Source organism: Melanotaenia boesemani, chromosome 8 (genome assembly GCF_017639745.1).
Source record: "Melanotaenia boesemani isolate fMelBoe1 chromosome 8, fMelBoe1.pri, whole genome shotgun sequence".
Lineage (NCBI taxonomy): Eukaryota > Metazoa > Chordata > Actinopteri > Atheriniformes > Melanotaeniidae > Melanotaenia > Melanotaenia boesemani.
In genome coordinates, this window is record NC_055689.1 from 35609068 (window position 1) to 35681156 (window position 72089).

Genomic DNA, 72089 nt, shown 5'->3' on the forward strand with positions numbered 1-72089 from the left:
GAGGATGGAGTCTTGCGTGTGGGAGGTCGGTTAAGTAAAGCAGCACTGCTAGTGGAGTCTAAGCATCCTGTCATTCTGTCAAAGGATCTTCATATTTCTACTCTGTTGCTGAGAAATATCCATCAAGATGTAGGACACAGTGGACGCAACCACATGTTGTCCAAGCTCAGGGAGAAATACTGGATGACCGGCGTAAGCACTGCTGTTAGGAAAATCTTGTCCAAGTGCACCATCTGCAGAAGACTTAACGCCACTCCGGTTTACCAGCAGATGGCAGACTTACCCACAGATCGACTCAGACCTGACGAACCTCCATTCACTTGTGTAGGAGTAGACTATTTTGGACCCTTTGAGGTGAGGAGCAGGAGGAGTACAGTAAAAAGATATGGTGTCATATTTACCTGTCTTGTATTGAGGGCTATTCACATCGAGGTAGCACCTTCTCTGGATACCGACTCCTTCATAAATGCTCTGAGGCGTTTTATTGCCAGAAGAGGACAGGTCCGTGAGCTTCGCTCCGATAATGGAACTAATTTTGTGGGTGCAGAACGTGAGCTAAAAACAGCTATTGAGCAGTGGAACCAGGCAAAGGTGCATGATGTGTTACTGCAAAAGGGTATAAAGTGGAGGTTCAACCCCCCTGCTGGATCACATCATGGAGGCGCATGGGAGAGGCTGATCAGATCTGTGAGGAAAGTCCTGAATTCCACCCTCAGAGTTCAACGCCTAGATGAGGAGGGACTCCACACGGTCCTCTGTGAAGTTGAAGCCATCATCAACAGCCGGCCCATCACCAAAGCCTCTACGGATCCTAATGACCTTGAAGCACTCACACCAAACCATCTGTTACTGCTTAAAAACCAGCCTTTATTACCACCTGGAGAGTTCCAAGCAACAGACCTGTATGCCCAGAGAAGATGGAGACAAGTTCAGTATATATCTGACCTTTTCTGGAAACGCTGGACAAAGGAATACCTGCCTCTGTTACAGGAACGACAGAGATGGACTGGGGTTCAGAGAAATCTAGTTGCAGGAGATCTAGTTTTGCTCATGGACAGTACAGCGCCTCGTAATTCCTGGATGATTGGGCATGTGCTGCAAACCTTTCCAGATCGCAAGGGATTTGTTCGGCAGATTCGGATAAAGACTAAGACCAGTTGCTTGGACAGGCCCATATCCAAGGTCTGTTTGTTGTTGGAGGCAGAGGAGGCAGCATAAGGACTTTGCTGACCTCTACAGAGACTTTGTTTCTTCCAGCCTGGGAATTGATTTTACACCAATTGGTCATAGAGAAGACCAGAAGAAGGAATACTGTGTATATTGCATGGACATTTTGCATTTGAAATGTAAAAATGATTTACTGTGTCTCCTATTGTATTTGAAATGTGAATTATTATGTGATATCTAATAATTCAGGGGCTGGAGTGTAGGAGACATACAGGTAGAGGTGAAATAGATAATGTGTGTGTGTGTGTGTTGCAGAGGTGATTCACGTGGGAGTGGGCGTGTATAGGCACGGAAGTGTATAAAGGTGCACACTCACCGGTGATACGGATGGAAAGAGTCAGGGTTTGGGTAGCCGGTAATTTTGTTGACCGCACGCTTTTTTTGCATGTTTTCCACACACCATAAGTACTGTTCTATCATCATCTCGAGTCTGTTCAATTCGCTGGGTTTTCCTTAATTAATAACTCATCTTGAATACGCTGAAATAGCTCTGTGCAGCACCAAAATAAATCATCTGAAAGCATTCTGGATCTCAGCGTATATCTCTCACCAACCTTCAATCAATCCTACAACCCAAGGACCCAACCTCATACTCTTCGCGGCTAAGGTTTTCGTTTGGTAGCCGCAATAACATACCTGGAAAAAGTAGTTCCAGGGTGGTGTTCAGCAAGGTGTAAAAAGTAGTTCCAGGGTGATGTTCGGCAGGGTGTAAAAAGTAGTTCCAGGGTGAGGTTTAGCATGATCTAAAAAGTAGTTCCAGGGTGGTGTTCAGCATGGTGTAAAAAGTAGTTCCAGGGTGATGTTCGGCATGGTATAAAAAGTAGTTCCAGGGTGGTGTTCAGCATGGTGTAAAAAGTAGTTCCAGGATGATGTTCAGCACGGTGTAAAAAGTAGTTCCAGGGTGATGTTTAGCATGATGTAAAAAGTAGTTCCAGGGTGGTTTTCAGCATGGTGTAAAAAGTAGTTCCAGGGTGGTGTTCAGCATGGTGTAAAAAGTAGTTCCAGGATGATGTTCAGCACGGTGTAAAAAGTAGTTCCAGGGTGATGTTTAGCATGATGTAAAAAGTAGTTCCAGGGTGATGTTCGGCATGGTGTAAAAAGTAGTTCCAGGATGATGTTCAGCACGGTGTAAAAAGTAGTTCCAGGGTGGTGTTCAGCATGGTGTAAAAAGTAGTTCCAGGGTGATGTTCGGCACGGTGTAAAAAGTAGTTCCAGGGTGATGTTCAGCACGGTGTAAAAAGTAGTTCCAGGGTGATGTTCGGCATGGTGTAAAAAGTAGTTCCAGGGTGATGTTTAGCATGATGTAAAAAGTAGTTCCAGGGTGGTGTTCAGCATGGTGTAAAAAGTAGTTCCAGGGTGGTGTTCAGCATGGTGTAAAAAGTAGTTCCAGGATGATGTTCAGCACGGTGTAAAAAGTAGTTCCAGGGTGATGTTTAGCATGATGTAAAAAGTAGTTCCAGGGTGATGTTTAGCATGATGTAAAAAGTAGTTCCAGGGTGATGTTCGGCATGGTGTAAAAAGTAGTTCCAGGGTGGTGTTCAGCATGGTGTAAAAAGTAGTTCCAGGGTGAGGTTTAGCATGATGTAAAAAGTAGTTCCAGGGTGGTGTTCAGCATGGTGTAAAAAGTAGTTCCAGGGTGATGTTCGGCATGGTGTAAAAAGTAGTTCCAGGATGATGTTCAGCACGGTGTAAAAAGTAGTTCCAGGGTGATGTTTAGCATGATGTAAAAAGTAGTTCCAGGGTGGTGTTCAGCATGGTGTAAAAAGTAGTTCCAGGGTGGTGTTCAGCATGGTGTAAAAAGTAGTTCCAGGATGATGTTCAGCACGGTGTAAAAAGTAGTTCCAGGGTGATGTTTAGCATGATGTAAAAAGTAGTTCCAGGGTGGTGTTCAGCATGGTGTAAAAAGTAGTTCCAGGGTGATGTTCAGCACGGTGTAAAAAGTAGTTCCAGGGTGGTGTTCAGCACGGTGTAAAAAGTAGTTCCAGGGTGGTGTTCAGCATGGTGTAGCATCTCTTCTTCTAACATGTCTGGAAACATCTGGGAAGTGAGGAGACCAGTTTCTGGAGTTCTAGGAGAGGAATGTTGTCCCATTCTGGTCTGATGCAGGATTCTAGCTGCTCTACAGTCCTGGACCTTGGTTGCTGGATTTCTGCTTCCATGATGCTCCAGATGTTGTGTACTGGTGAAAGGTCTGGACTGCAGGCAGGCCAGTTCAGCAGCCGGACTCTTCTCCTGTGAAGCCATGCTGCTGTGATGGATGCAGGATGTGGTTCAGCATCGTCTTGCTGAAATCTGCAAGGCCTTCCCTGAAAGAGACGTTGTCTGGATGTGAGCAGATGTTTCTCTAAATCCTCCATGTACTTTCCAGTATTGATGGAGCTTCACAGATGTGGAAGCTGCCCACGCCATAGGCACTAATGCAGCCCCATCCCATCAGAGATGCAGCTTTTCACCTGTCCACTGATAACAAGCTGGATGCTCCCTCTCCTCTTTAGTCTGCAGGACACGCCGTCCATGCTTTCCACAAACTAGTTCACATCTTCATCCAGGTTTCCACTTTGCCTCAGACCATTTTAAATGAGCTTTGGTCTAGAGAAGAACAGGTGGGATATGTTCTCACCTGTCTGATTGGGTCAGGAGACGAGCAGCTGGAGGCGAGAGAGGGAAGCCTGGCTGACCCTGAAATACAGCGCGTTACAATAATCTAGCTGAGAGGTAGTGAAGGTGTGTAGAGTCTTTTCAGAGTCTTGTCTGGAGAAAATGCTCTTTATTGTGGAAATTTGTGGCAATTGTTAAAAAGCTGGATTTTACTCTGGAGCTGATCTGATTAAATTTAAGGTCAACGTCTATTTTCACCCCAAACTGTTGGTAGTGGATTTCAAATAGGGGGTCAAGGTGCAGAGGTCCACATGGTGGGTGTCACAAGAGCCACGTGGTTGGAATAACATGACCTCTGATTTTTTATGATTAAAACTGAAAAAGTCCAGGACCATCCACACTGTGAAGTACTTAGAGCAACCCAAGCAGGCTGAAGAGAGTGGCAGCCATGTTTTCTCTGTGGAATTTAGATCAGACAGTCTAACGTGGACCTGAGTGACCAGGAATGGGAGTGGACATGCAACATTACATTGCAGTTATTTAGCTGACGCTTTTATCCAAAGAGACTTACAATGGTTAGGCAGTAGCATTAAGGGTTTTGCTTAAGGACCCAACTGGAAGGTGTTAGTATTCGTTTGCTGGGGAACGGATGGGAGACGGATGCTCTGCCAACTGAGCTATCCAGCCGTTAGCAGCAGCAACAGCTGAGAGACGAAGGGCGGCGACTCAAACACAAATAAAGAGTTTAAAATAAAGCCAAAAAAGAGCAGACAGCCGGTGCAGTGGAGCTAAAGCAGGGGAAATATGGCCTCTCTTCCATGTTCCCGTTCAGAGCCGAGCAGCAGTTCGGGAAGACTGAAAAACACAGACATGAACGATTGAGCCATGATTTAATAACAGCATGGATTTATGTTCTTTTCTACCTGTCTTAGTGGAAAAATCTAATTCGTTATTAAATGCTCCTCCAGGTGTTTTTGATTTACTTTTCCAGCCTTTTGTTGCTCCTGTTTCAACTTTTTCCAGACGTGTTGCTGCATCAGATTCACTATCAGCTCATGTTTTCCATCACATGGTGAAATGTGTCAGTTTCATCATCCGAAATGTTTTTATCTTCTACTGGGAATAAAATATGGATGATTAGATTTGGGAATCATTATATTCTGTTTTTATTTCAATTTTAAACAGCATCCCAACTGTTTAGAAATTGTGATTTTTATTAATTTAACCTGCCAGTAATTACATGCTCTCATATTCACAGGTTTATGTATGAGCACCTGTTTATTTGTTGTTCACAATCTCGTTTTGCTTTTGTTGAATGCAGAATAAATACCTAATAGATTATATAATAGGCTCTGATTAAAGATTAAAAGAAACTAAAACGGATGTTTGAGGTGGAATAAAAGTCATCGGTCCTCCCCACCCGGAACGTCCCAGTGTGACACCAACCGGAAGTAAACAAGCCGCTAGCAGCATCGTTAGCTTTCCTCGTGTGAGGACGGAGCAGGAAGACGGTTGTGTTGTCGTCTCTCAGCTGAATATTTCAGTGTTTCAGCAACAATGTCTTCAGTTCAGCATCTGAGAGAGTTTATCAGCGAGCGACTAACTGCTGCTGCTGAAGAAATATTCACAGAGTTTGAAAAAACCATCGTCCAGTACGAAGAAGAGATCGATCGTCAGCGCAGACTGCTGGATATCACCTGGAATCCACAGATAAAGTTAATCAGAACAGGTATGAAACACTGGGATGGTCTGAATGAACTAACACATGGACTCATGGAGGATCCTGATCAGAGCTCTACGGTACATTTAGTTTAGATTTATTTGCTTTATTTGTCAGGGACCATGTAGAAAACCTGATCCACAAGGTAAAGATGCTCTGTAGCAGATTCCAGCGTTCTCACTAATTCCCATCTGTAGTCCACGTGGCAGCATTTAGTTTTAGACTGAGAGGAAAATGATGCTGCAGCTGCAGTTTCAGGCAGAAACACTAAGAGAGACGCTGAGATGCCACTGTGGGCTGGTTGCAGACGTTTCACATCTCAACCACCCCAATGCAGATATTTGCAGGGACGTAGTTAGCAGGAAATAATAGAAGCTTTTCACTGTACTTCAACACTTCTTTCTTTCTACGTTTTTACTGACATGTTTCTGTAGTTACCGTCATGTGTTGCTGCTACTAAGAACTTCATGGGTAAATCCAGAGTAATTATGAAGCTGTTGAACAGTAGTTTCCTCGTATTTACCCATTTGAACTAGCTGCAGTTACCGGTTAAGTAAGTGAACTTCACATGTTCTTACTGGGTAAATACCTAAAACTGACTGACTTTTATGTAAAAAGCTTTTATTCTCCTCCAGACAAGAAGCATAAATGTGTATAGATATAAACAGGGTTAATCCAGGAGTCCTAGAGTTGAATTTACTACCTTCTTTGCTGCCTCTACAACATTTTTACTACCAACACGACATGGAGCAGCGGCCTTTTATGGGGGGAGGGGTGGATGCGCAGCACTGACCCATGTATGATGATGGCCCCTCCCTCACCCAAGACAAAACGCTGTCCCACTTACTTGAAGGTATAAGTGTCCCACGGCTTTAATAATTAGATGAAAGTAAGCCGTAACAACCTAATCATTTAACCTTACAGAAGTGGTTATCAGTAAGAAATATGGAGGCTAATGAGGACCATCATGTCTGATCTTAAATAAATGCTAGCTTGTTGGTTGAGATGAATATTTCCCTCCAGAAATGTATGAAATTATTGTGTTTACACTTATTTAATCTGTTGTCAAACATGACTTGATCATCATTTAAAATAACATAATAATGCATTCATTGACAAACATATGTGCAGTATTAATATGTTTATTTAGTTTTAACCCTCAGTAATCCGATCGCTTTTATTATTAGTTTGTTAGGTAATTATCCAGAGCTTACTGGCTTTTCTCCATTAAATTTTATTTAAACTGTTTAAATATTTATTAAAACTGCTTTGTCCCTTTTGCTTTCCATGTTCCACCAATAACTGAGTAATAATCACCTAAATTTGATTCCTAATTAACTTATATTTCACAGATTCCCTGTGCATCTCTATTCACTATCACTCTTTTATCTTCCCTCTTTATTCTTGTATTACTTTTTCACACATACTTGTTGACTTATTTGGTAACACTCATTGATATTAGCTCATGTTACAGCTGCTCTACATTTACGTTCTGTAGCTAGTTTAGCCATTACTCATTAGTAGTCATTTAAAAATAAATCTTTATTCAGGAGCAGCAGACAGGAACACTGACGTCCCGCGCTGTCACCGAATTGGAACTGAAAATTCTGGCCAATCAGATTAATCAGAAGGTTACCGCCCCGATTGACAAATATGCCCTCTGAACAGAGAGAGCGAGCAGAGTTTTCCGACGAGAGCGTACTGGTGAGTGTGGGGGGGCGTGTTTTACGCTCGCTGTGCTGCGTTCACGGCCCCGCAAGTAATTAAAAACTCCTGCGATCAGAGCAATGCGCTCGCTCGATTAAGAAATGCGCTGCTGAATTAATAAATACGCTCGCCAGTGTATTTGGTACGCTCATCAAGGTATTTGGCAACGATGTAACGCCATATAAAACACTGAGTGCATCTACTTGACAATCAAAATCAGTTATCTGGGAGTAATCAGATTACTGTAATAATCTGATTTAACACATCTTCATTCATTTCTGAAATACCAGAACAAAACAGTGTTTCCCCAGATTCACAGCCAGAAACTCTGTGATGGAAAAAAAACTCAGAGAAACAAGTGAAACTTTTTAAAAGTCCTGATGAAGCGTTTCATTCAGCGGAGTCGCTCTAAATATTCTTTAAGTTCAAATCTCACATAACGTGCTGTTAATAAAACCTACAAAGAACACTGGGTCCATTTAAATCCGTAATACCATTCAGAAATTCCTACAATGACGTAGTTTCAGCTTGATCAGCTGTGTGAGTTGCCATGACGACCGTGACGCTATGGGTGTAAAACTGGAGCAGGAGAAATCCTCCATCTGCTCCTCACTGCAGCAAGATGCTTCCTTCTTCCATCATTTCTGTCTGATTTTCAGCTGGTTGACGTGTTTTCAGACATGTGCACTCTGTCCTCTGACAGAAACCTGTGTGTGTGTGTGTGTGTGTGTGTGTGTGTTTTAACTGCTGTGGACACAGAGAGCAGCTATGACATGCCGTCATGGAAACCAGATAAATAGCATCAGACTGTTTACTGTTTGATAAAAGGATGAAGTGTAAACTTGTTCTAGAGGAAATGTGACTTTAAATGACCATGTCGGATTTATTTTAAACTACGTGGGTTGTGACATCACTTCCTGTTGCTGGAAGTGACAGTGGCCGTTAGCATTAGCTGCTAATATGAGAGTCGTAGCGTTAGTTGCTAATGTGAGCAGTAATACCCTGAAAAAGACTTTACAGATGAATGTAATCCACACTGATGAATAAAAACATCTGAATGTCACACTTAATCTCGGGAAGAGAAGCTGATTGGATGGAGGCGACGGAGGAAACCAGTTGTGTGTATATATGCTAAGATCTCGCTGAGTCTCGGTAAGTCAGGCAAAAGTCACGTTAACAGAAATGAGGACGTATGTAAAAATTGATCTCAAAGTTTTATGAAATGATGTTGGATTTATTTCATTTGAATCAATTAAAATTAAAAAATTGGTTTGTCAAACCCAGCCCATCCATCCGTTCCTCCATCCATCCTTATCCGGGGTCGGGTTGCGGGGGCAGCTGCCTCAGCAGGGAAACCCAGACTTCCCTCTCCCCGGCACATTCAACAGCTCATCCAGGGGAATCCTGAGGCGTTCCCAGGCCAGCCGAGAGATGTAGTCCATCCAGCGTGTCCTGGGTCTTCCTCGGGGCCTCTTTCCGGTGGGACGTGCCTGGAACACCTCACCAGGGAGGCGTCCAGGAAGCATCCTAACCAGATGCCCGAGCCACCTCATCTGGCTCCTCTGGATGTGGAGGAGCAGCGGCTCTACTCTGATCCCCTCCCGGACCACCGAGCTTCACACCCTATCTCTAAGGGAGAGTCCGGCCACCCTGCGGAGGAAACTCATTTCAGCCGCTTGTACTCGCGATCTTGTTCTTTCACTACCCACAGTCCCCAAACTGAGAAAAATTACCAAGAGTCTGGAACGAGTAAAAGTATAAAAAAGTTTATTACAGGAGAAGTATTTAATACAGAATTACTTGCAAGTAATGAGAGTGGTCGTCCCGACCCGCGTGAAGTGGAGAGAGACTCTGGGGAGACAAGAGGAAAAACAATAGTTGTACATTTCTGTAGAAAGAATCCTGCTTCCTGAAGACCTTGGGTGGACACACAACTCCAAGAGCTGGCGTCAAATTATAATTAACCTAAACTAAAATCTTTCTTCATGTTTTTCATTTGTCCCTTTATCCCTCCAGAGGTTCCACATCAATATGTCTACAAGGTGGATGAAGCTCTTCAAGATGACCAGCAGCTGTGCAACCAGAACTCAAACCTGGACCAGGAGCAACCAGAGTCTGCTCGTATTAAAGAGGAAGAGGAGGAACTCCTCAGCAGCTTTGGGTGAAGGATGAAACTGTAAAATTTCAACAGCTCATCCAGGGGAATCCCGAGGCTTTCCCAGGCCAGCCGAGAGATGTCGTCCGTCCAGCATGTCCTGGGTCTTCCCCGCGGCCTCCTCCAGATGGGACATGCCCGAACACCTCATCAGGGAGGCGTCCTGGAGGTATCCTGACTAGTAGGGCTGCACAATTAATCAGATTTTGATCGTGATCATGATTTTGGTGGCCACAGTTAAATTCACTTGATCGTCAACGATATTTACATTCAGAGTGCGGATCTGCTGCATCTCTGATCACGTACATTCTCACCCTGTAGTTTGCCAACCAGCAGGGGTTGAACGCAAGGCCAAAGCTTCATTAAGCTGCCTAAATAACAAGGGCACAGTGGCGCACCCCTTTTACAGTCGGTAGCTGGTTGTAGTCAGTGTTGCCAACGTAGTGACTTCACCGCTATATTTAGCGATGTTACCTCTTTTTTTTTCTTTTTTTTACCGTGTCCTGTCCAGCATCCTAACATACAGAACGGTGGTCGGTGTGCCATATTTTGCTTGACATATTTGCTCTACCAAGGTAGACATGTTGTATACATGGCTCCCTTGATATTTTTATTATTTTTATTGTAATCTTATTTTATTTAGTCTTTATATGTCAGTGCCCAACCTGACAGGGAGATAGAGGAAGAGGTGAAACAAAGGGAGAAAAATGATATGAAAAAGTACAGTAGTCATCAAATGTACCTGTAGAGAAATGTACCAACACACAAACATCAGCAACATATAGTCAGAAGTGGATGGAGAGACACACACACAACCAAATACATTCTCCCTGAGGTCTCACTAGCCCCCAGATGCAGCACTGAGAGCGTTCCCCAGGGCAAACGGCACCCAGCAACACCCCGCACAGGACTCCAGGCAGGTACCCAACCTCCACCTCCCGCAGCCCAGAACACAAGGGCGTAGGAAGACCGCCGCCCCCCTGCACCACCGCCTGAGTTGGGTGTGCATGAGTGTGGGTTATTTATAATGCAATTAAAAACCGGAGGAGCCATGAGATGGTGGTGGGTCCCACTGCTGCCAGGCATCAGGACCCCCTCAGGGCTCCCTCAGTGTGTGTGTGTTATGTGTGTAGTGCAGTACTATTAAATGTGGTAGTGTCTAACGTGTAAATAAAATCGGAGGGAGAGAGGTAACAAAGGGAGGGGATGAAGGAAGGGCCACCTTGTTGGCTCCTGTCTGCCCACCCACAGCCCATCCCCCCGAGGCCCTAAATGTATATTGATGTCTAGGTTGTGATTAAAATCTTAAAAAAAAAAAAAAAAAAATCTAGTGGGGCAGTAAGTCGCAGGAGTCCACCGGGGGATCCCACAATGGGGACCCCTTAGCCAAGCCCACTGCCTCCACTCGCCCCACAGTGCCCTATGTGTGGTGTGTATAATGTGGGGTGGCGGGGGAGGAGAGGGGCTCGGGGAGGGGCACAACCAGGAGAGAGATCTCTCTCCCAGGCAGCCAGCGCCTTAGCTGGCCGCTGTAGGCGCCCCCACCTCCCCAAGACCACCCGAGGGCCGAAGGGCAAAGCTCCGGCCCAGCCAAGAGTCCAACGCACCAGCACCCCGAACGCCCACCCATCCCTGGCAGCCAACGCCACCACACCAGGGGACCAGAGAGCCCCAGGTCAACGCCCCCATCCACTCCGAAGGAGCCCATGGCGGGAGGAGAGTGAGCAAGAAGGAGAGCAGACTCCACCCCCCATGAGCCCTAACCCCCACCAGGACCCCCGCTACCCCGCTTACCCCTTCCTTAGTCCCTACGGACACATCGTAATATCAGCCCGACCCTGGTGGCATGCCATGTGGGACCAACACCCCCCCACCCCCTCCCCCGAAGAGTCCGGGGGGGCATGGTCAAACGCCTTCTCCAAGTCCACAAAGCACATGTAGACTGGTTAAGCAAACCACCATGCTTCGTCTGAGACCCTTAAGAGGGTGTAGAGCTGGTCCACTGTTCCACTATCGGGACGAAAACCACACTGCTCCTCCTCAGTCCGAGGGTCGACTATCAGACAGATCCTGCTCTACAGGACCCCTGAATAGACCTTACCAGGGATGCTGTGGAATGTGAGTTGGAGCACACCCTCAGGTCCCCCTTTTTGAAGAGGGGGACCACCACCCCGATCTGCCAGTCCAGGGGATCTCTCCCAGATGTCCACATAATGCTGCAGAGGCGTGTCAGCCAAGACAGCCCTACAGCATCCAGAGCCTTAATGAACTTTGAGTGGACCTCATCCACCCCCTGGGTCTCTGTCACTGAGGAGCTTTTTAACCACCTCAGCGACCTCATCGCCAGAGATAAGAGAGCCAAGGCCAGGGTCCCCAGACTCTGCTTCCTCATCACAAAACATGTTGGAGGTATTGAGGAGGTCTTTGATGTATTCCCTCTACCGACTCACAATGTCCCGAGTCGAGGTCAGCAGCCCCCCATCCCCACTGTACACAGTGTTGATGGAACACTGCTTTCCCCTGCTGAACCATCGGATGGTGGATCAGAATCTCCTCAAAGCCGTCCAGAAGTCATTCTCCAGGGCCTTTCCCAACTCCTCTCATTCCCGAGTTCTTGCCTTAGCGACCACCAAAGCTGTGTCCTGCTTAGCCTGCAAATACCCATCAGCTTCCTCTGGAGTCCCACAGGCCAAAACGGCCAGATAAGACTCCTTCTTCAACTTGACAGCATCCCTCCCTACTGGTGTCCACCAGTGAGTTAGGCAATTACCGCCACGACAAGCACTGATGACCTTACGCCCACAGCTCCAGTTGACCACCTCAACAATAGAGGCACGGAACACAGCCCACTCGGACTCAATGTCCCCTGCCTCACCTGGGACATGGTTGAAGCTCTGTAGGAGAAGTGAGTTGAAATTCTTTCTGCCAGGAGACTCCGCCAGACGTTCCCAGCAGACACTCACAACAGGTTTGGGTCTGCCAGGCCTGACCGGCATCCTCCCCCACCATCTAAGCCAACTCACCACCAGGTGGTGATCAGTTGACAGCTCCACCCCTCTCTTCACCTGAGTGGTATTCTGAAATGCCACTCTGTACATAATCACAAACAACAGTCAGGACCCGTCCCCCCACCTGAGGGTGGAGGGAGGCTACCCTTTCGTCCACCGAGGTAAACTCCAATGTACAGGTGCCAGGGGGGGGGGGCAATGAGCATGCTCACACCTGCTTGGCACCTCCCACTGGAGCTACTTCAGAATGGAAGTGGTTCCAACCCTTCTTGAGGACACTGGGTCCAGAGCCCAAGACGTGCATTGAGGTTATGCCTAAAGGCGGATTTAGGCTTGCGCGGCATCTGCATCTGCTTTCCCGTTGTAGGCTCGACGTAGCTCCACAGAGTCTCGACACGCACCTCTTCCAGACTTGACGTGCAGACCATTACGCGGAGGTACACCCTTTTGATTGTTCAGTATAGGATCATGTGTTGCCGGATATCTGGATCTCCTCCCTGAAATTATGTTTTAGAACCACGGAGTTAGTGGAACGAAAAAGAATAACACTGAAAGGTCTTGATGTAAAGTTTAGAACACAGTTCATGGATTAAAGATGTAGCTCGCTATAATTTACTATCCTTTGGGGTCATTGGAGGACACAAAATTTCCCTCCCAACTCCCTACTATTAAAACATGACAGAAGATGATTTTTTTCCTTTTTTTTTTTGGCTCAGATGTTTTAATCATCTTCATTCATAATAAAAAATATCATTCAGATATAATCATTCAAATTATTATTAACCATTAAAATGCCCATTTTGAACACAGTCGCTATTTTGATAAAATAAAAAAATTCTGCTCTCACTGGAGCGATTTCCAGCCGAGTGTGAAGCGGCTGGGATGAGAATCAGCACCTCCAAGTCCGAGATTATGGTCCTCTGCTGGAAAAGGGTGGAGTGCTCTCTCCGGGTCTGCAATAGGGTCCTGCCCCAAGTGGAGGAGTTCACGTATCTCGGGGTCTTGTTCACAAGTGAGGGAAGGATGGAGCGGGAGATGGACAGGCAGATCGGTGTAGCGTCTGCAGTGATGTGGACTCTGCATCGGTCTGTCATGGTGAAGAAGGAGCTGAGCCAAAAGGCAAAGCTCTTGATTTATCGGTCGATCTACATTCCTACCCTCACCTATGGCCACCCGCTGTGGGTAGTGACCGAAAGTTCAAGCGGCCTAAATGAGTTTTCTCCGCAGGGTGGCCGGACTCTCCCTTAGAGATAGGGTGAGAAGCTCAGTGATCCGGGAGGGGCTCAGAGTAGAGCAGCTGCTCCTCCACATCCAGAGGAGCCAGATGAGGTGGCTCGGGCATCTGGTTAGGATGCCTCCTGGACGCCTCCCTGGTGAGGTGTTCCAGGCACGTCCCACCGGAAAGAGGCCCCGAGGAAGACCCAGGACATGCTGGATGGACTACATCTCTTGGCTGGCCTGGGAACGCCTCGGGATCCCCCCGGATGAGCTGGTGAATGTGGCTGGGGAGAGGGAAGTCTGGGTTTCCCTGCTTAGGCAGCTGCCCCCGTAACCCGAATCCGGATAAGCAGCAGAAAATGGATGGAAAATAAAATAAATACAATTTTAGTTTTTTTTTTGTTTGTTTGTTTTTTTCAAATAATAGATTTTTGGGTGTTTTAGATTTGGCGGATTTTATGTAAAGATCACTCTTAGATTAACTAAAAAGTTAAGAATGATTTTTTTCAGTCAGATTAATGATTTGCTATCCCTCTATGTGTCATAGGGGGACAAATGAAGACTCACTGACTCCCTTTAAAACCCCATTTTTTCATCTCTAATCCTATAGCTCTTGATAAATTATTTAATATAATCATCTGAAGAGATCAGGACCTTTTAGTCTTAGTTTACAAGATTTTTTATTATTTTCAGTCCCAGAGGGTTCAAACTGAGGTGGGAAAAAGGGCTTTCATGATGATTTGGAGGCAGTTACATGTGTTTGTATATGTTCTGCTTCATTTGAGGATTTTAATTAGTTTTACATTTACTTTAAATGTGTTTTATAAACTCAGTTTGAATGTGTGTTTTTGTGTTTGTACATTTTAACTGTGCTGTTAAACTCTTGGAAAAAGAGATTTTTAGTCTCAGTGAAGCTTGTAATAGTTAAATAAGTAATAAAATAAATATTAAGTCCTATTTTTTCTTTTTTAGGAACCCTAGTAATTAACCTAAACTAAAATCTTTCTTCATGTTTTTCATTTGTCCCTTTATCCCTCCAGAGGTTCCACATCAATATGTCTACAAGGTGGATGAAGCTCTTCAAGAAGACCAGCAGCTGTGCAACCAAAACTCAAACCTGGACCAGGAGCAACCAGAGTCTGCTCGTATTAAAGAGGAAGAGGAGGAACTCCTCAGCAGTCAGGAGGAAGAGCAGCTTTGGCTGAAGGATGAAACTGATCAGTTTTCAATACCGGCTGCTCATGAGGAAGATGGTCACAGTGATCCAGAACCAAACAGGGACCATATTCCCTCTTACAGTCCTCCTGCAGACCAACATTCACCTTTAGAGGAAAGCACGGTTGAAGACTCAGGACCAACAACGTGTGCAGATACACAGCCAGAAAAGAGCTGTCTAACGGAGACAAATGACAACGTAGGAGAGTCCTTTCTGTTAGAAAGCCATTGTAATGAAAGAGATGAGAAACAACATTCCTGCAAGTTCTGTGGGAAACAGTTTAAAACGAAAAGTAAGTTAACTGCTCATGTAAGAACGCACACAGGAGAGAGACCGTACTCTTGTCAAACATGTGGGAAATGTTTCACTAAAAAGAAGTTTTTGGTGACCCACATGAGAATTCACTCAGGCTTGAAGCAATTTTTCTGTCCAACATGTGGAAAATGTTTCTTTTACCAGGGGAATTTGGTGCGTCACATGAGAGTTCACACAGGTGAGAAGCCGTATTCTTGTCCAACTTGTGGAAAATGTTTCAATCAAACTCATTATTTGAAGTACCACATGAGAATTCACACGGGCGAGAGGCCGTATTCTTGTACAACATGTGGAAAATGTTTCGGTCGCCAGGATGCTTTGGTGCGCCACATGAGAATTCACACAGCTGAGAAGTCATTTTTTTGTCCAACATGTGGAAAATGTTTCAAACGAAATGATCATTTCAAGTTCCACATGAGCTCTAACAGAGGATGTCAAAAACCACCTTCTATATGTGGAAAATAATTCAGTCTAATCTTTGGCCTGCATGATCATATCTAATCCCTATTAGAGCTGGCCCGCTGATACTACAAGTCCCACAATGCACTGCCAGTACGTTTGTAATCACAGGCCCGCGAGTGCGTACCTCACTGATTCTCCAGTAGCCTGATGGGGCAACCCAGTCTCACTCTAAATCATGTAATACCTACGTTTGTCCACAGGGCAAAACGTAGCCACTTTTAACAAGAAGGGCTCTGAAATTGTAGCATGGTTACGTTTCACTTTCTTAGTCATTTCTATGGGCACACTTTTGGTCACGTGACTGCCGAGTTTCTACCCGGCGTGAACTAAAAACGTGGCGGACATCCCTTCTATTTTTGTTGGAAAATGCTATATTTTAATTTTCGATTGTGGCTTTAGCTTTGTTTTGATAGCTTTTCTAGGAACAAATGAACACTTTTTTTATAGTATCCTTTCGGTTTATTTACACAATTAGTAGTTTTTTTCGTTTCGATGTACAATCCTTCAACGAAATTGTAGGAATACTACGTTTCAGATTGTTGCTACAGTGGTTGCTACGGACGCTATTAACAACAACATTAACAACAAACCGGAAGAAAGTTAATGGTGCGTCACGGACTGAGTTCAAACTGGTTACATTTAACCACAAATCTGCTTAAGCTACTATCAATTAAATAAATACTTGTTTGATTTGAAAAAGATAGCTATTAAAAAATTAAACAAATCAAAGTATTTAGCCACAATACGAACTCCAGAATTTTAGAATCGTTGTATTATATTTACACACTATTAATACATAGTTTGTCATTTGAATTAATGAGACAAATCTTTTAAGACAAGTTTCATTAGACCACAAACTACGATCCCATACAACAAATTCATTTATGCCTAATTTGTCTTTATATATTATACTGGTAGGTGTATGTAATTCATTTTCCTGAATTTAAACTGTTTATATTTTTATTCATATGTTTGTATTAATACTGCTACAATTTTCTTTTCCTTATGGGGTAGATCAATCATTCAATCAATCTTCCTGTTTGTTAGTTAGTTGCAGTACAACAACATCTGGATCATATATAGATATACTCAAGCTATAAATGCAGTTTAAAATAAGTTTCTACAAATAAATAGCACAGAAGCATTTAACAATAAATACCTTACAACTTCCATGACATGAATAATAAAAGTTTCAATTTAAAGAGTATTTTTTTTTATAAAATTTAAAGAAGGGAAATCATACATACCACATGGAACATGGTTCCCACTCCACCAGCTCTATTTGTTTCCCCAGAAAAATATTTTAAAATGTTTACTGCTATAAGCAATCACACTGTCAGAGGACTTTAGAGCTGTGGTGCATTAAAATCCACTAAATACATTCAGACTTAAGGTATATATTCACATTACATTTTTACTTTAAATAATGACAAAGGAGAACCTTCTGGATTTTTCTCTTTAAAACTTGCTTCACCGGGTAGTACTCGTCCTTTTCCCCGACGATATGGCTGCAATCTGAAAGAGCAAAAAGTGTACACTTACGTTTTTTAAAACATTTGTTATAGAACTGCCAGGGGTGCACAGAAAGGAAATTATACTTTTGGTCTTCCAAAGAAATACAATAAACTGCAGTTGATTAAAAATGCAGAAATGCTGGTGCCAACATAGAGTAGAAGACTAGAAAAGCACACGTTACATAAATTAAAATTCTTTACATCGGCTGCCTGTGATTACCTCATTGATTTTACAATTATTGTATTAATTTTTAAGGCACAGACTTGCATTGGGCTCTCAGAGATGCATTTAGTTTACATTTTTGTTCTATTTCATTTAGCTATTATGCTCTCAAACAGTGGACATGTGTGCATGGGATCTGAGAATATCTATACTTTTAAATCAAAAATAAACAAATTAATCCGTCAATATTTTGTATGTAGGGTTTTTTTTATATCAACTTTTTATAATGTGTAATAATAACTCAATATTTTATTTAACTGCTTTTTTCATCACTGTCTTGGGTGGTCTTTGTTTTAAATTTGTGATGCTTGGAATTATTTTTATTTCAAGTCTTACTGTTGTTATATAATTTATATTTAACTATTTGTGTTTCTTTTTCTACGCCCATCTTTGTTATTACTGTGTGTTGTCATTATTTTATGTTTTTATATCACTGCACACTGAACTACGTTTAATCCCTATGAAAGGTAATTAAAAATAAAGATGAATTGATTTGTCATATCAAAGATAAATAGAAGAACCATGAAATATTTGTACTGTCCTTTTGGAAATGAAGGAATGTAAATAAAGGATGACCAAATAACCTCCAGGTATGTCTTCCTTGCTCTTTTTTGCCTTCTGTTGAGAATAATAAAAACTGTCTGTAAAAAGCTGTTATTTTAAAATTACTATTGCTGTTATTAAAAAAAACTGATGTCAGATAATCTAATAGGTGATCATTTCATTTAAGCTGACGGTACGTCCAGTGTGATATCAAATCAAAACTGTGTCATTTTGACGTGATATTCTATCATCTCTGAGAAGCTTGTACGGTAACAGAATCTGCATGAAACACACTGACGTGTTGTTTTTCACCCATCATCTCACCTGTACAGAAACTCCAGACTGAACCATGTGTGAGGCCCTCTAGTGGTGGACGCCCAGCAGTCATCATCCAGTAGGAGGCTGGTACCTGTTTGCTTAGTTAAATCCAGGTGGCCAGTGTTGTTTTGGCCAGGTATGGGGGTATTTCCCTCTTTAATCAAGAGCATAATGGTTTGATCTGAGAGCAGGATTTCTTGTTTTCATGCTCAAATATCATCTTGCTTGATTAAAGAGGTAAATGCCCCTGAAGTCAGGCCCTGTGTTACGCTGCTCAGTCCATAATCCCACCTTTAAGAGGCCATGTTGGTTGTAGATGTCGTCTGCCCAGCAGAACGTGGTCAAACACACACTAAACCAACAGAAAAGCTAAACAAAGCACTGAGAGTGAATCCCTGAACAACTGTAGATTAACGCACCTCCATGAAATCATATCACTTCTTTAAACTCTTACTGAATTTATTACATGAAAGTACATAAACTATAGATTTAATAATGTCTGTTTCTGTCTTAAGAGAGAAAAGTACATGATTATTATTTCTTCTGCTTAATTCTAATAAAGAAATTTTATTTTCATCATCACAGAGACTTAAAAGATGCAGCAAACACTCTGCTGTATGTTTTACTTTAAACTGAACAAAGAACCCAGACTGAACCCCAACAAACCATAGAAGTGTAACAGCGTGTGAGGCCCTCTAGTGGACGTTGTGGAGTATTGCGTTGTCTTTGCTCCAAAGGCTTTTGTACAGAGTTTTGCTGTTTCCTGTCACTGTGGGCTGCAGAGCACAGTAGTACACAGCAGAGTCAGACACATGAAGCTTCTGGATCTTCAGAGGAACTGATGATTTGTCTCTGATCTTAGCATCAAATCTGTCTTTGCTGAACTCTGGATCATTCTCTGCTGTGGTTGATAATCGTTTCAGCATGTACTTTGGGAAACTATTTACTTCTTGTTTGTACCAGAGTAATGTAGCTGTATAACTGGTAGTAAAATTACAGCTGAGTGTAACATGGTCTCCTTCAGCAGCAGTAACATCTTCTCTTGGCTGGGTCACTGTGTCTTCTCCTTTACACTCTGAGGAAGAACAGAACATGCAGAGGAAGAGATGAATCAATAAAGATGATTGATTAAAGGAGAAGAATGAGCAGCTTTAAAGAGTTCTATTCCATGTAGAATAGATGTCATTTCCACTCATCATTGTCACTTTGAAGCATAGAAGGTGTTTTTACAAGGTAACAAATGGCAGCAGAAATGATGTGCTGTGATTTTCTGTAGAATGAACATTAAAAGCTCTTCATGTACAGCTCAGTAATGTGTTCAAGTGTTTGAAGAGGAAACATGTTGAGTTTCTATCTTACCAAAGAAAAGAGCAGCCAGAATAATCCACAGCCAATGTTCCATCTGTACAACAAGGTTTCAATCAGCAGGAGAAACTAGCTGATGTTCAACATTCAGTCTGACAATTGTTCTCTTCACAGCAGCTCTTCTTATTGACAGAAAGCTTGAACACAGTGCAGAAGTAGAGCCCCGCCTACTTCATCATGTGGCCTCTAGTGGAGGAAAAAGTTCACTTCAACAGGGAGGAAAAAGTCAGTTTTACTGTCAGTTCTGCAGCAGATCTGCATCAGAGTCCAGGATGTGTGGAAGGGGGGCCGAGCAGGGAGAGAGTTCAGCATCCTGACAGCCTGGTGGACCAAGCTGTCCCTCACTCTGCTGGTCCTGGTCCTGGTCTACAGGCTCTGCAGTCTCCTTCCTGATGGCAGCAGAGTGAAGAAGCTGTGTGACGGGTGGGTGGGGTCTCTCTCCATGCAGAGGACTTTACGGGTGAGGAGAGGTGGAGATGTTTGCAGGGAGGGGAGCGAGGCACCGACGATCTTCTCAGCTGCTCTCACGATGTGTTGGAGGGTCTTCCTGCAGGATGTGGAGCAGGCGTCGTACCACACAGTGATGTTGCTGGTCCGGACGCTCTCCATGGTTCCTCTGTAGAAGGTGCACATGATGGGGGCGGGGCTCTAGCTTTCCTCAGGTTATGGAGGATGTAGAGGTGCTGGTTGGCTTTCTAGGTCAGTGATGTGGTGGTGATGGTCCAGGAGAGGTCCTCTGTGACGTGCACACCCAGGAACTTGGTGCTGCTCACTCTCTCCACCGTAGCAGCATTGATGGTCAGAGGTGCATGATGGGGGCGTGGTCTCCTGAAGTCCACAACCATCTCCTTCGTCTTCTCCACGTTCAGAGAGACATTGTTGTGTTCACACCACAAGACCAGGCAGTTCACCTCGCTCCTGTAGTCTGTCTCATCCTCGTTGCTGATGAGACCCTCCACAGTCTGGATGAGGAGGTTGGAGCTGTGTGACGGTGTGCAGTCGTGGGTCAGCAGAGGGAAGAGGAGGGGGCTCAGCACACATCCTTGAGGGACCCCGTGTTCAGTGTGGTGATGCTGGATGTGTTCCTGCTGACCTGAACTGCCTGTGGTCTCCCGGTCAGGAAGTCCAGCAGCCAGTTGCACAGTGAGGTGTTAATTCCCAGCTGGTCCAGTTTCAGAATGAGCTGTTGGGGGATGATTGTGTTGAATGCTGAACTGAAGTCTATGAACAGACGTAAGAGTCTTTGTGTCCAGATGTGTGAGGGCTGTGTGGAGGGCCGTGGAGACGACATCGTCGGTCGAGTGGTGGGACCGATATGCAAACTGGAAGAGGTCCAGGGAGGGTGGGAGGACAGACCTTATGTGTTTCAACACTAGCCGTTCGAAGCACTTAAGAATGGGAGTGAGGGCTACCGGAGGGTAGTCATGGAAACAGGAGGACGACTTCTTTGGGACAGGGATGATGGTGGTGGTCTTGAGGGATGTGGGGACGACAGCCTGGCTACGCAACATGTTGAAGATGTCCATTAAGACATCCTTGAGCTTCCTGACACAGTCCCTCAGCACAAGACCAGGTATGTTATCAGGACCAGAAGCTTTGCGAGCATCGATCCTGCTGAGTGTCCTCCTCACACTGTCCAGCATCAACACCTGTTCTCCAGGAGGGGGTGGAGACTTCTGTACAGGTGTGCTGTTGTGTGCCTCAAAGCGAATGAAGAAGTGATTTAGCTCGTTTAGCAGATATGTGGAGCTGTCACAGGTCTGCAGGGGGTCTTGTAGTCCATGATGGTCTGTATCCCTCACCACAGGCTCTGTGTGTCTCTGCTGTCTCTGAAGTGATGAGCTTTCCTCCTGCAGTCCTGCTTCTTTACCTCTCTGATGCTGCATCACCGGTTGGTCCTTGCTGTCCTCAAACCCTCCTCATCTCCTGCTCTGAAGGCAGCGTTCCGAGCCTTCAGCAGCCTCTGGACCTCCCCTGTCAGCCTTGGCTTCTGATTGGCCCGAATAGTGATGGTCTTGAGTACTGTTACATCATCAGTACACTTGGTGATGTAGGCAGAGACGACGTTGGTGTACTCCTGGAGGTCTGTGTTGTTGTTGCAGGGGCCGTCCTGCTTAAACACACTCCGGTCTGTGGTGTTAAACAGTCCTTAAGTACCTCCAGGGACCCTTCCAGCCACACAGGTACCTCTCTGAGAACTGGTTTGGTGACTTTAACCAGTGGTCTGTATGCTGGCGTTAGCATGACAGTGATGTGGTCAGAGAAGCCGAGGTGTGGGAGGGGAAGGGCCTCGTAAGCTCCTCTCTGGGTGGTGTAAACCCAGAAGAAAACCAGCCGTCCAGCAGCGCCTCAGTGAGCTGTTCACAGCTGACACCTAAAGGAAGAGAAAACTCGTTTCCATCACAGCATTTCTGGCTGTGAATCTGGGGAAACACTGTATTGTTGTGGTATTTCAGAAATGCATGTAGATGTGTCAGATCAGATTATTACAGTAATCTGATTACTCCCAGATAGCTGATTTTGATTGTCAAGTAAATGGACTCAGTGTTTTATAAAAATAGTTATCTGATAAAGTCTCTAATATTCAATAACAAAAGGTGGTGTTACACAATTAGCTGTAAATTAATGGATATTGAATCGGATTTAATCCAAATTGAATAAAAACAGGCCGTTGTGAATGGAGTGGATTCAGGAAGTTAGTGATGATACCAGCCCTGTTGGCTGGTAGTTTAGGTTTTCTCCGTTTTCTCTCTGCTTTCCTGCAGTTTCTTTTCAGCTTGCTAATTTCTCCACAGCGTTTTGGATTTTCCTCTGAAAGTTTTGTTTTCAGTGGAGCTGCTGAGTCAAAGCCGACTTTAGTCTGTGGTTAAAATGGTTAACGATAAAATGACATGATGCAGGTAAATCTGAGCAGGAGTTTGCTCTGAAAGATTTGCTCGACAGTCATCGGACATTTAAAAGAGCCATGTTGAGCGATGCAGGAAAGTTGGGTTGGGAGATTGTTGATGTGGGTTTTGTACATTGAGCTGTATAAATGTGAAGGAGACGTGTGACAGTAGAAGTGTATGGATATGGAGAGGGAGGCTTATAATGTCTGCTGGTGATGTGCACTGGTATATGATGAGTCAGAGAGGAGGGGCTGACTGGGGAGATGTGTTCTGGCTGGACCATCAATCAGAGAGAGCTTTGCAGGAGTGGAGGGTAAGTTCAATGTTCAAGGTGAGGAGATGAGAACCTGTTTGATTCGGTGTGAGCCGTCGGCTTTGAAAAGGTGTGGTCTGTTGTAGAAATAGGTGAAGTTGTCATGGTATGGAATATTGATGGCGTGACAGTAACCTTTGAACCAGATGTGAAGATGTCGGATGCGACTGATCTCGATGTCTCCAAAACGGGGTGAAGGTAGTGGACCGGAAATTATACAGTGTTTATTTAACTGTTTGATGTTGTTGATGAGGATGATGAAATCCATCTTTAACGTCTCTGACTGTTGGAACTTGAGGTCATTTGTGTCTGCATGTATTACCATCATGGAAGCTGAGGGGTGGTGATGAGAGAGTTGGTGGGCGGAGCTGCTAACACCTGAGTGGCAGGATGTGTGGCACCTGTTCACATGGACATGTGGGACAACTGAATCCCCCACGATGAGCACGTGAAGGCCAGCTCCAGCTGCCTAGAGTCTCCAGGTAGAGGGACCTGCAGCACCAGAGGGCAAAGCGGTGGCCTCCATGATGGCAGCTGCAGCAGTGGATGCAGGAGGAGAGGGGGGAGCTCCAGCTTGAATGGAGGTGCATTCTTCACCATGACCACGACAAGTCTCGGCATGTCCCTTTACCAGGAGCTTTCAATGCCTCGCCAATGAGGAACGCTGGGATGACCGCCGGGACTCGACCACCCTGGTCAACGCTAGAGATGGGATTTTTGGCTCTTTGAAGGGAGCCGGATCTTGAGGAGCCGTTCCTTTCAAAGAGCCATTCAAAAGACTGGCTCGTTCTCACAATATCTTACAAAATTTCACAATATATAAGAATGACAAACAATCAAAATATGTACCTATATGAAATCTACTATACAAGATTAAAAAAATATAGGAAAAATATAGATTAAAAAAAGGATAAACCTGAGCAGTCAGTGCAAATAGGGTTAGGGGCGTGTGTTTGTGTGTATACATTATGTGTGTGCGTGTGACTGTGTGAAAGATTTCATTGAGTGTTTTTATTCTTATGTTTTTATTCATGTAAAGAACTTTGTGTTGCTGATGGCATGAAAAGCGCTCTATAAATAAAGTTTGATTTGATTTGATTTGATTTGATGAAGACAGTGTCAGAAATTTGTATATAAAAAGAATGGCTCACAAATGAACGGCTCACAGCTGTGAAACGGTTCCCATCGTTCATTTTAAAGAGTCGTTCAAAAGAATCGATTCGTTCATGAACGTCACATCTCTAGTCAACGCCGAGCCTGCAGCCATGGTAAACACAGAATCACAGCTGGGCATCCTCCCGTCAGACAACACCTGGAAATGGTTGGATAAAACCAGGCCAGAACCGTTGGAGACTTTCATGGGGCAGCAGACAACCTTCAGACCAAGAATGTGGATGGTGATCGTGGAGCTGTAAGAAGGCTGGGGCGAGGTAGCAGGATCCCAAGGTACGGTGTCCTGGAGAGCAGCTTTCAGTGATGCTATCGACTGCTATCGCCACGTCCATCAGGAAGTTCAGCTGCTCATTCTTAGACCTCAGGTCTAAAGATGGGATTTATGGATCTTTGAAGAGAGCCGGATTTTAAGGAGTTGTTCTTTTCAAAGAGCCATTCAAAAGACTGGTTCGTTCTCACAATATCTTACAAAATTTCACCATATATAAGAATGACAATCAAAATATGTACCTACCTACAGGGTGTGCAGAATTATTAGGCAAGTTGTATTTTTGAGGAAAAATTTTATTATTGAACAACTACTATGTTCGCAATGAACACAAAAGACTCATAAATATCAAAGCTGAATATTTTTGGAAGTTGGAGTGGGGCGTTTTTAGTTTTAGTATCTTAGGAGGATATTTGTGTGTGCAGGTGACTATTACTGTGCATAATTATTAGGCAACTTAACAAAAACCAAATATATACCCATTTCACTTATTTATTTTCACCAGGGAAACCAATATAACAACTCAAAATTTACAAATATATATTTCTGGCATTCAAAAACAAAACAAAAACAAATCAGTGACCAATATAACCACCTTTCTTTGTGAGGACACTCAAAAGCCTGCCATCCATAGATTCTGTCAGTGTCTAGATCTGTTCACGATCAACATTACGTACAGCAGCAACCACAGCCTCCCAGACACTGTTCAGAGAGGTGTACTGTTTTCCCTCCCTGTAGATCTCACATTTGATGAGGGACCACAGGTTCTGTATGGGGTTAAGATCAGGTGAACAAGGAGACCATGTCATCATTTTATCTCTTTTAGTCCTTTTCTTCTTCACAACTTCAGCTCAACCAATCAGATTGTTTCCTGCTTCCACAGCAGCTCTGTCTCTGTCTCTGATCTTTACTGCTTCATTTCTCTCTTGTCTTTGTCATCAGTCCAATGACTCAACAATCAGAGCTTTAACAGTGTGTGAGGCCCTCTAGTGGATGTTGTGGAGTATTGCGTTGTCTTTGCTCCAAAGGTTTTTGTACAGAGTTTTGCTGTTTCCTGTCACTGTGGGCTTCACAGCACAGTAGTACACAGCAGAGTCAGACACTGCAGCAGAGGAGATCACCAGATCCAATTGTTTCTGTTCTTTAATCACTTTAAAAGACAGTCCAGGAACTGAAGGAGAAATGTCTCCTCCTGTTCCTGTGTGAGAGATCAGGAATTCTGGTGGTTTTCCTGGATATTGTCGATACCAGAAGAAATAATCACCAGCAGCTGGTGTGTTAGAGTAAGTGTAGGACAGAGTAACAGAGTTTCCTTCTAAACGGGACTCTTCATTCTTGACTGCAGTGAGTTCTTCACAGCTGACACCTAAAGGAAGAGAGAAGTCAAATAAGTGAAGAAGAAGCAGAAAATCCAAAAATGGATGTTTTAAAGAACCAAACAAACCTGTTAGAATGACTAGAAACAGCAGAGTGAATCCAAATGTCTGCAAAGACAGCATGTTGAATAAAGGTGATGTTTGTGGTTTGTGTGTTGAACTGTGTTGAATGTGGAAGTTTGTGTCTCTTCTATAGTTCAGTAACAGCTCAGCTCCTCCCTGAATCTCTCCAGTTACCATCTGTGATGTTCCAGGCTCCTTGTAAGTGTTTTAGCTCCACCCGGTGGTTACATGTTTACTAGCAGGATGAAGTAGTAGTATTGAAGTAAGTTGCACAATATTAACCAGGACCAGTCTGGTTGAGCTCTGCTAGCCTTTCTCTAAAATGAACTACCAGTACAGGAACTACCTGTGAATGAGTACCTGTACAGGTGAGTTACTGAGGGTTCCTCCACGGTTCCTCCTTGACTGGATGTAGAAGTTTGCTGAGCGGTAAGAGTGTTAAATATGATATACGGGTCTGAACGTATCTCTCATCATATCACTGTTTAGGGCCTTTGATTAACTGGTCTCAGCCTCAGACAGTCTGACATTTAATCATAAAGTCTGATTATTGGTTGAGATTTCTAGACAGACTTTGCTCTTCATGAATGATGTTAAATTTGTCTGAGAGCTGATATCAGCTGGATCCAAAAGGTTTAGTTAATAGTAGAGGAAAATACTTCACATGCAACTTTAATCTCACAGCACACTGAAATCTGTTTTCTTGTGTTTACATTTAGTTTAACAAGAGAGGTGGAAAAGCTGTCAGAAAGCCGACTGATGAAGATAAACAAGTAAAAATCTTGTAAGTTTGCTTCCACGTCCCAGTCATCTTGTCAGGGTTCGGGCTGGGGTTGGGATTTCCCAGCCGCCTCTGAAGGCGTCTTTCCTCTAGCTCTGATTGCTTTGCACTAATTGCTAATGCTCTCCACCTGTGTTGCTCTCTAGAAAAGCAGTAGTTTCACTGCTGCTCACTGCCGGATCTTGAGAGTTGCTCCTGAACTTTGCAGCCCTTCCCTTCGGCCTGTTGACCTGTTTTCTCCCTTCCTGGAGTTTCTGTACCTGCCTGCTTCAGCCTGGTAACTCTGGCTCTCTTTTGGCTGTGTCAGACCACTACTGTGTGTTTTTAACATCACCAGGCCTCGGTGTGAACTGTGAGGAAACGATATATTTCTTCTGAAGTGGCTGCAGATTTTATTGATATTTTAAACCAAACTCCTGCTCAGATTTTACCTGAGATCCTGTAAATGAGTCTTCCTCACACAGAGGAAGTGGTGGAGTTCCTCAGGGTTCTGTGTTTGGATCGATGTTTTTCATGATGTACATGCTTCCTGCTTCTAGCTACATGAGGGTCCAAGGCAAAAGGCTGTGTGGGGCCCAACTCTGACAGGATAAGTACTTTATTAAATTAAATTAAATATAGTCTGCAGCTCACTTACACACAACGCACTCGCTCCTTTACAAAGAGAAACAGGAGAAAGTCTACAAACACTAGAAGCAGGTTAGTAAATAGTAAAAGGCTCTTATAAAAGTCAATAAACAGCTACAAAGATGTTTAATCCGGTAAATGATTCACCAACAAGCCAGAATCTATTCCACTTTACAAGCTGAACAGCCTACAGCTGTCATATCTTCTCATTTTAGAATGAAACATGTAGTCGAGCCTCTCAAACAACAGAACTGATCAACACTTATTACTCAGGTCAATAATCCAGAGCCACAGTAGTCCAGTATAATTACCAGTAGTCCTAATATTTATCAATCACTTAATAAATAATGTGTGTTTTTATAAAGCAAAGCAATAACTTACTTCTAATCAGGGCAAATAAAAAAGTCTTTAAACCTAATTTATCAATCATGAGTCATTTTAAACTCATGAGTCAGTCAGTCGCTCCCACGTAAAAGGTTTGTTTTATTTTAACCAGCTTTCATGGATCAAACACTAAAGCTGGTTTATGAGAATACAACCCTGAGCTAGCTAACTAGCATTTAGCTGATGCATCTGCAGCTCTGTCAGCATCTCCCACACCTTTGAAGAGCTTGCTCCACCTAGGGGGTGTTCCACCTGGGGGGTGCTCCACCTGGGGGGTGCTCCACCAGCGTAGCTACAGAAAGCCAGGCTGTAAGCGGAAAGCCTCGCTTGAAGTAACACCAGCTCTGAATTAAGGCTAAAGTTGTGCCACTAACACATTTCAGCTGCATCTAACTGAATCTAATCCAAGCGAGGCTTACATGGCCTGGTTATGTTGGAGGTCCTGAGGAACGAGTGGACGGTGGAAAAGCGGAGCAGCAGAGAAAGAGAGCAAACCGAGAGCTTCATTTTCTCAGCAGCTGAACAAAGAAAGCTGATGGAGATCAGTGACGTGCGGTGGGTTCATGGCTGGTGAGGCACCGACTCCTCTGGAGTCACATTTACATTGTAAGAACTGAAAAGAGCTTCTTATTTCACTGTTCATCCACCAGCGTGAAACTACGCCCTCTGGAGGTGAGACAGAGTACTGCTGCCTCCTGACCGCACGTCACTGCTGGATAAGATGTACTGGCCCTGCTCAGTTTATTAATGATCCAGTAATCAATATGCATCATCATATAATGTCAATATATTATTGTGTGTGTGTCTCTCTCTCTCTCTCTTTAAACACCCTCGGCCTGTATGGACGGGGCTCAGCTGATCCCAGTTTTACTGTTAGCCAACCAGAGGCAGTGGAGGTCGGGTTCCTGAACCTGGGGAGGGTTAATAAGGTGTTAATTAGTTTTAATGAATACCATGTTCTTTTTATTTCATGTTCAGTACGTGTATAGTCATGTTTCTTTAGTTACATCGGCGCTGACAGATTTATTGATTATATAAGACAAAGTAGTGATATGATAACAAGTGTTTTTATTTTACTTTAATACCAGAATGAGGTGGGAGCGCAGCATTCTACCAGGTGGAACTTTGCTTTAGGGAATCTGTATCTTTGACACACAGCTAAGCTAAGCTTGAACATTAGCCTGCCCCGAGCAGGTTAGTTCTGGTGCATCAGTTACCATGGTTACTCAGCGGCATTCACATAAACCACCTTTATGGAACAGAGCTCTCTCTGAAATGATCCAGACTTATCAAGATAAGCCCGGCTTTCCCTTAATCCAGCTTTGTGGAAACCCCCCTGGTCTGGTTGGAGGTTTTCATGAATCCAAGTTCTTAACAGTTTTGGCTCCAGACACATCTCAGATTTTCTGGCATGTTCTGATTTCTTAGTGTTATGTTCTCAACAGGCAGCTGTTCATCTTAATGCGCCTGTTGGTTACTGTGTCTTTAAGGGTGACAGTAGCGATGTATGGCAAAAGTCGTAAAGTGTGTAGTGTGCTTCAGTTGAATAAACGCCACAAACGGAGCAACACGCAGTGGTTATTGAGTCCTGCACAAACACAATTGGCGAACGAGGATGTCTGAACTTGCCTTGCCGCCTCCCCCACCTTTTTTACCTGTTCCCGGCGACCCAGCTGGTCCCTGGGAGAGGTGGCTGCAGTCCTTTGAGGATTATTTGCTGGCGTTGGGACACGTGGACTTAGCAGAAGCAAGGAAGTGTGCGCTCCTGCGCCATTGTCTCTGGTAGGAGGGACAGCGAGTCTTCACCACGCTCACCTTGTCGGATGATAAGTACGCCACAGCCACTGCCGCTTTAAAGGCGCATTTCAGCTCTGGGAGGAGCTGGCGCATGCACCGCTTCGAGTTTCGTCAGAGGTCTCAAAAGCCGGGTGAGACCGTTGCCCAGTTCGTGTCAGCTTTATGTGAGCTGGCTAGGCTTTGTGACTTTGGGTTCCTGGAAGATGGACTTACGCAACAGCTACCTACAGGTCCTTCTGGCAGAAACCAGCATGGACCTCACAGCGTTTGTCACACATGTGGGACTTTTCAGATTCAAACGCATGGCATTTGGACTCTCATCAGCCCCGAGCTGCTTTCAGAAGATAATGTCGCTCATACTGGCTGGTATCGAGGGTGTCTCCATCTACCTGGATGACGTGGTCGTGCACGCACCCTCCGTCACCCTGCATGATGCTCGCCTGGTGCAAGTCTTCCAGCGTTTTGAGCAGCATGGGGTCACTCTGAATGCTGAAAAGTGCTCGTTCGGGGTCGAGGAAGTCGAGTTCCTGGGGTTCAGGCTCTCGAAGGAGGGCATCACCCCGATTATGTCCCACACTGAGGCCATTCTGTCCATCCCAGACCCACAGTCGCCATCCCAGTTGTCTTCCTTCCTGGGAATGGCTGCCTACTACCTCAGGTTCATGCCACGCTTCTCGGGCTTAACAGCTCCCCTGCGCAAGCTGCTCAGGAAGGAGGCCGCGTGGGACTGGACCCCGGCTTGCCAGGAAGCCGTGCGCACCATCAAACAGCAGCTCCCGTCACCGCCCACGCTGGCCCATTTCAGCCTGAACGCGCCCACCTTAGTCACCTGTGATGCTTCCGGAGTGGCGCTGGGCGCTGTGCTCTCCCAGACTCAAGATGGGGTGGAACACCCAGTGGCTTTCGCCTCACAAGCACTCACTCCAGCGGAGCAGAGGTTTTCTGTGGGGGAGAGGGAGGCCCTGGCCTGCCTGTGGGGTTGTGAACGCTGGCATGTTTACTTATTTGGGAGGTCGTTCACCATACGCACGGACCACCAAGCGCTGACGGCACTGCTGGCAACCCAGGGCTCGGGACACAGGCCTATGAGACTCTTAAGGTGGGCTGACAGGCTGAACCAGTACAACTTCAGTCTGGAGTTTATGCCTGGGCGGGCCAACATGGTGGCCGACCTCCTGTCAAGGGCTGTGTCTGTGTCAAAAGAGATTGGCGGAGTGTCATCAGATCCTGAGGGCGATGAAGACTGGGTCCAAATCCTGCACGGGCCTCTCAGTTCAGTAGTCACCCTGGAGGAGCTGCAGCAGGCCTCAGCTGCTGATGAGGTCCTCACGATTCTCCACACCTACGTCCGGGACGGCTGGCCTGCCAAAGTGGAGGATAGGCTTCTCCCCTGCTACCGCTTCCATGATGAGCTCTCCTGCTGGGGGGCAGTGTGCCTGACATTGAGGAGCTGGTGTGTAACTGTGCCTGCTGCCTTCTGAGTGGGAAAACAGGCCAGCCTGCCACAGCCCCTCTCACCCCGACGCCCTGGCCGCCTTCACCCTGGGAACATATCCAGGTCGACATCTGCGGAGAACTTCATGGGGCATCGGCTCATGCCAGTTACCTGCTGGTGGTGCACGATCTTCATTCGAAATGGCCAGAGGTTTTTCAGTTAAACTCCATTACTGTGCACACCATCGTCGACCACCTGGACAACCTGTTTGGGCGCTGGGGCCTCCCAGGTGTGGTCACAACTGATAACGAACCCCAATTTACATCAGCTGAGTTCACAGAGTTTCTCACACTGCGGTCCAGCAAGCACATCAGGACAGCAGTGTATCACCCAGAGAGTAATGGCGGCTTGGAAAGACTGAATAAAACTCTGAAAAATGGTATCAGAGCATGTCTAGAGGAAGGGAGGACCTTCAGCGATGCTCTCAACCAAACTCTCCTGACCATCTGGGCCTCCAAACATTCCACCACCGGAGTGTCACCTGAGTTGCTCATGATCGGACGTGAACTTCGGCAACCACTGGACTGCTTGAGAGCTGAGCCTGCTTCTGTGTGCGGGAGCCCAGGGCTCCAGATTGCTAGAGCTAAGGTGAGAGATTCCCAGGCTCGGATGAAAAAGAAGTATGATGCCACACACAGAGTGCAGAGCCCCTCGTTTTCAGCAGGGGATTGGGTCAGGATCAAACGCCTCCACGGCCAAAATAAGCTGCAGTCATACTGGTCAGAGCCCCTGCGGGTGACTAAGCAGCTCGGGCCTGCCACTTACAGACTGGAAAACGGGACTCGTTGGCACGCAAACCGTCTGCATAGAGTCCGCAACCCCGCTGCACCAGCATCACCCCTGTCGCCGGCAGCGTTAGGTTGGCAGCCCAAGGCCAGGAGCTAATCGGGTGGGGGATGACCCACCAGCGCCACTCAACGCAGCTTCACCAACATCACGCCCCCAGAGGATGAGGGCCTGCCTGTCTCTCATGGGGACTATGTGACAGGGTGATGATGACACTGGGTGATTTGAGGGACGAATGTTTGCTTAAGTTCCTGGGGGGGGGGATGTTATGTTCTCAACAGGCAGCTGTTCTCCTTAATGTGCCTGTTGGTTACTGTGTCTTTAAGGGTGACAGTAGCGATGTACGGCAAAAGTCGTAAAGTGTGTAGTGTGCGTCAGTTGAATAAACGCCACAAACGGAGCAACACGCAGTGGTTATTGAGTCCTGCACAAACACAATACTTAGATCATCTGGAACAGTTTTACCTGCAACTTTGGGGACATGTTTGTGTATTTTATGCTCCAGAAATGTGGAAGAAAATTGTATATTTTGGGTAAATGGTGACGTCTGTCTTACTCTACTCTCCTAACACTGCTGATTCACTCTGCATCATTGTCTATAAAACCTTATAGGTTTGAGATTTTATTTGTTTAAGTGGAAATATAAACTCTGCTTTTCAGCACTCTGCAACCTCTGCTTGGTTTTCTTCATTTTATCTTCTCTATAACACATTTTAAAACATTTTCTATTCTTTCCAAAGCTCTATGAAGCACATTGTTGGTGAGTTTTTCTATTAGAATAATTAGTGTTTGCAGCTGGAACCACAGAGACTCTGATACAACAGGAATGAGCAGAATCCATCTGATATGAAGCTGTGGTCTGAATACCACTTCCCTCCTCTTTTCTCGTTTAACACAGCAAACAATCCGGGATTTAAGAAACTCATCAACACTTTGGACAAATGGCATCACTGCCATCTTAACACCATTTTAGTGGACTGTCTCTCCTGCCCTGTATGATGAGTGTGGTGAGGGTGTGTGAAAGACGGACCTGTGGTCAAGCCGTATAGAAATGTCTCGGTACCTTTTTATTGACGCGGATTTTAACGTGAAAACGAAATGTCTTCAGACTATTTTTTTTCCAGATCACACCGGGCAGAACATAGCTGCTGGTCTGAGACAAACAATAGCTATGGGGACCTGGTAGAAAGAAACTAGTCTGTATTACCACAGTAAACACTTAAAATGTCTTAATGACCCCCCCCCCCCCCTCTTTCTCTAATCGTGTTAAATAATCGAGATCTCAATATCAATCAAAATAATCGTGATTATCATTTTTCCCATAATTGAGCAGCCCTACCTTCCCAGGTATACCGTCTGGGCCGGCAGCTTTCCTGGGGTTTACAGTCTTCAGCACCCGTCTCACTTCATGTTCCTGAAGTGTTAGTGTGCTGCTGCTGGAGTTTGGTGGGTGTAGAGTGGTTGCTGTGGGGTTTACTGCTTCGAAACGGGCAAAGAAGTGGTTAAGTTCCTTTGCTAGGGAAGCATCAGCACCCACAGTGATGGAACTATTGTTTCTGTAATTTGTGATGTGTTGGATTCCCTGCCACATCTTGCTGGGGTTATTTTCAGTGAAGTACTCATCTATCTTATTTTTGTAGGCCACCTTGGCTGCTTTAATGCCCCTCTTCAGGTCAGCTCTGGCCTCGCTATACAGGGTCCTATCACCAGACCTGAAGGATGAGTTGTGGCGTTTGAGAAGCTCCTGAACTTCACTGGTCATCCAGGGTTTTTGATTAGGGTAGATCCGTATCCGTTTATTAACTGTAACAGTGTCCACGCAGGTTCTGATGTAGAAAAGCACAGTCTCTGTGTGTTCCTGTAGGTCCTGCTGATCGAATAAATCCCAAGTGGTGAGTTCGAAGCAGTTCTTTAGCTGAGAGAGAGCTCCCTCAGGCCAGGTTTGAATTATCTTTGTTTGTGGCTTTGTTTGTCTTCGCAGGGGGGTGTAAGTGGGGGTGAGTGACAGGCAGAGATGGTCGGATCCGGAGAGATGGGGGAGGCTCTGTAAGCATGTTTAATATTGGAGTAAACATGGTCCAGTGTATTATCCCCCCTGGTAGCACAGTTCACGTACTGGATGAATTTAGGAAGCATAGTCTTTAAACACGCTTGATTGAAATCACCAGCCACAATGAAAACTCCACCAGGGTGGACTAGCTGTTTGTTTAGAATAGCGAGCAGGAGGCTAAGGGCTGAGCTAACGTTAGCATCCGGGGGTATGTAAACAACCGTCATAATAACTACCGTGAGCTCCCTCGGTAGATAAAAAGGCCTACATGAGACTGCTAGGACCTCTAAATCAGGAGAGCAATGCGTGTCAATGATCCTGCTGTTGTTACACCATTTGGTATGCACGTAAACACAGAGTCCCCCTCCTCTGCTCTTACCCGAGTCCCTGTTTCGATCTAGCCGGTGTAGCGTGCGGTCCGTCAGCTGAACTGCGGCATCCGGAATCAGCGGATGAAGCCACGTCTCCGTGATGGAGATAATGCTGCAGTTCCTCACGAAGTAGTTTGAAGCCAACTGTAACTCCAACTCGTCCATTTTATGGATGACGGATCTGGCGTTTGTGAGGAAGACACTTGGTAGCGATGGTCTGTGAGGATGCTTCCTCAGTCTAGCATCATGGCCCGACTGGCATCCTCGTTTCTGCTTCCTTTCTCTACGCCGTCTCCGTCGCTTCGTAGGTAGGCTGACCATCCACGGAGAACCTGGTGGTCTCATTATGTTTGTTGGTATGCTGTGAGTCCGCTGATACTCGCTTGTTATGTCTAAGTTGGTACTTAAACCTATATCAATCAGGTACTGGCGGCTGTAGGATTGTGTTGCCTTGCTAACTGAGCATAACAGTGAAAGAACAAATAGCAGAAAAAACAAGAATAACAAACACACCAACTCGGAGAGCTGCGAGCCGCTGCACTCCTGCGCGCCGCCATCTAGAAGAAAAGATGAAGTCATGTCCATTAGCTCCTGTGTGGCTGAATTGCTGTATTTATCTTCAATGTAGACAAGAGCTCTTGACTTTATTTCCTTGGTAAGATCTGTGTCCTCATCGCTTCTAGTCAGAGTTGATGTTCTCAGGAGATGGAGAACTGGCTTCAGGTACGACACACTTACATAGGCTTCACCAGACAGGGCATCTGTAAATTCCTGAAGAGGACCAATGGCTTTGTTTATTGATTCAAGGACTTCTGTGTCCTGCCAAGTGGGGACCAAGTGACGTGTCTTCTTGTCTTCAGACAGAACCTGAGACAACGCTTTGCTCTGCTCCAACACCCTCTCAACCATTTTTTGCCTTGAGCCCCATCTTGTTGGACACTGAAATTAGTGAGTGTTCAGGTAAATGTAATTCTTGCTGTGCCATTTTCAGTGCTGTCTTCTTTTTCCAGCGATGAGAGAAGACACCAACCATCTGTTTGCAAAGTCCTGTTGCCCGTTTAACTCTTGCATCATCTTTAACAACATTTTCTGGACCAAAAAAAAGAAAAAAAACAAGAACATAAACCGTAAATGAGCATTACAGGCTGATAATGTTATAATAATGGAAAACTTCACAGGGCAGATTTTAGCAAGAGAACAAAAGAAATCCAATAGAAAGCATTAAAGAAATAAGTGATCAAAAGCACATAACACATTATTCATCATCTAATATTTATGTAAATATCTTATCATTATTAGGCTAATTATATAAATAATTTCTAAGGGTTTCAAGGAAATACAACATAAACAGAAAAACTACTGACTATACTGAGTACAGGTTGCACACATTCATATAAATAAACAAACACACACACACACACACATATGTATGTATATATAATATACTTGCCAATTGCAAGATGCAGCCTGTGTCCAACACATTGAAGTCTGGTCCATTCATTAAGTTCCACAGCTTTGATGACATTTGCTGCATTGTCGGTTGTGATGCACGTCTGGGCCTCTTCTTTCAGACCCCAACTTGACAGACACTCTCTCAATCCCAGGGCAATATTCTCTCCAGTTTGGTCAGTGGGAAAGTACGCTGTCTGCAGACAGCGACTTTTTAATTCAAAGTTATCATTTATGAAGTGCACGGTGAAACTAAGATACGGTTCGGTCGTTCTGCCACATATCTGTAGTTGTGGCGTAATACTCCACGTTTCAGCTCTGTTAACACTTTTTCTTTACACTCTGCATACAGCTGTGGGATGGCAACCTGGCTGAAGTAGGTGCGGGAGGGAATTGCATATCTTCTGTCCAGCGTGCTGAGGAGGTTTTTAAATCCATGTTTGGTGACCGTGTTAACAGGCACCATGTCCTTGGCAATATAGAGCGTAATGGCAGTCGTTATCGCCTGGTGTCTTTTGCTGGTCTTGTCATACAGAGTTACACTTTGAAATGATGCTGTAATTGTAGACTGTTTGCTACAGTGGGCCTGAGGATCATTTTCACTTGACTTTTCACCAGACTTTTTTGTCATGCACTCATCATGCAAAAGCCTGTGGTGATTTTTTTAAGTGCCGGTATAAGTTAGTTGTGTTTCCTCTAGACGTTGCAACTTTAGTGCAACAGGTTTTGCACAGTACCTGTTTCTGGTGCACATCTGCAGCCTCAAACCCGAAATACTCCCAAATGACCGACGTACTGTTTTTCTTGGGGTTTAAAATCCCCAACTCCGCTTCTGGTTCTGCTGAAGCCATTTTTAAACACGTAAAGATTTCAAAGCGCAAGGAGCATGTTAATACTGATTGGTTAGCATGACCTGTCCACGAGCAGAATGCTGCCTCTGATTGGTGAGATTGCCAGGATGGTAGGATTACGGCATGTATGTGTAAAATAGTTGACACAACAGATCCTGGGTCAGTCAGGAGCGCTGTAAAAACCGCAGCTTTGATGATCACGTGATCGCGTCGTCTGAAATTGCAATTTTGATCAGAAAACGATAAATCGTTCAGCCCTAGTCTAGTGTCCTGGTGCCAAGTCCACATGTTGGCTTTCTTATGCCTGAACATGGTGTTCGTTATGGACAATCCATGACAAGCACAGAAGTCCAATAACAAAACACTAATCAGATTCAGATCAGGGGGGCCTCCCAACACCCCTTTTCTTCCAAGGACTCCAAAAAGAGTGGATACTCTGAACTGCTGTTCAGTGCATGAGCACAGTCAGGACCCGTCCACTCCATCTGAAGGCGGAGGGAGGCTACCCTCTCATCCACCAGGGTAAACCTCAACGTACAGGCACCATGTTGGGGGGCAATGAGCATGCCCAAACCTGGAGCAACTCCACAATACACAAGGTCCAGCCCTTCTTGAGGACGGTGGTTCCAGAGCCCAAGCCGTGCATTGAGGTGAGTCCAACTACAACTAGCTGGAACTGCTCAACCTTGTGCACCAGCTCAGACTCCTCATCGCTACAGAGGTGACATTCCATGTCCCTAGAGCTATCTTCTGCAGGCAAGGATCAAATCTTCAGGGTCCTTGCTTTCGGACACCACCCAGCTCATACTGCACCCGATACCTATGGCCCCTCCTGCAGGTGGTGAGCCCACGGGAGGGTGGCCCATGTCACCCTTTCAAGCTGAGCCTGACCAGGCCCCATGCACAAAGGCCCGGTCACCAAACGCTCCCATCTGTGCCCCACCTCCAGGCCTGGCTCCAGAGGGGGGCCCCGGTGACCCATGTCCGAGCAAGGCAAGGGAAACATGGGTCCATATTTTTCGAAATCATAGGGGTCCATTGCAACGCGTTTTGTCTGGTCCCTCCCTTAAAAACCTGTTTGCTATAGGTGACCCTACAACATATCTCCTAGGATCATCAGGATGTCCAGACCCCCCCACCATGGTAAGGTGGCGGCTCAGGGAGGAGTTATACTTTATCCTTAAATGAAAATCAAAGGTCAGGATTTAAAGGGTTAAAGTTTGTTCTGTAAGCCCTCCGGTCTCTCATCCTACACCCTGGGTCTTGTCTTGTATGGTAGATCTGGGCCTCTATTGCTCTTGTGCTCAAGGCCTGCTCCCCTGCAGCTATGATCAGTGCCTCTGTGCTGTCTTTTGCCTTGTTTCCATTGAGCGGTTCAGTTCATGCCGGTACAGTCCGGTATGTTAGTCCAGCCCTTTCTAGCCATTGGTAGAATTTCTCGATATCAGCCAATTCAGTTATCTGTTGGTGGTACATCCCATGGAGGGGCTTTTTCTCCCATGATGGTTCCGCCATCACCACTTGATCTGTTTTCCACTGCCCGAGACATTCACTGAGCGCTTCCTCTGTTGAGGCCATCTTCCTGATGTATTCAAGGATGTTGGATGTTTCATCCCAGATAGTGGCACTCCTCTGCCTCCTTCCTTGCGCTTAGTGTACAGTCTCAGGGTGCTGGATTTGGGGTGGAACCCTCCATGCATGGTCAGGAGCTTTCGTGTTTTCACATCTGAGGTCTGAATCTCTTCCTTTGGACAGCTTATTATTCTGATGACCGGCAGGGCATAGCTGTTAATTGCCCGGACCTTGTTCTTGCCATTGAGTTGACTCCTTAGGACTTGCCTTAGTCCTTGGAAGTATTTGGCTGTGGCTGCTTTTCTTGTGGCCCGTTCGAGGTTGCCATTTGCTTGTGGGATTCCAAGGTAATTGTAGCTGTCCTCAATGTCTGCTATTCTGCCGTCTGGGAGTGAGACCTCTTCTGTATGGACTACCTTCCCTCTCTTTGTCACCATCCACCCACACTTCTCAAGTCCAAATGACATTCTGATGTCATTGCTGTAGATCCTGGTAGTGTGGATCTGTGAGTCAATGTCTCTCTCGCTCTTAGTAGAGGAGGTGACTGATGGTGGACCCATTTCTGAGTTGGTATCCATAGCCAGTCTTTGTGATTATTTGGCTGAGGGGGTTCAGACCTATGCAGAACAGCACAGGGGACAGGGCATCTCCTTGGTATATGCCACATTTGATGGACACTTGTGCAATTGGCTTGCAGTTGGCCTCAAGGGTGGTCTTCCACTGCCGCGTTGAGTTTGCAATGAAGGCTCTTAGAGTCCTGTTGATGTTATACATCTCCAAGCATTCCATGATCCATGTGTGTGGCATTGAGTCATAGGCTTTCTTGTAATCAATCCAGGCAGTGCACAGATTGGTATTTCTGGTTCTGCAGTCCCAAGCGACTGTTCTATCTACCAGCAGCTGGTGTTTTGCTCCTCTGGTATTTTTTACCAATGCCCTTCTGTGCTGTGCTCATGTATTGATCCATGTCCCCACTTATCTTATCCGCTATGATGCCTGACATGAGCTTCCATGTGGTGGGGAGACAGGTTAGTGGCTGATAGTTGGATGAAACTGTTCCCTTCAGGGAATCCTTCTGGATCAGGATTGTCCGATCTTCAGTTAGCCATTCAGGGTGGGTCCCATCCTTTAGCAGCTGGGTCATTTGTGCTGCCAGGCGCTCATGGAGTGCAGTTAGCTTCTTCAGCCAGTAGGTGTGAACTATACATATATATTTATGTATATATATAATTTTATTTATTTATTTATTTTTCTACTATGTTTTTTTTAGGTAGTTGAACTTAAAACAAAAATCATTATCAATGGAAAAGTCACAATATATTGAAGTGGTGACGAAGGGCAAATAAATATTTTAAGAATTATATTGTTAAGAACATTGTTTAGTCCCCGATATGTCCAGGTGTAACATAACACTACAACATCACTAGTTCTCTAATCTCTACTTTGTACATCAGGAGGAAAATTTTGGTTCAGTTGAAACCAAACAACATGGGAATAAGAAACAAAAACAACAATAAGAAAAAATGCATCTAGATCATCCATTTTCTTTCACTCATTCTCTCTTGCTGGTCTGGCCCATGGCCACTCCCACTAACTCTTCTCCTCCATCTCCTCCTCCAGCTTCTCCTCCTACCCCTCCTCCATCGTCTCCTCATGCTCCTCTCTGTGTTTTGTTTCTCCATGAAACAAGTAGCAAAGCAGTAATGTGCAGCGTGCACGCCTCCAACACCCTCCTCCTGTGTGACGCTAAGATGATGTTCTCCTCCTAAAGGGGGGAAACATGATCGCCGCTCTACATGGAGACTACTCCCTTCCTCTACTTAATAATATAAATATTAAGTCCCATTTTTTCTTTTTTGGGAACCCTAATAATTAACCTAAACTAAAATCTTTCTTCATGTTTTTCATTTGTCCCTTTATCCCTCCAGAGGTTCCACATCAATATGTCTACAAGGTGGATGAAGCTCTTCAAGATGACCAGCAGCTGTGCAACCAGAACTCAAACCTGGACCAGGAGCAACCAGAGTCTGCTCGTATTAAAGAGGAAGATGAGGAACTCCTCAGCAGTCAGGAGGAAGAGCAGCTTTGGCTGAAGGATGAAACTGATCAGTTTTCAATACCGGCTGCTCATGAGGAAGATGGTCACAGTGATCCAGAACCAAACAGGGACCATACTCCCTCTTATAGCCCTCCTGCAGACCAACATTCACCTTTAGAGGAAAGCATGGTTGAAAACTCAGGACCAACAACGTGTGCAGATACAGAGCCAGAAAAGAGCTGTCTAACGGAGACAAATGAGAACGTAGGAGAGTCCTTTCTGTTAGAAAGTCATTGTAATGAAAGAGATGAGAAACGACATTCCTGCAAGTTCTGTGGGAAACAATTTAAAATTAAAAGTAAGTTAAGTGTTCATCTAAGAAATCACACAGGAGAGAGACTGTACTCTTGTCAAAATTGTGGGAAATGTTTCACTCAAAATAGGTATTTGGGGAACCACATGACAACTCACACAGGTGAGAAGCCATATTCTTGTCCAACATGTGGGAAATGTTTCAGTCGAAATACTCATTTGGGGTACCACATGAGAATTCACACAGGTGTGAAGCCAATTTTTTGTCCAACATGTGGAAAATGTTTCAGTCAAAGTACTCATTTGGTGAACCACATGACAACTCACACAGGTGTGAAGCCATTTTTTTGTCCAACATGTGGAAAATGTTTTGGTCGCCAGGATACTTTGGTGCGTCACATGAGAATTCACACATGTGAGAAGCCGTATTCTTGTCCAACATGTGGAAAATGTTTCAGTCAAAATGAACATTTAAAGTACCACATGAGCTCTAACAGAGGATGTCAAAAGCCGCCTTCTAGATTTGTTAACCTAAAATCCCTTGAAAGACAAAAAACAGTCCACAGAGATGGGAAACAACTTTCCTGCAAATTCTGTGGGAAACGATTTAAAATTAAAAGTCGGTTAATTGTTCATGTAAGAACTCATGCAGGTCAGAAGCCATATTCTTGTCAAATATGTGGGAAATGTTTTAGTCAAAATTGTTATTTGTTGAGTCACATGAGGATTCACTCAGGAGAGAAGCCATATTCTTGTCAAACATGTGGGAAATGTTTCAGTCAAAATACTCATTTGGTGTACCACATGAGAATTCACACAGGTGTGAAGCCATTTTTTTGTCCAATATGTGTAAAATGTTTCGGTCGCCAGAGTACTTTGGTGCGCCATATGAGAATTCACACAGGTGAGAGGCCGTATTCTTGTCCAACATGTGGAAAATGTTTCAGTCAAAATGAACATTTAAAGTACCACATGAGCTCTAACAGAGGATGTCAAAAGACACCTTCTATATGTGGGAAATGATTCAGTCTAAATCACGTGTCAAATTTAAGACCCGCGGGCCACATCCGGGTCGTGAATGAACTATCTTTGGCCTGCATGATCATATCTAATCACTATTAGAGCTGGCCCGCTGATACAGCACACGTACCACCATAATACTACAAGTCCCACAATGCACTGCTAGTACGTTTACAATCACAGGCCTGCAAACGAGTACCTCACCGATTCTCCAGAAACCTGACGGAGCTGCTCACCTTTGTCAGCAACCCCTCTCCCCAGAAAATGGCTAAAGGAAAAGTGGACTTTGTAAACAGAGAATGTGTTTGTGGATGTAAAGGACAAAGCTGTGTGTCTTCTGTGTGGAGACAGAGAGGCTGGAATGAAGGACTACAACGTAAGAAGACACCTTGAAATGAAGCACCACCACAAATACAAGCATCTGGAAACAAAGACTCCAGAAGTAGAAGAGGTATTAACCCTTTAGACTCCCGAGTTTTTCGAAGTTTTTAAGGGAAACTGAGAAGAAATGTTGAATATGAACCAGAGTTTGAGTAGTAGTAGAAGTAAAATTACGCATCTAGTTTCATATTGGTAGCCGTATTAGACACTTAAGCTATGATGAATTTACATACATACATATATATATATATATATATATATATATATATATAATCTACAGAGAAAACTCATTGCAGCTACTTCTATCAGTGATTTTGTTCTTTCAGTAACTACCCACAACTGGTGACCATAAGGTGAAGGGTAGGAACGTAGATCAGCCAGTAGATCTAAAACGTCACCAACAAACTCCTTCTACACCAATACAGACTGATGCAGAGTCTGTATCGATCTGCCTGTCAATCTCACGCTCCATCCTTCCCTCACTCATGAAAAAGATAAGAACTCCTCCACTTGGGCAGGACCTCATTCCTGACCTGGAGAGGACACCCTTTTCTGGCTGAAGACCATCGTCTAGTTTTTGGAGTGCTGATTCTCATCCCAGTCGCATCACTCTCAGCTGTGAAGCATGCCAGCGAGAGCTGGAGATCACGGACTGAAGAAGCCAACAGAACCACATCATCTGCAAAAGGAAGAAACTCGAGAGGCGTCCTGGGTTCACCAAAACTGGATCCCCTGAACACCTCAGCTGATCCTAGAAATTCTGTCCATAAAAGTAATGAACAGAATTGGTGACAAATGGCAGCCTTGGAGGAGTTCAACCATCACCGGAAACGACTGTTTTACTGCCGGCGATGTGGACCAAGCTCTGACACCGGTTGTACAGGGACCGGACTGCTCGTACAAGAGGGTCCGGCACTACTCCCGGAGTACCCCCCACAGGAGTCCCCAGGGGACACAGTCAAACGCCTTCACTAGGTCCACAAAACACATGTAGACTGGTTGGGTGAACTCCCACGACCCCTCTAAGACCCTGAAGAGGGTTTAGACCTGGTCCACTGTTCCAGGACCGGGATGAAAACCACACTGCTCCTCAATCCAGGGTTCATCTATTCAATGGACCCTCCTCTCCAGGAGCCCTGAATAGATCTTTCCAGGGAGGCTGAGGAGTGTGATCCCCCTGACATACACACTCACATTACTTGTACATAGAAAACAAGATACTGTGGTAGTTTTTTTTTTACATGTTATTTCTTAAGTAAAGTCTCATTTTATCTTATCTTATCATTATGTATATACTATGTTCGGATTCTTGTAGTAAAGTAATAAAAATATGTATTTTATTAGAGTGTAATGATGTAGAAAACAGTGATGTTTACTTTATTTCCACCTGTACAAAGAACCCAGACTGAATCCTGACAAACCATAGAAGTGTAACAGTGTGTGAGGCCCTCTAGTGGACGTTGTGGAGTACTGCGTTGTCTTTGCTCCAAAGGTTTTTGTACAGAGTTTTGCTGTTTCCTGTCACTGTGGGCTGCAGAGCACAGTAGTACACAGCAGAGTCAGACACATGAAGCTTCTGGATCTTCAGAGGAACTGATGATTTGTCTCTGATCTCAGCATCAAATCTGTCTTTGCTGAACTCTGGATCATTTTCTCTTGATGTTGAGTAACGTTTCAGCATATACTTTGGGAAACTATTTACTTCTTGTTTGTACCAGAGTAATGTATGCGTTCCATAACTTGTGGTAGTAAAAGTACAGCTGAGTGTAACATGGTCTCCTTCAGCAGCAGTAACATCTTCTCTTGGCTGGGTCACTGTGTCTTCTCCTTTACACTCTGAGGAAGAACAGAACATGCAGAGGAAGAGATGAATCAATAAAGATGATTGATTAAAGGAGAAGAATGAGCAGCTTTAAAGAGTTCTATTCCATGTAGAATAGATGTCATTTCCACTCATCATTGTCACTTTGAAGCATAGAAGGTGTTTTTACAAGGTAACAAATGGCAGCAGAAATGATGTGCTGTGATTTTCTGTAGAATGAACATTAAAAGCTCTTCATGTACAGCTCAGTAATGTGTTCAAGTGTTTGAAGAGGAAACATGTTGAGTTTCTATCTTACCAAAGAAAAGAGCAGCCAGAATAATCCACAGCCAATGTTCCATCTGTACAACAAGGTTTCAATCAGCAGGAGAAACTAGCTGATGTTCAACATTCAGTCTGACAGAAGTAGAGCCCCGCCTACTTCATCATGTGGCCTCTAGTGGAGGAAAAAGTTCACTTCAACAGGGAGGAAAAAGTCAAAGTCAGCTTTAATTTTTAATTCTGCAGCATTTACAGGACAAATAGAGAAATTAAATTACGGTTTTCTCAAACCTGATGCATGAAATACAAGAATGTAAACCAATAAACAAACAAACAAACAAGTACTATCACTAAGTAAATAAACATGATAATAAATAGAAAAAGAAACTTACAGTCAGTGTTTATATGTTCATGGTTACACATTAATAAAAACAGACTGCGTAAGCTTCTGGTCTGGTTAAAGTGGTTAAACTGGTTAAACTGGTTAAAGTGGTTAAACTGGTTAAACTGGTTAAACTGGTTAAAGTGGTTAAACTGGTTAAACTGGTTAAAGTGGTTAAACTGGTTAAACTGGTTAAACCGGTTAAACTGGTTAAACTGGTTAAAGTGGCTGTGTGTTTGTTCATGAGGGTGTAAAAAGGTTAAGTGATGATGGGGATGTCAGAGTCCACTTTTTCACTTTTTCAGGTTTTTTTTTATTGTTCCAGGTACAAAAATATTTTTACATGTTAAACAAAGATTCCATCAGTCACATCATTTCAAATACAAAGACAGAAAGGATTTCTTGTCTGACTTTACTTAATCTTCTGGCTAGAAGGACTACCCAATACACTCCATGAAATTTCCTTAAAACTAAAAATAAAATAAAAATAACGGGGCATGTGCTAACTTTGAAAAACAAAGCAAATAGTAATAATTTAAATAAGATAAGAAATATATATATTAAAAAAGGCCATACATTTGTAAAATAAGGTGCAAAAGAGAAGTTAATCAGCAATAATTCAATGTCCATCGGTAACTTCCATTTTAAATACCTTTCTTTACTTCTTGTCTCTGGTCATATATTATTTTACCATATTAATTACAGATTTTACCACAGCTTCTTCAGGGATCCTAAATGTCTTAAAATCCAAAACATTTCTTGCCTTCCACAAACCATCTTTCACACAGTTCACAACAACCCACCAACGATAAATGTGACTTGTACATTTTTCGTTCCGTTCGCCATACAATATTTTCTCATAAGACAACTGGATGTTATACATTTCTTGTAACCAGGTTGTCATGAAGGCCCGCACTCTCTTCGTAAAGAGACATGACCAGATAATGGGACAAACCGACTCGTCTTCTCCACAAAGGGGTCTAGGACACTGGACACTACGTGTCAGATCCCAGCTTTTTAAGAAGGCTCTGGTTGGCAGACATTGATGGACCACATACCAGGCAAGATCTTTATGCATATTGTTCATTTGTTTGCAGCTTACATTATTTCATGTCATTTTACACAATTCTTCTGTTAGTTTTCCTACTGGTGTTAGTCTGTGTGAACAATATAGTTTTTCTTCTACTTTTTGTCTTGTGATAACATCTACTGGGATCGGTACTAAGCCATGCTGTAGATTTTTAGGACTGTTTTATAAATAATGGGGCAGTCTTCTGAATAAGGAATGTTTAAGCTGACTCTTTTTTCCATTTTACCATTATTTTGCGATCTTGCAAAAAAGGTCCAAGCAGGTGCGCTTCTGTTATTCAGACAGGCTTTAAGGATCGGAGTCAAGAACATGGCTTTTAGTTTTCCTTCGATTTCTGGGACTACCCTTCCTTAGTGAAGGTAAGACGGGGCCACACTGAAACTATCTGCTGCTGAAACTGATGCTGACAGACTGTCAGAGGCTGCACTGAACTCTGAAGTATCGCCTCAACTTGACTCTTGTTTCATGTGTTTAAGTGGAATTCAGTGGGATGATGTGGTTCATTGTTCACACTGTTCAATGTTTTCTAACGTGCCCTCTCAGACTCAAGTTATACAGCATGACATGGATGTGGGGGCCTCCACCCTATAAAACAGCCCCCCTACAGGATAAATCCTGATAAACATCCGTGTTTAAATGCAGGTTGATTACATGTTGCATGGCGTTGCTGAACCAGCTGTAGCTCCTGGAGTTCACCCTGCCTTTAGGACGGTAAATCTGGTGGGTCTGACCGTTTCTGTAGAAACTTCAAGAAGATAAACGGCGTCACCAAATCCAGCTGCTACCTCCTTCCTCAGATGGAGGATTGTGGTGGGGGGGTTGGTTATGTGTCTAAACTGGATGTGATGAAGGGTTTGTCATGGTCTGTGGGTTTTGGTAGTTGTGTCATGTTGTGTTTTCTGGTTTCCTGTTTTATTTTGGAAGTTCATTCTCCTTGTGTTTGTATTCTGTTTTGCTTCCTGTTGGTCGGCTCACCTGGTTTAATCAGCAAGTTGACTTCACTTGTTTCCTCTTAGTCCCTCGGTGTATTTCTACCTTTTGGTTTCAGTTTTCTTCTACCAGTCCATGTCGTCTCATGTGGTGTTGTCTTTATGTTGAACTCTTCATGTCCTGTTAATGTTGAATTTCCCATCATGTCTCCTGTTTCTTTCCTGTAAGTCACTTTGCAATTCTGGATTAAAACCTTCATTCCTGCATCGGTCTGTCTTCTGACTCTTCAGCCTGCGTTTGTGTCCTCACCTCTGCCTCAACCCATGACAGAATGGACTGTCCTGACATGGACCCATCAGGCTACCAGCTTTATGAGAGCATTAGCTTTAGCGAACTGGTGAGAATGCTGCTGGAGCTGGATCCAGGACCGGGCAGCACTCCGGTGGAATTGTCTGACTGGCGATATAGACAACGCCATTTGGGAACTCTGGTTCTCGTATATCTGCATGGACACCATCGTCTCCAGCCCCATGGCCTACGTCTCTGGTGTTGCTTGCAGTGTTTCAGAGTCTGACTCTGGCGCCCAGGTCCTGTCCAGCACTTCAGCATCCCACGCCAGTGCCCAGGTCCAGCCCTGATCCACTCTGCCTGCTTCCCAGTCCTGGTCCTCTCCTCTGCCTCCTGTGGTCAAATTTCTGAGGGTGTCCCGAGTCAGGACACTCCTCCGCTCCCGCAGTTCATGTCTCCGATGGGGTCCTGGGTCAGGATGCTCCCCCACCTCCTGTGGCTCACGTCACCGAGAGCGTCACTCTTCGTCCTGCTGGACTCGCCAGAGATCCAACTCTACCACCACAGCTTCCGGGCCGCCACCCGGAGATCCATCTCTTGCTGTAACGGTCTTCAGGCCCTAATCCGACAGGTCTTCTCCTTCTTTTATCTGGTTTTGGTCGGGACTCTCATCACCTTCTAGTTTCTTTGAGCCTTTTCTGAATCAGGCAGCGTTACAAGGACAGGAAAGTGGAGTCCAGCAGGAAAGCAGGACTATCATGATGTTTGAAGATGTTTAGAGAATAATTCAAGGTCACACGTGTTCTGTACTGTTTGGTGGTAGGAGTGGTCCAGCACTGGAAACATCTTATAATCTAGGACACGGTAGAGGTGATGCAGAACAACACATGACATGCTGCATTTACTGACCCTTGGACATCTGATGTTTACTCAAGTAAGGGTCAGTTAACAGTAAATATTTGTTATCATTTGATGGTCTACCCCTAAATGGACCACCAAAACCACATGCCCCACACCTCTGAAGAGCTTCTACACCTGGTCTGGTTGGAGGTTGTCATGAAACCAAGTTCTTAACAGTTTTGGCTCCAAACACATCTCAGATTTTCTGACATGTTCTGACTTCTTAGATCATCTGGAACAGTTTTACCTGCAACTTTGGGGACATGTTTGTGTATTTTATGCTCCAGAAATGTGGAAGAATATTGTATATTTTGGGTAAATGGTGACGTCTGTCTTACTCTACTCTCCTAACACTGCTGATTCACTCTGCATCATTGTCTATAAAACCTTATAGGTTTGAGATTTTATTTGTTTAAGTGGAAATATAAACTCTGCTTTTCAGCGCTCTGCAACCTCTGCTTGGTTTTCTTCATTTTATCTTCTCTATAACACATTTTAAAACATTTTCTATTCTTTCCAAAGCTCTATGAAGCACATTGTTGGTGAGTTTTTCTATTAGAATAATTAGTGTTTGCAGCTGGAACCACAGAGACTCTGATAAAACAGGAATGAGCAGAATCCATCTGATATGAAGCTGTGGTCTGAATACCACTTCCCTCCTCTTTGAAGAGTAGTCAGATATCTGTGTTCAGGTTTTTGTACAGCCTCTTCTACACTTTGTATCACTGTGTTTCTAGAGCACAGTAGTAGAGAGCTGTGTCTGCCAGGGTTAGCTCGCTGATGGTCAGGCTGGTTGTTGTAGACCATGTTTCTGAGGAATATCACTTCCGACTAGATACAGGAATATAGTCTTCATCACTCCTTGATTTTGCTCCTTTCCAGAGTATAAACTGAGGAGCCTGAAGGTCAGAATGTTGTTTGAACCAGTGGAGCACAGGATAATCTGATGCTGTCTGATATGTACATGTGAGTTTGACAGACTGTCCTTCTCTTCCACTGACTTCATCTTGATCAGGAGAGATTGTGTCTGCAGCTTTTAGTCCTGGAAAAAGTAGAGAAAATGAAGCCATCAGACTAACATTGTCCATGAGGCTGAGAGGAGAAGACAGTGGAAAATGTCTCCTGTACAGTGTTACTCTGTGGACATTCACAACTAAATCAACTGTAGAACTCTGTCAGTTCAATTTACAAGATGATCCAAAGATGATTTTCATCCTATCAGAGCAAAGAAAGCAGAAAAGTAGTGAAATGCAGTCTGTATATGTGGTTAATGCAGCAGCTTCAAGCAAACTTTAATCCCTGTTCTTAAACTCACCTAGAATGTGAGATAGAAGCAAAAAGAGGTAAAGCAACATGTCTTTGGAGTTCTTAAAGCCAGACACACAGCAGATGAACAATGTTCTTCCACTGCAGTAGAATGAGGAAGAAATAATGTCATTGGATGAGCTGAAGTTCAGTGGGCGGGGCCATGATGTTTTCAGTTCAGCTCAACCAATCAGATTGTTTCCTGCTTCCACAGCAGCTCTGTCTCTGTCTCTGATCTTTACTGCTTCATTTCTCTCTTGTCTTTGTCATCAGTCCAATGACTCAACAATCAGAGCTTTAACAGTGTGTGAGGCCCTCTAGTGGACGTTGTGGAGTATTGCGTTGTCTTTGCTCCAAAGGTTTTTGTACAGAGTTTTGCTGTTTCCTGTCACTGTGGGCCTCACAGCACAGTAGTACACAGCAGAGTCAAACACTGCAGCAGAGGAGATCTCCAGATCCAGTTGTTTCTTATCTGCACTCACTTTAAAAGACAGTCCAGGAACTGAACTAGACATTTTTGATCCTGTTCCTGTGTGAGAGATCAGGAATTCTGGTGGTTTTCCTGGATATTGTCGATACCAGAAGAAATAATTATTTCCAGCTGGTGTTTTAGAGTAAGTGTAGGACAGAGTAACAGAGCTTCCTTCTAAACTGGACTCTTCATTCTTGACTGCAGTGAGTTCTTCACAGCTGACACCTAAAGGAAGAGAGAAGTCAAATAACTGAAGAAGAAGCAGAAAATCCAGAAATGGATGTTTTAAAGAACCAAACAAACCTGTTAGAATGACTAGAAACAGCAGAGTGAATCCAAATGTCTGCAAAGACAGCATGTTGAATAAAGGGGATGTTTGTGGTTTGTGTGTTGAACTGTGTTGAATGTGGAAGTTTGTGTCTCTTCTATAGTTCAGTAACAGCTCAGCTCCTCCCTGAATCTCTCCGTCTCCTCTTTCATCTGTAGTTTCTCTTCTCTCAGTTACCCTTCCTGGCTGCAGCGAACTTCCCCACCAGGAGGAGCACAGTTTATATAGCAGGGCTGTTCAATGCGGCTTTAGTGTGATTGGAAGCCGGTGTTTACCGTGTCTATGAAAGCGACTGAAACAACATTAACAAAGTGTTCTGTACTAATGAGGCTGGTGTCTTTTAGGCAAGGCAAAGGCAAGGCAGTTTATTTATATAGCACATTTCATGTACAGGACAATTCAAAGTGCTTTACATAAAACAAAGACATTACAGATATTTTAGCAGAAACTACTGTTATGCTGCCCACAGTAACCATGGTAACGAGCAACACTGTCTACAAAGTGAATGAAAAAAGTTAGCTGTAGGCTAATTTTAGCAGCACCGTTGACTTCAGCGTTCATTTAAAAATCTTTCTCCTTCTTGAGCTCCTTCCACCTGAGCAAGGCTAGCCCCATGTCTGTCCTTCGTCTGATCACGCTGCCTTTTAAAGGTGATAGCTACGTTTTCATCTAAAGAACATTTTTCCAAAATAATACATCAAAAAAACGTTTAGAGAGGTGCAAAATAAAAGCATTCATTCTAATCAAAAAATATATTGTAGGATATAAATAATTTTTTTATAAATTTAGATGGGTCCAAAATATATAAATATTTACATTTGGTTGCATTGCCAACATCTACACTAAAGGATTCTAAGCCAATAGCATTAGCAGTTTGATGTCACCTGAGGCGGAGCTCCAGAGTTGCCAGATCGATAGCACGGTCTAGAAATGGCATCTACGCGTTACATTTCTCAAATTAAAGCGGACCAAAAACGAAGCTGGACGAGGGTGAACATCGGTCAAGCATTTGAACGTTGGTGCCGACTGAAGGAAGGAAAGGGGCTTAAAAGTCACGTGGAGGTTGTCACTTTCCTTCTCGACAGGTGAGTAATACGTTTCTCTAATGCTAATGCTAATTTGTGGTCACCCTTACAGTAACATGTTTAATGCTCATTAACGGTCAGCCGGTACTGTAAACTAGCACAGGCGTGTTGCAGTGGGTTTGTCCATGTTCGTTTGTGGTGAGTTTGTTCTTCTTGCAGTTGTTTTCATTTCAAGCTGCTGCTTAGTAAATACCGTTAGCTTTAGCTCATCCATACGGATTTTTAGCTTACCTGGCAGCTAGTAGAATCTAAGATTGGAGCGAGAGCAAAGAGTGTGAGTACAACACCTGCTGGTGGGAGGAGTGTAAGTTGTAGCTTTCGCCTTTAAGTCCCTTGTTTTGTGTTCTTGGTGATGGTGAAAACGGCTCCCGTGCTGCATATGCATGGTCCTGCACTCGTGAATAACAATTTCAAAGATTTTTGAACTTGCCAGTGTAGTAAGCTGCTCTCGTTTATCTTTCCGCCTGCGTCTTACTGTGCACTGGCTCGCAGGGGAAACGTGTAGTTGTTGCTATTTGTCCCTTGTCAGCAGCTGTAGTTTGAAGATGGCAGACTGTCATGGTTCCCTACCGGCTAACCCGTCATATTTATGAACAAATCTAAAATTCTTGTGTCAGATCATTAGCAAAGCTCATAATACACCAACGTTAACACATATATACATGCAGACATCGATTTTGTCCAGTAAAAAATAGAAAATGTTACAAAATGTCCCTTCAAGAGAAGAAACATGAACATTTTCACCTTCCTCAGAAATGACTAGTTCCACATCTATGGTGGTCTCTGTGGTTTCTCATGCAGTGGGATCTTTGTTTGATTGAGTAAAACTAGCAGAAAACCTGAAGTCTCCTCCATATCTGAGTTCTTTTAAATGAGATCTTAAAGGTTTTTATTTATCTGCCACCACGTTAATGGAGCTAGAGAGGTATTTTTTATTCTATTTTCCTGAATATGAACCCTGATGGAGCTGAAATAATGATGTATTTATTATGTGGAACTCTGGATAGAGTTTTGTACTCACGTGCAACCAGCTTCATAATTTAGACTGAACAGGCTGGTCAACACAGACAAAACAAGACCACACGAAGGTTCAGAACCCTCTTTTCTTAACTCTTATCAGAAAAACTTTGCCAAAGAATCAAACCATAAGTTTCTCTGATGAGATGTAAGAAAAAAGAAACTTCTGATTAGTTTCTTCTCTTTGTATCAATCCACTGTCCTGAGCTGCAGGAGGCGACAGCAGAGAGAAAAACTGCTTTTAATAAGGACTGAAAATCTCTGACAGAACTGCAGGTCTGCAAAACATCCTGATTCTTTTCAGTCTTCTTTACATTTTCAGCTCTGTAATAATAAAGCTGTCTCTGATCTTTACTGCTTCATTTCTCTCTTGTCTTTGTCATCAGTCCAATGACTCAACAATCAGAGCTTTAACAGTGTGTGAGGCCCTCTAGTGGACATTGTGGAGTATTGCGTTGTCTTTGCTCCAAAGGTTTTTGTACAGAGTTTTGCTGTTTCCTGTCACTGTGGGCTGCAGAGCACAGTAGTACACAGCAGAGTCAGACACTGCAGCAGAGGAGATCTCCAGATCTACATCTTGTTTTCCTCTCAGTTTAGTGGAGAACCTTGCGGCTGATTTCAGAGACTCTGCTGTTCTTGACTTGTTGAGTCCAGAGATATGCAGGAGGAATTCTGGTGGTTTTCCTGGATATTGTCGATACCAGAAGAAATCATCATTAGCAACTATAGTTTTAGAGTAAGTGTAGGACAGAGTAACAGAGCTTCCTTCTAAACTGGACTCTTCATTATTGACTGCAGTGAGTTCTTCACAGCTGACACCTAAAGGAAGAGAGAAGTCAAATAACTGAAGAAGAAGCAGAAAATCCAGAAATGGATGTTTTAAAGAAGCAAACAAACCTGTTAGAATGACTAGAAACAGCAGAGTGAATCCAAATGTCTGCAAAGACAGCATGTTGAATAAAGGTGATGTTTGTGGTTTGTGTGTTGAACTGTGTTGAATGTGGAAGTTTGTGTCTCTTCTATAGTTCAGTAACAGCTCAGCTCCTCCCTGAATCTCTCCGTCTCCTCTTTCATCTGTAGTTTCTCTTCTCTCAGTTACTCTTCCTCCTGGTTAACAGTCTGGCTGCTTCATCTTCATCACTCTGATCTCAGGAGCTTAGAAGGTCTTTCTGTTTTAGATCAGGACTTTACAATCTGGACCCCAGTTTCACTGTTGGAAACGTAAAAACTTTTATCCATGTTTAACTTGGTTTTCTATGATTTTAGGGAGGAATAAAAGATTCTCAGGTTTACTCAAGTGTAGGAAGGTAGGAACTAGTTATTCCACTAATGTGGACTTGATGATCCTGAGACCTGATCCCCTCTAATGAGGGTGTGGGTGGTCATGAAATGTGTCATGAACAACCACAGTCCACCAGTTACCGGATGAAATGAAAACTTCCTGTCCAGTTCAGCAGGTGATGAAAGAAGCAAATGATTCCAGTTCCTTGTCCTGGCAGAGCTCTCACTACATTTCCCATCAACGCTATTCTATGACGTATCATCCATCCATCGGCTGCGTGGTGGCGTTTATGAGCTGCTGCCTGAACAAAGTGCAGCTGGATGAGGAGAGAAATTTAAAGCAAGAAAGTGTCTGTAGAAGGAAAAACAAGATGGTGGAAACGAGGAGGCGGTTAGAAGGAAAGAAAGGAGGTGGGGGAGGATGTCAGTGAGCAAAGAGGAGGTGGAAACCACTGACATCTGACGTACAGAGTTTGTTCTCTCTCAGGCTGGAGTTGATGAAGAAATGGAAACACCAAGCTAACTGAGAACATCCAGAGTGGCTCAGATTCAGACTCTGATGATCAGAGTTGTGATGAAAGCTCTGAAAATGTTTGATTATGTGTCCATTCAATGTGGAGCTAAGATGAATATTTAGTTAAAATGATGATAAAATTATTCATTTATTTGCGTCTTTATCTAACTGAAGGAAGTTCTGGCATATCTAATCTTTATTTCGATCAAAGTTGATCAGAGTCTGGATCGGACTGTAGTCTCCTGGTGAGATGTTTTATGTAGATGTGTGTGTCATCAGCATAATATGTTTAGTTGTTTTTCATAATATGAGTAAGTGGCAGCAGGTAGATGTTGAACAGCAGTGTGGAGCCTTGGGGAACTCCACAAGTCATTTTGGTTTACTCAGATTTATAGTTACCTATAGACACAAAGTAGTTCCTGTCTTGTAAATAGGACTCAAACTAACTAACTGCAGTGCCAGAAAATCCTACACAGTTTTTCAGTTGGTCTAGTGAGATGTTCTTGTCAGCTGTGTCAAATGAGACACTGAGATCCAGTAGTACCAGGACTGAAATGTGAAGTGGATGTCATTATATTGTCACAAATGGCAGGCGTTGGATGAGGTGAGGACCTATTTGCAGGCAGTCAGGCAGGAGGCAGAATCGGTGCAGGTACAAGAAGGTTTATTTACAGAATCCAAAACAGGACAAACCAGAATACTTAAACCAGAGGGAACAGGCATACCTGGCGTGGGGTGCTGCGGCGCAGGGGAGGACCTCAGAGCTGGCGTGGGACACTGTGGCTTTGGGCAGGACCTCGGAGCAGGCGTAGGGTGCTGAGACGCTGGAGAGGACCTCGGAGCTGGCGTCGGATGCTGCAGAGCTGGGGAGGACCTCGGAGCTGGCGCTGGACACTGCGGCACAGGCGAAGACCTCGGAGCTGGTGCTGGATGCTGCGGCGCAGGGCAGGACCTCGGAGCAGGCGTGGGATGCTGCGGCGCTGGGGAGGACCTCAGAGCCAGTGTGGGGTGCTGATATACTGGAGTAGACCTCAGAGCCAGCATGGGGCGCTGAAACATGGGAGCAGACCTCGGAGCCGGCGTGGGGCGCTGAGGCACTGGAGCAGACCTCGGAGCCGGCGTGGAGCACTGGAGCAGACCTGGAAGCCGGTAGCGACGGTGTGCAGCGAGGTCGTCTGCAGCCTCGCCTCCTTCTAGCTCCCTTCACAGTTTGTGCAGACCCCCGTGGTTTGAGTCTGTTTGGCGGTGTCCAGATCGCCCGTCTGGACCCCCAGAATGGGGACCTCTCAGGTGACTCCTCCATTAAAGACCTTAACTAGAGCATCTCAGTGCTGCGGTGTGGCTGAAAACCTGACTGGTAGACACCAGAACAGTTATTTAGTGTCAGGAAGTTGTGTAACTGTTTAAAGAGCTTTTTCTTTAATCTTAATAAGAAAACGGAGGTATGATATCGGCCTGCAGCTGCTCCTGAGTGATGTGTCTAAGTTACAGGTTACCCGGGGCTGGACTCAAAACATCCCGGAATGAAACCTTGGAAAAACTATCTGGCGATGCCACTGGTCTTAACCTGATTGATACTTTTCACTTTCTACTTGCTTCTAGTTGGTAAAATGAGTCGACATAATGACACATTTTATTGCTATGCAGATGATACTCAGCTATACGAGTCTTAACCTCCAATCACACATCAAGAAAATGGCAAAAACAATCAAATGCAACCTGGTAAATTATTATTAGATCGTTTCTCCCTACGGACGTAGCCTAAATATTTATGCAAGCCCTGATTTTTTCACACATCTCATACTGCATCACCTGCTGGGAACAGGTCAGTGAATCAGCCATCAGACCTCTAAAATCACCAAACAAACAGTCTATAAAAGTATGTGATAAAAAGCCAGTCAACCCTTGCAAGATTCTCCAGAAACATACCTGTTGAGTTTTAAAAATCTGAGGCTTTTTACAAACTTTAATTTAGTATTTAAGATCCTAAATGGCCGGGCCTCTGCATGTTTACTGGATTTAGGCAAGGCAAGGCAGTTTATTTGTATAGCACATTTCATTTACAGGACAATTCAAAGTGCTTTACATAAAACAAAGACATTACAGATATTTAGAACAGTAAAAGGCATCAACACATAATCAACACATAATCACAATAAAATCATAAATTACATTAAAATGATTAAAAGCTAGATAAGTTAAAAAAGTTACCGTGCAGATTTCCACTCTCCACTGGCAGTTTGTTCCACTTGTTTGCAGCATAACAGCTAAATGCTGCTTCTCCATGTTTAGTCTGGACTCTGGTCTGGACTAGTTTACCAGAGTCTTTGGATCTAAGAGCTCTGCTAGGTTTATATTCTCTGAACATATAACAGATGTATTCTGGGCCTAAACCATTTTGGGATTCGCAGGGTGATTGTTGCAATTTCCCGAGGGAAGATGAGCCTCTGATCTAAGTCGACTTGCATCTCCCAGCCCCTGGCTACAATCATTGGGGTAAGATCAGGGTTTGACGGGCTACCTTTTGGCTTGTCCCCCTCCCTGAACAAACAATGGTGGTTGTCGGCGCACATCCTGGTTGTTGAGGGATTGGGCATTGATGGATACCCTCTTGCTCTCAAGTTTACCAGCCAGAAACCTGAGGACCTGGTTGTGTCTCCATGTGTATCTGCCCTGACTGAGGCTGGTCTTACAGCCAACCAGGATGTGCTTGAGTGTTACTGGGGTTGTGCACAGAAGGTAAGGTGGGTCCTTACCAAGCCATAAATGCAGATTTTTGGGAGAGGGCAGCACATCATGAATAACACCTCGGCCTTGTTTGGCTTGGGCTATGGCTTCGGAATGCCTGGCTGCTTCCACCTGTCAGTGCATCTCCTCTACTACCGTGGTTTGTCGTTCGGGTGCAGATGCCTTTTACCAAAGAGGTGTCACAGCTCCAAGGCCAAAGCCTCCTCTGCCTTGTTAGACATGGCCCAATACGGAGATGGAGAAGAGCAGTTTTGGCCTGTAGCACAGTTGTGGCTGTCTCACCACAGGGTCCCGAGAGTCTTTGAGGGTCATTTCCAGCCTCACCTTGGCACGTTTGACTTCTTCAGCCAGACTAGAGAGTAGTAGTAGTAGTAATAAGTTTATTTCAAACAAGTTGCAGACATAATATACAACAGAAAACAACAGGCGAACTACATATACCAGTTTGCATGGTTTGAAAAGGGAGTGGAAGAAGCAATGCTTTTAAATTTCCACACCCCAACCCACCAACATTCATCCATACACAACACAGTAACATTAGGACAAGACAAATACACACAGACACAGGCCCACATACTCACCGACCACTACCCTACCCTCCATCTGTGACATACATCAATACATTATACACTGCTTAAAGCATCAATCTCTCTCCTCCTGATACCTCCTTATCACTTCTTTTTTAAACATTTTTTTAAATTGAGCAAGATTTGTACAGTTTTTAATCTCCTCTGCTAAATTATTCCACAGAATGACTCCCTGTACCGAGACACACATAGATTTTAGAGTGGTTCTTACGCTTGGTTGATAAAATGTCTGATTTCCTCTTAGGTTGTGGTGTTCATCTCTGTTTTTAAAGAAGTTTTGGATATTGGCAGGAAGAGAGTTTTTTGATGCCTTAAACATAATTTGAGCAGTTTTGTAATCAACCAGATCTCTTAATTTTAACTCGAATGATTTAACAAAAAGTGGATTAGTATATTCCTTAAATTGGACATTATGGATGATCCTGATAGCTCTTTTCTGTAGAGTAACTAATGGTATTAGATGTGTGTTATAGCAGTTCCCCCATACCTCTATACAATAATTTAAATATGACATGACGAATGAATGATACAGTATTCCCAGAGCATTTTGATTTAAAACAAAACTGGCTCTTTTCATTACACCTACACATTTAGCAACTTTTGACTGTAAATAACTAATATGGGGTTTCCAAGAAATCTTTTCATCCAGTACAACTCCCAAGAATATATTTTGTTGGACTTTTTCGATTACGATATTTTCAATAGTTAGTTGCACAGGTACATTACTTTTCCGATTTCCAAATAAAATATATTTAGTCTTTTTTAAGTTCAGTGATAATTTATTTTCATTAAACCAGTTTTTTAACTTACAAATTCCCCGAGTTATTTCTTCCAAAAGTTGCTCCATGTTTTCCCCTGAACAAATAATATTTGTGTCATCCGCAAACAAAACAAATTTCATTTCTTCTGATACATTACAAATGTCATTAATGTACAGTAAAAACAGTATTGGACCTAATATTGACCCTTGAGGTACTCCACATACAATGATCTTCTGCTCAGATTTATATTGGTCCATCTGTACAAACTGCTGTCTTTCCCCCAAATAGCTCTGTATCCAGTTCTTGATGATTCCTCTAAAGCCATACTTTTCCAACTTGATCATTAATATGCGATGATCAATGGTGTCAAAGGCCTTTTGTAAATCGATAAAAATACCCATAACATATTTCTTTTTATCTATACAGGTTGTTATTTCATTTATTAAATCAATTAAAGCAAGGCTAGTTGATCGATTGCGTCTGAATCCATATTGTCTGTCAGATAACAAATTATATTTTTCTTTTTTTTTTTTTTTTTTTTTTTTTTTTTTAACCTGTCTTGTCCAGCATCGTTGCAAACAGAATGATTGTCTGGCTGCTGTCTGGTGCTGGGCAATTTTACTCTATCAAGCAGGGATTTATACTACATGTATAAAGTCCCTCTTGATGAAAAACTTTATTAAATCAGACTCTTAATGCTGGACTCGACCGGAGGGGACAGAGAGAGAGAGAGAGAAAAGAAAGTAGAGAGAAGAGGGATGGGAGAGAGAGGGACAGAAAGGGTGTGGGGAGTGCGGGTGGGGACTTGAAACATCATACAGAAGACCATGTAATCCATACTACTTACAACATATATAGCTAAGATCATCCTAGCCAGTAGGTCATTACACAACTAGTTGATAATAGTAACAATAATAATAATAAGAGTAAGAGTAATAATAATAATAAGAACAGAAATAATTAAAAAAAAGAAACAAAATATGATAATAGATATAAGTGAAACTGCTGTATTCAAGAACACGCGCAGAGAAACCTGTGTGGATGTGTTGGAGAACTCGGCCACACGGCGACGCAAAGACTGTGTGGAGACGTTCAGGAAGGAGTGACCATGCAGAGTGATCATGCAGATGCCACCTCACTTGAACAGAGGCCAGAGTCAGGCCAGCGGTCCCGAGACCCAGGCCACCAGCCCCCCCGCAGGCAACAGATCCCGACCGGTCCACAGAGACGACCACTCGCCCGCCCAGGAAGGCAGCAGCAGGAGACCCCAGCAGGAGCCGCCCCGCGGACACAGGGCACCGGCCCCGGCGGGCCGAGGCCAGCAGTCCCCGACCCCCCCGGGCACCGGCCGCCCGGGACAGACGGGGCAGAGGGCCCGGGCCCAGGAGCGCAGGGACACCCCCCCCCCCCCCTCCCCACAGGCCGAGGGCCAGCACGCCACCCGGGGGGACCCGGCCCGCCCAGACGGCCACCACCAGAGGCCAGCCCCACACCCCAGCGCCCAGCCGCACACCCCGAGAACCAGTCCTGCCCCCCCCCAGACCAACACACACACACACAAACACACACACTCTCCTTCCACTCCTCCATTTATCCTCCCACGCATACACCATTCAACCCTCACATACTCTGTCCTCCCACACACACACACCATCCTTCCACCATCCATCCTTCCACACACACACCATCCTTCCTCCCACACACTCACCATCCTTCCACCATACACTCTCCCACACCTATCCCATCCTCCCACACACACATCATCCCTCCACCACTCATCCTCCCACACATACACCATCCTCCCTCTCACACACCATTCATCCACCTTCACACCTCCCATACACACACACACACACACCTTCCTTCCACTACCCATCCTCCCACGCATACATCATTCTCCTACACCAAACATCCACCTTCACGTACCCCATCCTCCCACACACACACACCACCCCTCCATCACCCACTCTCCCAAACATACACCACTCCCCCACACACACACCATCCTCCCTCCCATACACCATCCATCCTCCCGCACACACACCATCCTTCCACCATCCATCCTCCCACACACTCCCCCATCCCTGCACCATACATTCTCCCACACATACCCCATCCTCCCACACATACATCATCCCTCCACCATTCATCCTCCCACACCCACACCACCCCCCCCCCACACACCACGCATCCACCTCCACACACCCCACCCTCCCACACACCATCCCTCCACCACCCATCCCCCCACACCCACACCACTCTCCCACCCACACACCAACCCCCCCCCAACACACACACACACAAACACCATCCCCCCACCACCATCCTCCCGCCACCCCACGCCACGGAGGGACAGCCCCAGCCAGGAGGCGAGGAGACACGAGCCAGGCCCCCAACCCCCCACCCCGCCCCCACCCCCCACTCCCCACCCCCAAAACAGCACCTTCCCCCCAGGGCCAGCAGCCAAAACCCCCCGGGACAGCCCGCCTACGCCCCGGGCCAACGCGACAGGCCACCCGGCCCGCCCCGCCCCCGGGCCATCCATGGAGACAGGGGCGCTTGAAGACCCCATCCCCCCTCCCTCCCCCACTAGTGATGGAACATATTATGTGCTGTTTGCAATTAAAAAAAGAGGGTTAAAATTGGGGGGCAGTAACTGCATTAAGGAGGGGGTGGGGTCACCTGAGCAGTCCCACCCACCTGACCTCGCATGTTCCACCCCCCAAAACGTGTTTGTATGTTGCAAATGTTATTTGTGCTCAGTGACTAAGTGGAATTAAAAGCTGGGAGGCATGCTGCCGCTCGGCGAAGCAACAGGGCCACTATGATGACCCCCCTGCCCCGCCCAGCGCAACAAGCACACCTCCCACAGCCCTACCTGTGTATGTAGTGAAGAGTGGGGGAGGGGAGGGGTCAGGAGATGTAGGTCCAGAGGGGAGTAAGCCTCCCCCCTGGAAGACGACCCGCCAGTGGCTTAGGGCGCCCCCGTCCCCCGCCGGCCCCGAAGGGCGTCACAGGCCCGGAGCAGGCACCCCAACCCAGGCACGCCACGAACCCCCCCAGGGGCCAGCCACCAGCCCAAGGGGCCACTTTCCTCTTTCTGAGTGGGAGGGGGGCGAGGCAAAGGAAGGGAACCCCAGGTCCACGCCCCCAACACCCGGCCAGGGCGCCCCCCAGAGGACACGTCCTAACCCCCTGCAAACGCACACACTTCTTTTCTTTTTTTTTTTTTTTTTTTCCCCCAGCCACTCACACACCCTCTCACACACCTCTATACACCAACACCTCAATACGTGCACATACCTCCACACACACACTTCACGCACATACCTATAAACACACACACCGGTGCCCACATACACACACACTCTCATACCCCTCCATACACATACACCACTACGCACGCACTCACATACATACCTGCATATACACACAAGCACCTCCATACATACTCACGCCTCCACCCACTCCTTCACTCCTCCACACACACCTCGACCTCCACGTGCACACACTCATATATACACACCTTCACACACACCCACACACACATCCCACATAGACCTCCACACACACACCCGCACACCACTCACACACACATACACGCACACACCTAGACCTTCATACACACCCACACACACATACAGCACACACATCCCTCTACACCCACCCACACACCCGCATACCTACAGACACACACACACACACACACACCCACCTATATACAAACACACCCCCACCCAGGTTCCGGGGCTGCGACCAAGCACCAGGGCACGGACCAACCCCCGGCACGGCACATCCGGACGGGCCCAGCCCCCCCCGGCAGCGGCAGACCCCCCACCCCCAGGAGAGGGGGGAGACCCGACACCCCAGAGCCCGGGGCCCCCACCCGGCCCACCCCGGGCCCGACCGGCCACCCGGCCAGGGGCCGACGGACACCGACCCAGGCACCCCGGCAACCACCCCCCACCGCCACGAGGCAGTCCCACCCCGGGGCCCACCCAATGCCGCCCGCCCAGACCGGAACCCCCAGCCGACCCAGCAGCGGAGCAGCCGAGATCCCCACCCAGGAGACAACCGGAGACCCGAAGCCACCAGGGACCCCCCACCCATATCCACCCCCATCCCAGCGAAGCCGCAATCCTCCACCTACATTAGGTGATGTAGCCAGTCACAGGGGACCAGAGGGAATGAAAGTCATCTGATTGGTTCCTGGAGGAGGCAGACATTGTCTCAATGCTGATGTTATCTAACAGGAGATTTCTAAACTGCTGGACAAATTATTCTTATCTTTCCAGTTCACAAGGATAGTTTTCTTTGCGATGCATAAGACTGCGAGGACCAAGTTTATGGAGTGTATTCCTATGTTAGTGTCACCCAGGTCGTCCAGTAGGCAAAGTGTGGGGTTTGCAGAAAAACTGGTTTTAAACCATTTTGAGAGATCTTCACACACCTTAATCCAGAACCTTTGGACAGGTGTGCAGGACCACAGCGCATGGATGTAGCTATCAGAAGTGTTCTCAGAGCAGTGTGGGCAGATATCTGATGGTGAAAGGCCCATCCTGAACATCCTGTGTCCTGTATAATGAGTTCTATGGAGAATTTTGAATTGTATTAGTTGTATATTTGAATTCTGAGTCATTTTAAACGTGTTTAAACATATTTGTGACCATCTTTTCTGATCAAAGTTATTAGATAAATCATCTTCCCATTTTGAAGTTGGGAGAGATATCCTGTCTTCTAGCTTTGCAAGTAATCTATATATTTTTGATAATAATTTTGGAGTATTAAGATTCAAGAATTCTGCTATTCTGACAGGAAGCTGCAAGTCTAACTGTACAGGGGTATACTTCTTACATATAATTGATTTTAGTTGGTGGTACTCTAAGAATTTATTGCTGTTGATTCCATACTGTGAGACAATTGTGTTGAAAGATACAAAGTTTCCATTTTCTATTATCTGTCCTAACTGTTGTATTCCTTTAGTCTTCCATTGAGTGAAGTTTATCATCTTTTTGTTCTGCAGGATGTCAGGGTTGTTCCAGATGGGTGTAAGTCTACATGGAAAGAGGGAAGATCTGGTTATCTTACAGAATTCCCACCAAGCCATTAAGGAAAAACGGATGTTAAGGCTTTTAAAGCACTTATATGGTTTAATGGTTGAGCTGATGAACGGCAGGTCAGAGATGACTAAGTCCTCGCACAAAGCCTGCTCCCCATCTAGCCACGGCTCATCCAGATAACTGGGTTTGAGCCACATTGAGATGTACTGCAGCCTGTTAGCTATAAAGTAGTGATTAAAGTTTGGTAGATCCAGTCCTCCTCTATCTTTAGTCTGCTGTAAGGTTTTAAGACTGATACGTGACGGCTTGTTTTTCCAAAGAAACTTGGATATGAAAGAGTCCAGAGATTTAAACCAACTGGTGGAGGGTTTAGTGGGTATCATTGAAAATAAATAATTAACTTTAGGTAGAATCATCATCTTAATGGTGGCAACTCTCCCCATTAGTGAGATGGGTAAGCGCCTCCACCGTAAGAGATCATCTTCTATTGTTTTTAGTAGCTGAACATAGTTTAATTTTGTTAAATCTGATAATCTGGGGGAAATATTTATACCTAAATATCTAATGTTTCCTGTCTGTATTTTGATATTAGGGATGTTTTGTAGGTCACAGTTGATGGACATGGCTGTAGTCTTAGACCAGTTAATAGAATAATCAGATATTGATGAGAACTTATTAATAACTGTGATTGTCTCAGAGAGTGATGTTTGTGAGTTCTGAAGGAAAAGTAATACATCATCTGCATAAAGACTTATTTTATGTTCTATGTTGTTGCCCTGGATTCCTTTAATTTCTATATTTTGTCTAATAGCAGCTGCTAACGGCTCTTTGAAAATGGCAAAAAGTGAGGGGGAGAGTGGACAGCCCTGTCTGGTGCCTCTCTGTAAGCGGAAGCTTGGAGAAGTTTGATCGTTGGTTTTCACACATGCATTTGGGTTATTATATAATATTTTAATCCACTCTATGAAAGCAGGTCCAAACCCAAATTTGTCTAGTGTTGCAAATAGAAACTTCCAGTTTACCCTGTCGAAGGCTTTTTCTGCATCTAGAGAAATGATTGTGGATTCTAGATTATGTAAAGTAGAGTAATCTATGAGGTTAATTAGTCTACGCGTGTTAGTAGATGAATGTCGACCTTTTATAAAACCTGTCTGGTCCGGATGTATTATAAGAGGGGTTATTTTTTCTATCCTTCTGGCAAGAGCTTTACTAATTATTTTCAGGTCTACATTTATTAAAGATATGGGACGGTAACTGGATGGAAGTGTGGGGTCTTTGCCTGGTTTTAGCAATAGTGTTATATTAGCTAAGTTCATATTTTGCGGTGTTTTTTGTTTTTCCTGTATTTCTAACAACATATTATAAAATGTAGGAGCTAGCGTTGTCCAGAATTCCTTGTAAAATTCTGCTGAGTAACCATCTGGACCCGGGGCTTTATTGTTGGGCATATGTTGGAGAGCTTCGTGGAGTTCATCTACAGTAATAGGTGCATCTAAAGTTATTTTATTTTCATTTTTTAGTTTTGGTAGATTAATGTTGTTTAAAAATTGTTCAATATGTTCATCTGTTGGATTAATCTGTGATTCATATAATGTTTTATAGAAGCTTCTAAACGTGTCATTTATCTTGTCTGGGTCATGGCTGATGTTTCCGTCTTGATCTTTAACAGAGGAGATTGTTGTTTTCTCCTTGTTTGTTTTTAGTTGATTTGCTAAAAACTTTCCAGATTTGTTACTATGTTCAAAGTTCTCCAAGCGAAGTCTTTGCACTAAAAACTGTGTTTTTTTATCTATAATTTCTTTAAGCTGCAATTTAGTTTTCCTTATATTATTCATTGTGTGCTCTTCGGGGGAAATGCGGTAAGCCTCCTCCAATGATTTAATCCTGAGTTCTAATTCTAAAACTCTTGCTGTTTCCTTCTTCTTCTTATGTGAGGAGAAGGAAATTATTTTCCCTCGCATTACTGCTTTTCCTGCTTCCCAAAGGAGACACGCTGAAGTTTCAGGCATGTCATTTTTTTCTATATAAATTGACCATTCTTTTTTAAAATAATCAATAAACTCAGGATCTTTCAATAAAGAGGTGTTAAATCTCCAGCTTTTACCAATCGGTTTATTATTTTTGATTCTCAGACTGAATGAAACTGGTGCGTGATCGCTGATGCTGATTGGATGTATCTGAGTCTCTGAAATGTCGCCCATTAGTGAGTTACTATTTAAAATATAATCTATTCTAGAGAAGGAGTGGTGAACTGAAGAGAAGAAGGTGTATTCTCTTAGTTTAGGATGGTGAGAGCGCCAAGCATCGCAAAGACCAAAATCTTTTTGATCTATTTGAAAAATTATATTTTTCAATAAAATTATGAACTCTGATCTCAAATAATTTTTCTAAAATTTTGGAAAACTGAGGCAAAAGGGAGACAGGGCGGTAATTTGTATATAGGTGTTTATGTCCTGATTTGAAGATCGGGATAACTTTGGCTATTTTCATTTTTGCAGGGAATTGTCCACTTTTGAAAGACAAATTGCAAATGTAAGTGAATGGCTTGATTATAGCTTCTGCGACTTTCTTTATTGTTTTCATGTCGAGATCATTAAAATCCTTTGATGTTTTATTATTGCACTTATTTATAGTATCAAGAACTTCTTTCTCCTCAACAGGAGTGAGGAACATTGAATTCAAGTTGATCTCTAGTGGGTTTTCTATTGGCTCATTATTAGTTGGTATTTTCTCAGCCAATTCAGGCCCGACGTTAACGAAGAAGCTATTGAAACCATCCACAATTTGCTGTTTGTCTCTAATAATGTTATTATTTACCATAAAATGATCAGGATAACTTAAGTTTTTCATTCTTCCTCCAATAACATTGTTTAGGACCTTCCACATTTCTTTAACATTGTTTCTTTTGCAGTTGAGTAGTTTAGTATAGTAATCTTTTTTACAATCACACATAATACTAGTCAGTTTATTTTTATATTTTTTATATTTTAATTCAGCATCCTTTGATCGGTATTTAATGAATTGTTTATATAGGTAATTTTTCTTTTTGCATGCATTTAATAATCCTTTTGTTATCCATGGAGTTTTTGTGTGGTCTTTTTTCCTACACTTTTTAAGTGGACAATTCTTGTTATACAATGTGATAAATATTTCAAGGAAGGAATTGTAAGCTGTGTTTACATCCGATTCTTGGTATATAAATTCCCAATTTTGAGCAAATAAATCGTTCTTGAGAGCTGCTAATGATTCTTCTGTTTTTATCCTACTGTATTTTAAACCACCATTGTTATTATTTGTTCTGTCGTTTACATCATACACCATGAAAACCGGGAAATGGTCACTGGCATCATTTAATAATATACCACTAATTACGCTGTTGTCAAAACTGTTGGTGAATATGTTGTCGATCAGGGTAGCACTGTGAGCTGTTATTCGAGTAGGTCTTGTAATTAGAGGGTACGTATTCATACTAAACATTGTATCAATAAATTCTTTAGTCGAATTATGTTTTTTTGCTTTAAGAAGATCTATATTATAGTCCCCACATATAAAAATGTCCTTCTTGGTCTTTGTATTGAATAATCTTTCCATCCAGTCATTAAATAAATTAATGTCTGATCCTGGCTCTCTGTAAACACAGCTTACAATTATGTTATTCTTTTTTTGCACAGCGATTTCCACAGTTATGCATTCAAATACTTCTTCCACAGTTAATGACATACTTTCTATAATTTGCCAATTCATATTTCTATTAATAAACAAAGCGACACCCCCTCCTTTCTTGTATTCTCTATTTTTACAAATCATTTCATAACCATCCATGTTGAAATCGGTCCCTTTATCGTTATTTAACCATGTCTCGGAGAAGGCTATTATGCTAAAAGGTGTTTTAAACAGACCCAAATAATCTTTGATACATTCAAAATTAGAGTATAAGCTCCTACTGTTAAAATGGATTAATGATAGTTTCCCCTCCACGTTAACAGTTTCGTTGAATATGGTGTCAGTGTAATATGTACAGTTATTGCTCATATTGTTAAAGATGTTATTATCTGGATCAATATCATTTGTTCTAATTTGAGATTTGTAATCAATGAACTGAAAGGATTCAAATTCTAACTCATCATTGTTAACAGTTACTATAGAATCATCATCAGATATAGAGTTATCACTATTATCACTGTACATATTAAACTAACTCAGTATATGGAACGGAGGGGGTGAGGGGTATGTGGTCAGAGAGAAAGGCCCATGCACAGACAGACAGACAAATAAACACAAAAAACACAAGACAAGACAAACACATAGCACACACACTGCAGGTGGACAAAAAATAATATATGAAGGGATATAAAGAAAAATTGCCTACAGGCGTTGACTACTAAGTAAAATGTATTAAAGAAAATTTAATTGCTGTTTTTTTTTTTTTTTTATTTATTTTTTCCTCTGAAGCAAGTACAGTCTTCTATAAATTTATGTAGCTTCTGGGCTACATAAATTAAATTTTTACACTTCTTTTCCAAAAGTATTAACTGTACCCAGTCACGGACAAAGAGTAATTGCGTCACAGATCATTAAGTGAGCATACGCTGAGAAAAACGCTCACTTACTTCACTTATCCATGGACGTCTGAGAATCTTGAAAGAAAATTTCGGCTTCTTTGAAACTGCGGAAGAATTTTGGCTTTCCATTTACCATAACCCTCAGCGTACTGGGATATAGCAGCGAGTATTTGATATCAGCCGAACGCAGCTTTCTCTTGACAGCGTCAAATTCCCGACGTTTTTGGACCAGCCCGGGACTAAAATCCGGGTATACTTGGACCATAGATCCCTCGTAGAGCAAGCTACCCTTTTCCCTGGCCAGCCTCAGAATCTTCACCTTATCCTGAAAGTTTAGAAACTTTACCAGGATAGGCCTTGGTCTTGGAGGGCCAGTTGAAGTGCTGCTGGCAGCTGTAGTGCGGTGTGCCCTCTCCACCAGCGGTGCAGTGGGGAAGTTTTCTTCTCCGAGGAGGGCCGGGATCAGCTGTTCCACGAAGGTGACCATGTCTCCCCCTTCACGTTTTTCTGGAACATTAATAAACCTTAGGTTGGATCGTCTGCTTCTGTTCTCAAGATCTTCCATCTTATCCTTCAGGTAAGCATTATCTTTCTCTAGGGCTGTCACCCTCTTCTGCAGGTTGTCTACATTATCTTCATTGTCGCTCACTCGTCGTTGTAGTTCAGTCAGTTGGCCCGTAATAGAGGATAGTGAATGTTGAATATCCATTAGGCCAGTCTGAACAGACCCAAACTTAATGTCCAAATGGGCATTGACTTCTGAAGTTACGTCCACTTTGATCTGCCCTATTGCTTCCCAGATGGATTGTAGGGAGATGTCCGCCATGACTCACCGCAAATAATCGTGTATAACTTCAGCAAAAGTCTTGTTCACAACAGAGGTCACAGTGAACGCAAGCTGGGACGTAGTTCAATCACCAGGAGTGCAATTTTTTGCTTTGGAGGTGGTTTAACAGCTTAAAATTATAGAGTAGTCATGAGCCCTGAGTCAGCCGTTCAAGCCACAGCCGCCATCTTGTTGCAGATTGAAGAGTGGTAATGACAATAGACTGTATGTAAAGGGAACTGTAAAGGTGGGGGTGGATGATTGACAATCATATAACTCCGAGCTGCGTGTAGCTAAGAGCCAACCAAGCTAACCCCAAGCGATGGTAGCAAACCAGCTAATGGAGGTAGGCGGGCTAAAGCCAAGGCATGCTGTTAGCCGGCTTAAAACCGTGGTTGTGCTACACTCTCCCTTCTTTCTGCGGATATTGGATACCTGTCAATCAAAAGGACATGCCCCTAATTATGCTGAAATTCAAGATTAAATACCATCCAAACGGATTAGTTAGAAAAAATTCACCCCCCTCACAGTTGTAATGAAGGTAAACTTGACCTATTAATCCTAAAATGGATTTTTGTACCAGGCTTTAAACTTGTTTATTTCTGCAGTGAAGTTGGTCTTTTTAACATGGGAGTCTATGGGGGTTTGCTCTGTTTTGGAGCCAGCCCCTAGTGGATGAGGGGGGAACTGCAATTTTTGCACTTTTGCATAGGCTTCACATTTTACAGGTGGAGGTTGCTGCTTGGTAAAGACAGGGCTCCGTCACTATATAGCCCAATGCTGCTGAGGCATTTAAGAAGACCGAGTGACGTCCTTGCATAAGAGTTTATCAGCCTTTCAAGTTGATTGGCATGGCTAACCGAGACGGTAACTTTTTTTAACTTATCTTGCTTTTAATCATTTTAATGTAATTTATTATTTTATTGTGATTATGTGTTGATTATGTGTTGATGCCTTTTACTATTCTAAATATCTGTAATGTCTTTGTTTTATGTAAAGCACTTTGAATTGTCCTGTACATGAAATGTGCTATACAAATAAACTGCCTTGCCTTGCCTTGCCTTCATACATGGTCAATGGCCACAAGACTCTTAGCAGCAGCCCAAACTGGCAACACCAGAGCTTCAGTTTCCCGGGTAGTGCAGTGTTGTCGATTTGCTTAAGGCCCTTTGCTGTATCCTGCCGAAGTTGCTCAAGTTGCTGGGTGTCTTTGAGGTCTGCGTTATACCTACGTCCAATGAATTACAGCTTGTTGTCAAGTTCAACACAAGTCTGTTAATGACCCGATCATCTGAATCAGGTTGTTGCTGCAGGGAAACATCCAGTACCTGCAGGATGTCGGCCCTCCAGGACCAGAGCTGGTGATCCCTGTACTACAGTAAACTGGCATCTAAATGATTTGCTGACACATGATACAATTATGTTGTTCATCTCAACATAAAACCATCTTTAACATCCATTAAATCCTGGTTTTATGTTTTATTGAACCTTCTGATGAGGAGAGGAGAGAGTGACATGGACTAAGGGTTTTGTAGTTTTATGTCAATGTTGGTTCAGAATAATGAGCTTTGGTAGTTATTTAGTCCAGACGTTTGTACTTCTAAACTAGCGTGACTGTGAGCATATACATGCAGTATGAGTTGGGGTGGCCTGGTTTGTTTTCATTTTTATTTTCTGTTCTGGCATGTATCTTTAGGAGACATGTTCTATGTTCTTTACTAAGCTCTATTCTTGTTCTATATGTTTTTCTAATAGAATAATTAGTGTTTGCAGCATGAACAACAGGGACTCTGATAAAACAGGGATGAGCAGAATCCATCTGATATGAAGCTGTGGTCTGAATACCACTTCCCTCCTCTTTGAAGAGTAGTCAGATATCTGTGTTCAGGTTTTTGTACAGCCTCTTCTACACTTTGTGTCACTGTGTTTCTAGAGCACAGTAGTAGAGAGCTGTGTCTGCCAGGGTTAGCTCGCTGATGGTCAGGCTGGTTGTTGTAGACGACGTTTCTGAGGAATATTGCTGATCAGGAATGTATTCACCGCTCCATGATTTGGCTGCTTTCCAGAGTATAAACTGAGGAGCCTGAAGGTCAGAATGTTGTTTGTACCAATGAAGCCAAACGAGGCTATAACTTGTCTGATATGTGCATGTGAGTTTGAGAGGTCGTCCTTCTCTTCCACTGACTTCATCTTGATCAGGAGAGATTGTGTCTGCAGCTTTTAGTCCTGGAAAAAGTAGAGAAAATGAAGCCATCAGACTAACATTGTCCATGAGGCTGAGAGGAGAAGACAGTGGAAAATGTCTCCTGTACAGTGTTACTCTGTGGACATTCACAACTAAATCAACTGTAGAACTCTGTCAGTTCAATTTACAAGATGATCCAAAGATGATTTTCATTCTATCAGAGCAAAGAAAGCAGAAAAGTAGTGAAATGCAGTCTGTATATGTGGTTAATGCAGCAGCTTCAAGCAAACTTTAATCCCTGTTCTTAAACTCACCTAGAATGTGAGATAGAAGCAAAAAGAGGTAAAGCAACATGTCTTTGGAGTTCTTAAAGCCAGACACACAGCAGATGAACAATGTTCTTCCACTGCAGTAGAATGAGGAAGAAATAATGTCATTGGATGAGCTGAAGTTCAGTGGGCGGGGCCATGATGTTTTCAGTTCAGCTCAACCAATCAGATTGTTTCCTGCTTCCACAGCAGCTCTGTCTCTGTCTCTGATCTTTACTGCTTCATTTCTCTCTTGTCTTTGTCATCAGTCCAACGACTCAACAATCAGAGCTTTAATAGTGTGTGAGGCCCTCTAGTGGACGTTGTGGAGTATTGCGTTGTCTTTGCTCCAAAGGTTTTTGTACAGAGTTTTGCTGTTTCCTGTCACTGTGGGCCTCACAGCACAGTAGTACACAGCAGAGTCAGACACTGCAGCAGAGGAGATCTCCAGATCTACATGTTTCTGTGTTTTGTTTATGTGAGCTGAGAAATCAGACCCAGGTGGATGAATCAATTCTTCCTCTGTGATGTAGAGCAGGAACTCTGGTCTGGATCTCTGCTGTTGTCGGTACCACTGGATACTGTAGATAGAACTCTCATATTCACAGCTCACATTGATGTTTCTTCCCTCTGCAACAACATCTTCGCTGCTTTGCTGTTTTATGATGTTCATGGAGCCCATTGCTGCAAAATGAGTGGTTCATGTCAGTTATTCTGCAGGAGACTGAAACAAGAGACTCAACAGAAGTTCTTCACTTTCACATGTGACCAAACTGAGACTCATTTACAAAGTCAGAGCAAATCTGCTGAGTCAGAGGTTTTTCTCAGCGTTCCACCACTCACCTACGTAGTGAGAGAAAAGTAGAAGCAGGCAAAGTAACATGTTTTCACTTGTTGAAGTCAGACAGCAGATGAACAAAGTTCTTCCTCTGCAGCAGAATGAAACTAAGCAGCTTCTCTGCTGCACAGCCTTCTCCTCAACATCAAGCTGCTTTTACTGCTGCACACACAAGCCATCTCATTGGCTGAGCTCAGCAGTGGTGGGCGGAGCCAGACAACAACACATTTTAGTCTTTTCTGCATACTGTGAGTGTAGGGAAATGGGAGCAATGGGAGCAGGTTTCTTAATAGTTATGACCTCAAACAGCAGCTGTTGCTCCACTGGATGACCCGGCTGCTGTATTTTTCTCTGTTAACGTCGCCGATGTTTTCTCTTCTGGTTTTATGAGTGTGATGAAAACTATGTTGCACTCTGCTTTTATTGTCAGGAGTTAAATTAATTCAATATTTTGTATCTGTAGGGACTTTTGGCTAAAACATCACAAGCTAGATGGACAACTGGAGTTGTTCTGTTTATAAATTATTATACCAGTTTTACAGATTTCACTCACTGCATGGAAATAAAAACACATAACACAACACTGTTCGTACTAACTTCTTTCACAGCTGCTTCTCAAAGGCACTGAACCAGCTGAGCTGCTGATGTACGGCTGTTCCTGTGTCGCTGGGCTTCCCTGTGCAATCACATCGCAGCCCTGCTGTTTCAGTCTGCCCACAACAGCCAGAGGGACTGACCGCTGTACCCCGACACAAAGCTGCGCCCATTCTGAACAGCAGTGGCACAGAGCTCGTCCTCAGCTAAACAATCCAAGGCTTTTTACATAATGTTGTACGTCTCACACACACACACACACACAAAGACATCATCTTTAACTTTAACGTTTGTATACAAGGCTTCAACCTGGTCCAACCAATCAGAAGGTGGTGGTTTCAGCAAGACCTGAAGAAAGAAA

The 72089-nt window shown here is 44.1% G+C and overlaps 2 long non-coding RNA genes and 1 gene segment (V, D, J or C); 1 reads left to right on the top strand and 2 right to left on the bottom strand.

Moving 5' to 3' along the window:
- Positions 1–19236: 19236 nt before the first annotated feature.
- LOC121645214 lies at positions 19237–43053 on the bottom strand. The gene is made up of 4 exons (XR_006011385.1): positions 43044–43053; positions 35025–35035; positions 32682–32693; positions 19237–19299 (listed from the first exon to the last, which is right to left on the bottom strand). It is a non-coding gene; the product is annotated as an uncharacterized LOC121645214 (long non-coding RNA).
- LOC121645207 lies at positions 22014–36519 on the top strand. Its single transcript, XR_006011377.1, has 3 exons — positions 22014–22025; positions 27784–27794; positions 36080–36519. It is a non-coding gene; the product is annotated as an uncharacterized LOC121645207 (long non-coding RNA).
- An 8913-nt stretch (positions 43054–51966) lies between the features above and the next one.
- Positions 51967–52425, bottom strand: LOC121645186 (the record flags this gene model as incomplete). The annotated part of the segment is given in 2 exon segments: positions 51967–52283; positions 52362–52425. Coding segments are annotated over 2 exon segments (372 nt in total), but the record flags the coding sequence as incomplete, so codon positions are not given.
- Positions 52426–72089: the final 19664 nt, after the last annotated feature.